The sequence below is a fragment of the Sorex araneus genome, chromosome X (genome assembly GCF_027595985.1).
Source record: "Sorex araneus isolate mSorAra2 chromosome X, mSorAra2.pri, whole genome shotgun sequence".
Lineage (NCBI taxonomy): Eukaryota > Metazoa > Chordata > Mammalia > Eulipotyphla > Soricidae > Sorex > Sorex araneus.
This window is the reverse complement of record NC_073313.1, coordinates 314,443,257-314,501,398: the sequence shown is the minus strand read 5'-3', so window position 1 is coordinate 314,501,398 and position 58,142 is coordinate 314,443,257. Positions and strand designations below refer to the sequence as shown.

General features: G+C 48.3%; 2 protein-coding genes across 4 annotated transcripts; both read left to right on the top strand.

Moving 5' to 3' along the window:
• The first annotated feature begins 5,879 nt into the window (after positions 1–5,879).
• Positions 5,880–31,687, top strand: POLR1B (RNA polymerase I subunit B). The gene is made up of 15 exons (XM_004609248.2): positions 5,880–6,115; positions 6,605–6,772; positions 7,335–7,481; positions 9,256–9,388; positions 11,678–11,814; positions 12,613–12,836; positions 14,218–14,389; positions 18,185–18,356; positions 19,373–19,654; positions 20,518–20,651; positions 23,324–23,494; positions 24,067–24,223; positions 24,809–25,005; positions 26,404–26,657; positions 28,031–31,687. The coding sequence occupies exons 1-15, from the start codon at positions 5,939–5,941 to the stop codon at positions 28,911–28,913; spliced, it is 3,408 nt and encodes a 1,135-aa protein (XP_004609305.2). The 5' UTR covers positions 5,880–5,938; the 3' UTR covers positions 28,914–31,687.
• A 2,877-nt stretch (positions 31,688–34,564) lies between these two features.
• CHCHD5 (coiled-coil-helix-coiled-coil-helix domain containing 5) lies at positions 34,565–39,974 on the top strand. Of its 3 annotated transcripts, none has more exons than XM_055123457.1 (4): positions 34,565–34,688; positions 37,237–37,377; positions 37,485–37,647; positions 39,822–39,974. In XM_055123457.1, exons 2-4 carry the CDS (start codon positions 37,349–37,351, stop codon positions 39,843–39,845), a joined length of 216 nt encoding a protein of 71 aa, XP_054979432.1. In that variant the 5' UTR covers positions 34,565–34,688; positions 37,237–37,348; the 3' UTR covers positions 39,846–39,974. The 3 variants fall into 3 exon arrangements, with proteins under 3 accessions (XP_054979432.1, XP_054979434.1, XP_054979431.1); XM_055123459.1 differs by having other exon boundaries at positions 34,638–34,659; XM_055123456.1 differs by lacking the exon at positions 34,565–34,688 and adding an exon at positions 35,106–35,259.
• The last annotated feature ends 18,168 nt before the right edge of the window (positions 39,975–58,142 follow it).

The following is a 58,142-nucleotide window of genomic DNA, read 5'->3' as shown; positions in this document are numbered from 1 at the left end:
AGCCCTGAGAATAGTCAGGTGATACCCCAAAACCAAAATAAAAAGAGAAAGAGGGACCAGAGCAATAGTACAGCAGGTAGGACATTTACCTCACACATGGCCAACAGGGTTCGATCTATCCCTGGCATCCCATATGGTCCCCCAACACTGCCAGGAGTAATTTCTGAGTACAGAACCAGGAGTAACCCCTGAGTATCACTGGGTATGACCCAAAAGACAAAAAAGAGAGAGAAAGAGAATAAAATTTTAGCTTATACACCTTACAAAAACAAGTCACATGGAGTCTCCTTGCAGATCCCAGCATCCTGCTCCAGAATAAGGCCAGAGATTGCCCATTTGAAACTGTGATTAACAGGGTTAATCATGGGGACACTTGGAGCTGTCAGTTCAGGCCATTATTTCTCTCCTGTTGTGAGTATCTGAAACATGGTGCAGATGAGGTGGAAGGAGAGTTATGTGTGCTTCCAACGTGGAGTGGAGTTGGAAGGGCATCTGAAGTGAGGTAACTTCCACAGTTAGCCAGATAACCAACAAGTCTTTGCTGAGAGCCAGAGATATGCCCATCTGTAAGTCTCATGTCTCTCACACTTGATCATCGTAGAGAAGACTTAATTTATGTGAATGGTAGCTGACTTGTAACATCGTGTGTGACGGGGCTGAATATGTGGTCTCTTTCCCAGGGTCTGGCTTGGCTGCCTTCCCTGGTTACTTCCACTCCTGTCACAGTGAAGGCACCAGGAACACTGACTCTAGCATCTCACCCAGAGCAGTTTTTTGATGTCCCGTGAAACAAAGCTCCTAGATTCTGGAGACTGGATGCACAGGATGAAAGAATGCACAGACATGGGGCTGGAGCGATAGCACAGCGGGTAGGGCGTTTGCCTTGCACGCGGCCGATCCAGGTTCGATTCACAGCATCCCATATGGTCCCCTGAGCACTGCCAGGAATAATACCTGAGTGCAGAGCCAGGAGTAACCCCTGTGCATCGCCGGGCGTGACCCAAAAAGAAAAAAAAAAAAGAATGCACAGACATAAACCCAGGCAGGCAGCCACTTCAGATCCAGACCACAGACAGTGCACAAAACTTTGGGCACTTTTTCTAGGTACATGTTCCACGTAGCATCTTGAAAAAAAATGAAGGTCTCCCATGGTCCCAGGGCTTCACTAATATATTTTTTTCTTTGTACCTGCTGTGCTATCACTCCAGCCCCTTCACTAAGCATTTAAATACACGTTCTGCCCAAGCGTCCCAAAAGACAAGGGAAAATTGTCCCATCCCCTGATATATGTGGTGGCCTGGCCAAACTTGAAGTTTTGCAAGCAGCAAGTTCACATAAGAGGGCCTCAGAGGAAAACGTGAGCCCCTGTGAAGACCCTTTCTTCCTTAAAGCCTAGGAGAGCCGGCAGGAGATTCACAAGAGACTTGTGACAGTCCAGGAAAGATGTAATGGGATATGGTTATGTCTCCATGAGAACGGCACATTCAGTGACGCTTCAACTGGTTCCATTTCCATCCCTCTCACCCCACTATACTGGGCCCTGGAAATGAACAGCCCCATGGCCATGGTGAAGTCCAGCAGTCTGGACCAGTGGAGTGACTTGGGGCGCCTCCAGACCATCACTGCTGGGCAGGTGGTGCCTAGAAGTAGAATGTGTGCTCTGCATGGACATGCCCCTAGCTCAATTCCAGACACCCCAAAAGAAGTGGGGATGGTTGGAGAGAGTTTAACAGGGAAGGCACTTATCTTGCACACAGACAACCTGAGTTCAATGCTCAGCACCACAATTGGTTCACGGAGCCCCAGCAGGAGTGACTCCAGAGCACAGAGCCAGGAGTTAGTCCTGAGCACTTTCAGGAATGGCCCCAGAGTCAAAAGAAAAACCCAAAACCAAATGAAGCAGGGTAAGTGGGTGCCCCAAAAGTTTGCCTAGTGGGGGATATTAGCACTTTTGTGGTAGATGTGCTGTGGTTATATTATAGCCCTAACATACAAACATTGACACTACTGTAAGCTCATGTTACCTCATTAAATGAAGGATATGTATATTTTGCTTCAGTGGTATGTCAATGAACACAGCTGCCTTCCAAAAAGGTGCATTTAATTATTCACCCAGTGTTTTAAGAAAAGTGCATTCCCGGTAAACAGCCATTATGTGACCCCTCTGACAGGTCCTTGTAAGCTTCCTTCTGTAAAGCTCATGCTTATTTGCTGTCTTGGGGGTGTGTCCACTTTTGAACAGCTTGTTACCCAGGTGTGAAAAATAATCAGAAATAGTTTGAAATGTCAGCTTCCTGAGGTGTCTCTGTGAACAGTGGGAACAAGGCTTTGTGAAGCTTCAGCATAAGCCTGCAAGCATGGCAGGTCTCTCTCTGTCTCTCTCTCTCTCTGTCTCTCTCTGTCTCTCTCTGTCTCTCTCTCTCTCTCTCTCTCTCTCTCTCTCTCTCTCTCTCTCACACACACACACACACACACACACACACACACACCCAAGCCCACTACTATGTGCAGAGGAACACCTGGATCCCCTGTTTCCCTCAGGTCAACCAGGGCCGTGCAGCAGGAGGTGGAGACTGCACTGACTCTGGCCCAGCTAGGGTTAAGGGAGTTAACCCCTTGTGAAAACGGGAAGATTTGATGGTCCCAGGAAGTGAAGAAAATCTTTCTGTAATCATTGTCTACCACTCAGCTAACTGAGCAGAGAATACATGGCCAACACAGCAAAAAGGATGGGATTTATTAAGTTAGTTCAGGAAAACAGCAACAGTCAACCCTGGAGAGGTCATTTTGGAAAACATTATGGACACTCCTCAAAAACCTAGGAATTGAGGCTCTATGTGATCCAGCAACACTACTTCTGGGCATCTACCCCAGGACCCAAAATCTCTATTCAGAAAGACTTTTGCACTCTGATGTTTGTGACTGCAGTATTCGCAATAGGCAAAATCTGAAAACAACCCGGTTTCTAAGGACAGATGACTGAATAAAGAAACTATGGTGTACATTCACTATGGAATACTACCTGGCTCTTAAAAAAAATTAAATCATACAATTGCTGCCACATATGGATTTGTTGAGTTAAGTTAGGAGAGGGACCGACACAGTGATTCCTCTTATATGTGGGGTATAAAGAAACAGTAGGAGACTAACAAATGTCTAAGGGCAATAGAAACAGAACTGGTCTTCAGAAAGAAGCTGGGGCGGGGCAGGGGGGAAGGGTAGGTGGAGAATAGAATGCCAGGGAGGAAGGAAGCTGAGACAATGGTGTAGGGATAAGACACTCTGATGGAGGGTGTGATGTTGGAATGATTTATGCAAGAAGCCATACCATTAACATTATTATAAACCATGGTGCCTAAAATAAAATTTAATTTAAAAATACTAATAGAAGCCTTGATCCCCGATTAAAATTAAATTTTAAAAATACTAATAGGAGCCTTGAGCCCCCCATTTTTAATAACATGTAGAAGTAGAACCAGCAAGGAAAAAGAAAATCTATAAATCAAGTAGACACATAGCAAATATCTATAGAAACTTCCACCTAACAAATACACATGGAAAATTCTCTGAAACAGACCATATGCTGGACCATAAAGCAAGCCTCAATTTAAAAAAAAAAAGTTAATGCTTGAACACTGAAAACATTCTCTGACAACAATGGAATAAAATTAGAAGTCATTAACGTATTTGGAGAAAACACAAATTATGTTGAAATTAAAATCACGGTTCTAAATAACCCAATGTCCACAGGCATTTTTCCCCCAGTATGTGAAATAACTATTTTACAGTCCTTAAAACAACAGAGACACTATGTTCATAAAAAATTCATAGATACTATACTTTTTAGAAAATGATTATATAGACCTTCCTAAAGAAAAACACAACAGAGGCTGGAGCAATAGCACAGCGAATAGGGCATTTGCCTTGCACGCAGCCAACCCGGGTTTGATTCCCAGCATCCCATATGGTCCCCTGAGCACTGCCAGGAGTAATTCCTAAGTGTAAAGCCAGGAGTAATCCCTGTGCATCGCCGGGTGTGACCCAAAAAGCAAAAAAAGAAAAAAGAAAAGAAAAAAAGAAAAGCACAACATATGCTTGCAGTAAGGCTGCCTAAAAACAGTTCACGTCTGGACTGATTCCTAAAACATACCATCCCACACCTCTGCATTTGGTTTAAAGTATGGAGTATTATCCTTAGCATGTATTCTTGCACTCTTTTGTCCATGTTAATGCACATCCAGACTGCTTATCAATTGATGTTCCATTGGTTCATTATCCTTTTCTGCAGGTCAAGCAGGTCTTTCTCTGTCTTTCTCTGAGGTCTTTTTTTCAAGACCCTTCAGGAACAATTTTTACAAATTTTCTTCCACTGAAATATTTTTTTGGGATGGAGTGATAGCACGGTGGATAGGGCGTTTGCCCTGCACATGGCTGACCCCGGTTTGATATCTGCATCCCTCTTGGAGAGCCCGACAAGCTACTGAGAGTATCCTGCCCACACAGCAGAGCCTGGCAAGCTACCCGTGGCATATTCAATAGGCCAAAAATAGTACCAACAAGTCTCACAATGGAGACATTACTGGTGCCCTCTCGAGCAAATCATGAACAACGGGATGACAGGGCTACAGTGCAATGCAGAAATATTTTTTTATCCTCCCATTAGCCATTTAGTGATAACAAGCAATATAAAATACATGACTGTGGGCCTGCTACAGATAAGGTTTGAGGCATGGTTGGGAAGGTGGAGGGGTTGGTGCTGGAATACTGAATGCCTGTAATAAGTCATCATAAACACCTTTGTAAACCATGGTGTTTAAATAAAGTGGGGGCGAGGAAGACCCTGCAGGAATGGAGGCACATTATCCTCATAAATCATAAACCCTAAATCTTTACCAACAATTCCAATACAAATATTCTCTGTAGTTAGGTCCTGACCTGCAGGAAGAGTCTCTCCTGAAGCACGTAGACCATGTTTAGCTCATTCATTCAAATTGCACTCCCTGTTGAAAATCGCAAATTGCAAAGTGCACTCCAAATTGCACTTGTGTAGAGAAGAGGCGAACTGGCGACATTTAGGCTAGATATAGGTTTAGGGGGGCCAGAGAGACCGTGACCGACCCGGGTTTGAGCCGCAGCACCCATACAGTCCCCATGAACATGCCAGGATGAATGATCTCTAAGCACAGTCAGAAAAAAAAAACGGACTTGGAGAGCTCGCTCGGGATGAGAGATGTGTGCTGAAAGTAGACTATAGACAGAACACGATGGCCATTCAATACCTGTATTGCAAACCACAACACCCAAAAGGAGAGGGAGAGGGAGAGAGAGAAAGAGAGAGAGAGAGAGAGAGAGAGAGAGAGAGAGAGAGAGAGAGAGAGAGAGAGAGAGAGAGAGAGAGAGAGAGAGAGAGAGAGAGAGAGAGAGAGAGAGAGAGAGAGAGGGAATGCACCTGCCAAGGGTGGAGGGGGTGAGGAGGTGAGGAGGGAAGGATACTGGGGACATTGGTGGTGGAGAATGAGCTCTAGTGGAGGGATGGGTACTCGATCATTGTATGACTGAAATGTAAGCACGAAAGTTTTTACGTGTGTAACTGTACTTCATGGTGATTCATTAAAAAATAAATTTAATACAAACAAGCAAACGAATAAATGAATGAATGAATGAATGAATGAATAAATAAATAAATAAATAAATAAATAAATAAATAAATAAAACCCCCAAGCACAGCTGGGTGTGGCCCCCAAACAGACACATTCTGCCCTGACAGTTTTAGTTCGGCCCTTTTATGCCACAGTTTGCGTTCGGAGTCGAGCCTATAAACTGTAGGACCAAGAGGGACTACATTTCCCAGCTGGCCCTGGGCGCCGGCCGCCGTCCTTCCGGGCGCGTGCGCCGCGGTGCTGGCGGCTGGCTGGCGGGCAGGCGATCGGAGGACGGCATGGAGCCCGACGGCCGCTGGCGGAGCCTCCCGAGCGAGCCGAGCCTGAAGCACTTGACCGACCCCTCGTACGCGATCCCGCGGGAGCAGCAGAAGCCCGCGCTGCAGGAGCTGACGCGGGCGCATGTCGAGTCCTTCAACTACGCCGTGGGCGAAGGGCTCGGCCACGCGGTGCAGGTGAGTGCGGGTGGGAGGGGTGGGGGTACGGCCTCGCGGCACTTGCACTCCAGTGTCCGCGCCTATGCCTTGGCAGTCTTTTGGGTTAGTGGGTGATCGGGTGATCGGGTGCTGCAGGGTGGGCTCCATGGAAGCAAGCGGGGCTTGCCCGGGGCTGAGTTTGAATGAGACCCGGCCCCTCGGAACGCGCGCCTATTCGGATATGTACGGTTCTTAAACTATTACATTTGTCATTTCATTTTTATCTAGACCCCGTGATTTACAAGGTTGTTTATAACGGGGGTTTCAGGCATGCTGTGCTCCCACCACCAATCTCTAGAATGCAGTAGTTTAGTTATTTAGACTACCAGCAGAATGGATGGATGTGGCTTTAGACTTTATATCGTCCTGTAGGATTATGAGTAGGCCTTGTAGAATACAAAATTGGGACATCCTACAGGAAAACCTCTTTGGGATTGCAAGCAATTAATAGTGGGCATTTTGTTTCAGGCTATCCTGCCTTTCGAATTCGCTTTTAAAGATGAACGGATTTCCCTTACTATTGTGGATGCTGTCATCACGCCGCCCTCGGTTCCCAAAGGGAGCATCTGCAGAGAGTTCAATGTCTATCCGGCAGAATGTCGGGGCCGCAGGAGTACCTACAGGGGAAAGTTGACAGTAAGTACAAGTGACAGTGTGTGACTTTAACATTGAACTTTTGGTGGGGGGAGGGGGGATTGGGACCTTACCTGATAGTGCTCAGGGATCACTCCTGGCAGCTGGGGATACAGTATGTGGTGCCAGCCTGTCCGCACACAAGACAGACACCTTAACTGCTGTACTGTCTCTCTAGCTCCTCACATTATACTTTTTTTTTTTTCTGCATTTTGGGCCAACCCAGCAGTGCACAGGGGTTACCCCTAGCTCATGCACTCAGGAATTACTCCTGGCAGTGCTTGGGGGACATATGGGATGCTGGGAATTGAACTTGGGTCATGTGCAAGGCAAACGCCCTACCCGCTGTGCTATTTCTCCAGCCCCAGCATTGTACATTTTTAAGAGGAAGGTTGGTCCCTAATAAATTTGGGGTAAGGATTCTCCTCTCAGTGGATCCCATGTTTGAAATCCATAGCATAAAGTCACTTACTTGTGGTTTTCTTCAGCTTTCAAAATATTCACTTGTTCTTGTCAATCTGGAGATTGTCATTTTGATGAGAATTTTTCCTTTTCTTTTCTGTAGGCTGATATCAGCTGGGCAGTGAATGGAATCTCGAAAGGAATCATTAAGCAATTCCTTGGCTATGTTCCCATCATGGTGAAGTCCAAGCTTTGCAACTTGCACAGCCTTCCTCCACGAGCTCTTATTGAGCACCATGAGGAACCTGAGGTAATCACAGGGGTCCCGGGTGCTGGAAAACCAATTGACAGAGACATACAACCTGTTGGTTCTTCTGCTTCAATTTCTCAATAAATAAAAGTATACCCTTAATATTTTGTCCACCTGCTGAGGCTCAGAACGAGTCTCAAAAGACACAAGTATGGAAAGTGGCGAGGCACTTAAAGTATTATTATAGGGGAAGCGCTGGCTGGCTTCCTCCGAATTTCCTAAATCACATATATTTAGGGCTATTTTTTTTAAGACATCCTAACTTACAAAACTGTTCTCTAAAATGTCTGCATTACTGCTACCAAGATTTTGTGATTTGTATGATTCCTCTGTGTTCCCTTCAGCACTCTCAGGTGACCTGCAGAAGGGAGCCTGTGTTTTGGGAAGAGGTTTTGGGGTACAGACCTGAGTCTCTCAACCCAGCCACTCCACTTAACCAGTCATGTGTCTTTGGGAAGTTTAATCTCCCCGAGTCTCTGTTTCCTGCTAAAAATGGGCCACAGATTCGCTCATTATGATGACGATCAGACATTATAATAGCAGTCTGTGATGTGTGATTCATGGTAAGCAATTGATATTAGTAGCCTATGATAGAAATGTGATATTGATGCCTATTTAAAATGATCTATATAACTAATTCAAATTTCTGATTTCCAGAATTTTTCTTTTTCTTAAATCGATGAACAATGGGATGACAGTGATACAGAGTGATACTTCTAATTTATTTATTTTAATTTTGGGCTCACATCTAACTGTGCTCAGGGCTTACTCCTGGCTCTGTGCTCAGGGATCATTCAGGGTGGTCCTTAGGGTAGTTCGGGAGATTGAACCCAGGTCTACTATGTGCATGACAAGCGCCTTACCTACTATCTCTCGGCACCAACATTTTTTTCTTCCTTTTTTTAAAAACTCAGTGAGCCAGAGATATAGTACAACAGCAGGGTGATTCCTTTGCACCAAGCTGACTTGATTCTGCGCATCTCATATACTTCCCTGAATACAGCCAGTGCACCCTCAGTGCCTGGAGTAAGCTCAGTTGTGACCCCAGACAAAACACAAAAGCTTAACGGTTGCTGTTTTTTATTTTTGAAGTATATTTGTGTGTGTGTATATTTAATGTCATTTGAAGACTAAAGTCAATGTAGGAAACAGAGAAGCAGCTTAGGTTGGGCCTTTTGTGGAAAGGAGGGTACCTTGATTTCCTTCCATACTCGTCTAGGCATCTTGGAATTCCCCCTTGCAAAGTCTGCTCTTCTTTGCTCTTTTGCTTTTTGCGCCATACCTGGTGGTAGTCAGGGCTTACTCCTGACTCTGCACTCAGGGATCCCTCTTGGCCAGCTTGGGAGCCGATGGGATGCCGGGGATCGAACCCAGATCAGCCACGTGCATGGCAAACGCCCTGCCGGCTGTGCTATTGCTCTGGCCCCTCTGTCTAGCCCTTAGGCCACCCCTTATGGGCTGGATGTCGATCTGGTTGGACCCCAAGGCTCCACCGTAGGTTCACCCATGGCAGTGCAGACTGGAGATGTGGAGTAGTCACTGTGGGGCCCGGGCCTGGTCCGCGGGCTCCTGGCTCACCTTGGGCAGGTGAGGATGGTAATGCAGCCCATTTCTGCACAGTTTCCGAGGAGGCCTGGAGTCCTGTTGGGCCTGTATCCTTCTTGCCTATTGTTGCCTCTGGCCAGCAGTGAGGCTGTTGGTTACAGTATTGAGTTCATAGTTACTGTTGTCTTTGACAGATTTCGTTAGGTTTTATAACAAGTCTCTTTGGCAGGAAATGGGAGGCTACTTTATCATCAACGGCATTGAGAAAGTCATCCGAATGCTGATTATGCCTCGGAGAAATTTCCCCGTTGCCATGATAAGACCAAAGTGGAAAAGCCGAGGTCCCGGTTATACTCAGTATGGTAAGCTGTGATGAGTTTTGAAATGTTCTTGTAGAAGTCTTAAGCCATTCTTTTAAAAGTAAATTTTTTGTAAAATGTGGGGCTAGATGTGTAGTTCTGTGGTGGAGAGTCTGCTTTGGACCCTGGAGGTCCGGAGTTCTTCTCCCACACCGCAGCTATAAGTGGGCCGGAGCAGCTGTACAGAGGCCCCTGAGCATCTCCGGTGTGGCCCCCAAACAAAAAAGAGAAAAAAAAGTGCATGTACTGTGGAGCTGGAGCCATAGTACTGTGGATTATCTGTGTGGATAGTACAGTATGCAAAGACGCTTGCTTTGCACACAACCTCCATTTGATCCTGGTGCAACGTGGTTTCCTGAGCCGTGCCAGGATTGATCCCTAAGTTCAGAGCCAGGAGTAGGCCCTGAGAACCACCAGATGTGGCTTCAAAACAAAACAAAACTGTAAACAGGAGCAGTTAAAATCACGGGGCTGGAGTGATAGCACAGCAGTTCCTGAAGTTCCACTTGCCTTCATGTGGCCAGCCCAGATCAATCCCCAGCACCACGTGTAGTCTACCAGGCCCAGCCAAGAGTGATTCCTTTTGCTTTATTTTGTTTTTGGGTCACACCCAGCGATGCTCAGGGGTTGCTCCTGGCTCTGCACTCAGGAATTACTCCTGGCGGTGCTTGGGGAACCATATGGGATGCCAGGGATCAAACCCAGAACTCAGGTCAGCCACATGCAAGGCAAATCCCTGCTACACCATCACTTCAGCCCCAGGAGTGATTTCTTTTCTTTCTTTCTTTCTTTCTTTCTTTTTTTTTTGCTTTTTGAGTCGTACCCAGCGATGCTCAGGGCTTACTCCTGGCGTTGCACTCAGGAATTGCTCCTGGTGGTGCTCGGGGGACCATGTGGGATGCTGAAAATCGAACCCAGGTTGGCCACATGCAAGGCAATGCCTTACCTGCTGTGCTATTGCTCCAGCCCAGGAGTGATTTCTTAACGCAGAGCCAGGAGTCGGCCCTGAGCATTGCTAGGTAGCCAACTCCCTCCTTCCCCCCAGGAAAAAGCAGAATCCTTTTCTAAACTATCTTCTCAGTGCCTAATTCCAGGAGCGTCCCATCTTAGCATTTAAGCAGTGTGTTCTAGTTGAGCTAGAACATAGATAACTATAGCTGTACACATTGTTTCTATAATAGTGTTTTAAGTAGGATAAAAGTCTTTTCATTTGGGGTACGACGGGGGGGGGGGGGGGGGGGAGGGCACAGCTGGTGGTGCTCAGGGCTTACCTCTGGCTCTGCATCCAGGAATCATTCCTACCAGGGCTCAGGGACCATTTGGGATCCCGGGGATTGAACCCAGGTAAGCTGCAAGCAAGCAAACACACTCTCTGCTGTCCTCTCTCTCCGGCTCCTGTTTGTTTGTTTGTTTGTTTGTTTGTTTATTTATTGCTTTATGGGTCACACCCAACAATGCACAGGGGTTACTCCTGGCTCATGCACTCAGGAATCATCCCTGGCCATGCTCAGGGGACCATATGGGATGCTGGGATTTGAACCCGGGTCGGCCGCGTGCAAGGCAAACGCCCTACCCGCTGTGCTATCGCTCCAGCCCCTGTTCATTTATTTTTTTACATTACTTGATGCAGTATGTCTTAGCAGTGTGTTCCTGGATTAACTTAAATTCTGATTGGTTTAAATTTGTTTATGTTATTTTTGTACCACACTTGATGGTGGTCAGGGATTAGTCCTGGGTCTGTGTTCAGGGGTCACTCCTGGAGGGGCTTAGGTGGCCATACTGGTGTTGGTAAGACCAACACCCTCAGTACTATCTCTTCAGCCCTCTCAAATTCTTTTCTCCCGTTGCACTTGGCTTGGGAGAGGGTGGGCGGAGGGAGATGCCAGAGACAAAACTTCGGCTTCCTGTGTGTACACTAGCCCTTGGACTGTCTTCCCAGCCTGGTGTTTGTGCCATAGTCTCTTGTTCCCTCCTCAGAGTTGGGACTATGCAGTGCTCCGTGACAGCCTCTGCAGGGGACCTGGGGACTTGCTCTGGATGTGAGCTTCGAAGATTTACATTTATAGTTTTGTTTTCCCACACATGAAAACTGAACTCCTCAGGACATTTGGCATGATCTAGAGACCCTTTTTTTCTTGGGCGGGGAGGTGTGATTTTAAGTATCTCCTGAGTGGTTTGGGTACTATTTATTTCTGAAAGGAAAAAGTCATTCAGAAAAAAAATGACTGTTGCTGTGACCATCTTAGTAAAGCAAGAATCAGTGTTGCCAAGCCTTTCATTCTGTTTCAACAGGTGTTTCCATGCGCTGCGTGAGGGACGAACATTCCGCCGTCAACATGAACCTGCACTACCTGGAGAATGGCATGGTCATGGTGAACTTCATCTACCGCAAAGAGCTGTTCTTCCTTCCCTTGGGATTTGTGCTGAAGGTGGGTCTGACCTACCAGGGGTTCCTTTTGTTATGAAGATGGCTTGGAGCGAGCGCCCTTACAGTGGGTAAGACACTTGCCTTGCACGAGGCCGACCTGAGTTTGATTCCCAGCACCCCATCTGGTCCCCCCCAAGCCCGCTGTGAGTGATCCCTGAGTGCAGAACCAGGAATAAGCCCTGAGCACTCAGGCCTGCCTGCACAGCCCTCTGGAGAGTGTGTCTGGCAGGGATTCCAAAAGCCTGGGGCTCGGGAGGTTTGGGAGAGGTGTCAGTGGGGCTGCAGGTTTGAAGGCTGCAGGATGACTATTGGTTTCGGACTGTTGAGTGGTGGTGTCGTTCCCCTTAGTACGGGGTCGGAGGCTGGGGGGAAGCTGTCCTTGCAAGGAGCCTGGTGACTGTTTGACCACGTTCTCTGTTACACAGGTCAGCCCTGACTTGGTTGGGGGCTTCCAGTTGTGAGCACGAGGAGGCAGGGTCCACCAGGTGCTCAAATCTGACAGGCATGCAAGCAGTGCCCTTATTTGGAAAAGTTGTTTTTGGGTGCAGAGGGGTTGCACCTGACAGTGCTCAAGGCTTAACTCATGGCTCCATACTCGGGTATTACTCATTGCAGTGCTCCAGGAACCATATGAGGTACTGGGGGTGGAACCCAGGTCAACTGCATGCAAGGCAGTTGCCCGTCCTGAGGTCATAACTCTCTTGCCCCGTGGAGAGTTCGTTCTTATTCTTGGGTATTAAGCAAGAGAGCTTGAAAAGAAAATAACACTAATAACCAGAAAACTATTTTTCTCCTCCAGGCGCTCGTCAGCTTTTCTGACTACCAGATATTTCAGGAGCTCATCAAAGGGAAGGAGGACGACTCTTTTTTCAAGAATTCTGTGTCTCAGATGCTGAGAATCGTCATGGAAGAGGGCTGTGCCACACAAAAGCAGGTCCTCCGTTATCTTGGCGAGCGATTCAGAGTCAAACTCAGCCTTCCGGACTGGTACTCCAATGAGCAAGCTGCAGAGTTTCTGTTCAGGTACGTGTGCCTCCACTGTGGGTTGTGAAAGGTAGCCGTGTGCCTCTGGAGTATTATGGGCTGGGCGGAAGTGGCCTGGGAATCAGATGGGGCTGTGGATGCTGCCCGAGCAGAGTCAGGGCTGGCTTCGTTCCTGTGGTCAGCCTCATCCTTCCATGGCATTTTTATTGTACATTTTCCCCCTAGTTTTTGGGCTATAGCCGGCGGAACTCACGACTTATTCTTAGCTATGCACTCAGGGCTTGCTCCTGACTGGGCTGGGAAGCTTTATGAGATGCCAAGGATTGAACCCAGATCAACCGTGTGCAAGGCAGATGCCTTACCTACTGTACTGTCTCTCCAGCCCTTTATCATACTTCTTAACTTGCAGTTTGGAATGACTTACAACTTGAAGAATTGTTAGAGTAGCTCAGAGGACTGGAATGCATTAATGCTAGGTTTCCATTTCAGCATTGTGTAGTCCCTCGAGCATCCCAGGTGCCCCACAAAATTTGTGAGAAATTAGTGCAGTGTACACTTGAAAGATTTAGTAGCTAATTTGTGGGGGGGGGGTAGCAGTGGGCGGGGTTGCCACACTCAGTGGTACTCAGGGATCACACCTGGTAGTGCTTAGGGGACCATAGTGGCATCAGAGATAGAACCAGGGTCACCAGCATACAAGACAAGCACCCTAACCCCTGTATTTTCCCTGTGGCCCATTTGTTAACATTTTACTGCGTTTGTTTTATAACTTCATCAGCTTGTGGATCACCCTTGAAAGTGGCAGGCATCATGTCCCTGTATTTCCCAAGGCAGTGATTTTGCCTTAGGTAACCACTTTGTGAGATGTTTAAAGAAACCCTGCACTCGACCAGGGCTGTCCAGCGAGTAGCCATCAGCAACGTGTTCAGTGCTCAAGTGGCTGGTGCAGCTGAGATACAGAAGTATTCAATTCATCTTTTATGTAACTTGAATTTATTGGAATCTGGTTTGATCTAACCTGCCTGCCTGTACCACATTGGCCAGTGCTGTTCTTGGCCTGTTAAGTGTGTCTCACTCTTCCGTTGATAGTGCCTGTAAAGTTGAAAACCACTTTCTCTAAAGTGAGTAAGGATTTTTTTGGTTTTTGTTTTGGTTTTAGCTTTTGGGCCACACCCATCTGTGCTCAGCACTCACTCTGCACATAGGGCTTACTGCTGGCTCTGCACTGAGGGGTCACTGCTGGTAGGACTTGGGGCCCATATGGGTGCCAGGCATTGATCAGGGGCCACCCTTGTCAGACAAGCACCCTAGTCCTATGCTCTCTCTCTGACTCTGAGTAAGGATTTTTATGTAAACCTTGGTTAAGATGATACTAAGTATAAGCAGATTTTTAAAAGGCTTTTTCTTTTTGTTTTAACAGTCAGTGCATCTGTATTCACCTGAAATCCAGTACTGAAAAGTTTTATATGCTCTGTCTCATGACCCGGAAGCTCTTTGCTTTGGCCAAAGGAGAGTGCATGGAGGACAATCCTGACAGTTTAGTGAATCAAGAGGTCCTTACACCGGGGCAGCTCTTCCTCATGTTTCTGAAGGTAAATGGCATGCTACACTACCCTGGGTCAGCAGTGCCTCTTGTGGGAAGGTGTGACCAAATCGGTGGCAGTTTTTCCTGCACCTTCAGGGCTGGGGGTGTGACTCAGTAGCAGAGCACTCACTCTGCACATAGGGGACCCTGGGTTTGATCCCCAGCGCTACCGAAAAGAAAACAAAACCCACATGTTTATCCAGCTGGCCCTTGGTACTCAGGGGAGATTGGTTCCAGAACCCCCTGGTATACCAAATATGCAGTTCTAGTTCTTATGTAAAGTGGAATAGTACTTATAATTTACATACTTTTCCATGTATTTTATTATTTGCTTGTTTTGGTTTTATGAATACCCAACGGTTCTCAGGGCCTAGTCCTGGCTCTGCTCAAGGAACTGTATGTGGTACTGGGAATCGAACCTGGGTCAGCCACATGCAAGGCAGTTCCTTGCCCACTTTACTATCTCTCCAGCCCTCCTAATTTAAATCCATCTCTAGATTACTTATAGTACCTAATACATCATCTGCCATTCTTTGTTTTGAGGCCAGATCTGGTGGTGCTCAGAATTTACTCCTGGCTCTGCTCTCAGGGGTCTCTCCTGGTAGGGCTCAGGGGACCGTATGAGGTGCTGGGGATTGACCCTGGGTTGCCCGCATATAAGCCAAGTGCCCTGGCCAGTGTATTATCGCTTTCAGCCCACTGTGTCAATCACTCTTACACTGTGTCACTGAGGAAATGACAGGAAGAGTGTCTGCATGAATCAGTTCAGCTGTGAACATCACAGTGTGCCTAGTGTTCCAACCCCAGGTGTGGAAACTGCTCATGGGAAAGGCTTGCTTGGAAAAGTGTTAGTCTTCACATCGTAGATCCTTTTTCTTTTTCTTTTAATTTGGGTGCAGGCCATGCTCAGTGGGACATGCATTGTGGGAACTCAAACCAGCACCTTAAACATGCAAGTCCCTAGGGGTATGGCCCACCAGCAGGTCAACCTGTTCCTGTGGGGCGAGTTCATCAGCAGCCTGGTGGTGCCTACAGGCTTCCTGACACCCCCAAGTGCCCCTATGCCTTTGTTTGGCTGGACCCAAACAACTTGGGACCAAGTTTACCAAGAAATTAAATGGTCAAAAGTTAGGTATGGGGGCTGGAGCGATAGCACAGCGGGTAGGGTGTTTGCCTTGCACGCGGCCGAACTGAGTCGATTCCCAGCATCCCATATGGTCCCCTGAGCACCACCAGGGGTGATTCCTGAGTGCAGAGCCAGGAGTAACCCTTGTGCACCGTCAGGTGTGACCCAAAAAGAAAAAAAAAAAAGTTAGGTATGTGGGAGCCATGCCCACAAACCGCCTCCAGCACAGCTATAGAACCTCATTTATTGGCCTTATTTCAGAAACCTGTAGATAAATCTCAAAAAAGATCAAAAGCTGCAGTTAGTCTCAGACCCACACATGGCTGAACAGATGGGGCTAAATTGGAGGGGGGCAGGTTGGCCTCGTGGCCCACCCAAGCAGAGCCCCTGGTAGCCACTTGCTTCCATAATCCAAAATGGCTGCCATATCCCTGGCCTGACTCCACCGTCTCAGGACAGACCTCACCACGATACAATCTGTTGGAAATTCTGGTACGTTGGTTGGGTTTTGTGACTGAAATCTCCAGGCATTGTTGTGGGGGGGTGTGAATGGGCTACTTCCCCCCATCTCTTGTACTTCCAGAAGGTTCGGCAGTCACATCCATACCCCAACGCTGCCATCCAGTTGAAAAGCTACTCCAGGGGCTGGAATGATAGCACAGCGGGTAGGGTGTTTGCCTTGCACGCGGCCGAGCCTGGTTCGACTCCCAGCATCCCATATGGTACCCTGAGCATGGCCAGGAGTAATTTCTGAGTGCATGAGCCAGGAGTAACCTCTGTGCATTGCCGGGTATGACCCAAAAACAAAAAAAAAAAGAAAAGAAAGAAAATATTTAAAAAAAAAAAAAGAAGAGCTACTCCAGCCTTACCATCCTATTAAAAATACCATATGCCCAGAACAAACGCCATGACCTCTTAGTACCTGTATTGCAATCCTAATGCACAAAAGGAAAAGGAGAGAGAGAGCAGGAAGGAAAGTGCCTCCCTTCGAGGGAGGTGGGGGCGGGGAGTGGTGGTGGTAAAACGGGGGATATTGGTGATAGAAAATGTACATGGGTGCTGGTTCATTGTATGACTGAAACCCAATTATAAACAGGTGTTTGGGGGAATTGTTTTTTTTTTTCTTTTCTTTTCTTTGTGGGTCACACCCTGTGATGTTCAGGGGTTCCTCCTGGCTGTGCACTCAGGAATTACTCCTGGCAGTGCTCGGGGGACTATATGGGATGCCAGGAATTGAACTGGATTGGCTGTGTGCAAGGCAAACATCCTACCCACTGTATTATCACTCTGGCCCTATGAACAGCTTTTGTAATGATCTATCTCACGGATATCCAACTTAAAAAAAAATTTTTTTTTTTAAAGTAATGTGGAGTTCATGCCCAATTCAGTCAGCTTAATAAATGGCTGAATAAATAGCAGTACTCCTACATTTTTTTAAAAAAACAAAACAAAACATGTGAGTCTTGTGCTCTGCCACTTGAGCCAAATTTGTCACCAATCCCCTTCTTTTCTGCTTTATTTTACATGAAGAAATGTAATGTAGGAGCTGGAGCAATAGCACAGTGGGTAGGGCGTTTGCCTTGCACGGAGCCGACCCGGGTTCGATTCCCAGCATCCCATATGGTCCCTGAAACACCACCAGGAGTAATTCCTGAGTGCAGAGCCAGGACTAACCTCTGAGCATTGCTGGGTGTGACCCCCCCTCCCCCCCAAAAAAAGAAAGAAATGTAAAAAAATCACCCAGATAATTCTTCCTAGGGGCTGTACCCCTGGTGTTTAACCTAGCGGTGCTGTGCTTGGCCATCTTCAATGTGTTTACAGTGGTTAAGCAGAGAGAATGTGAAATCCTGGTCATGGCATTAAACGTGAGCTGTAAATGGCCCCCCACCACACATGATGCAGCTGACTCCAGTTTAATCCCTGGCACTGTGAATGATCCCCGGCTCTCTGCTAAGAGTCACACCTGAGCACAGTCCCAGGATTAAGGCCTGAGCACAGCCAGCTGATTTGGGGCCCAAACACCCACTTAAAAAAAAAAAAAAAACAACTTTTTTTTTTTCTTGTATTTCTCTTTGTAATATCTTTTTTTTTTTTAATTTTTTATTGAGTCACCATGTGGAAAGTTACAAAGTTTTCAGGTTTAAATCTCAGTTATACAATGCTCGAATACCCATCAAAACAACTTTTTTAAGGGGCCAGAGAAGTAGCTCAATGGGTTGAGCATGTGTTTTGCACTCAGGAGACCCAGGTTCAAGCGCAGAACCTAATTTCTGCTGTGCACTGAGCCAAGAATGTGCTCCAAAACCAAGGGACATTTTTAAATTTTAATTTTGTGCCACCACAGGGAACATTTGAGGTTGCTGGAGGCTGTCAGGGCCTGGTGGATGCAGCTGGTATCTGAAGGGTGGAGGATGGGAGGATGGGGTGTCGCTGCGCACCCTGCATGGCACAGACGGTACCTCTCCACAGAGAACTCTCAGCTGGAGCTGGGTAGCACCAGGGTTAGGGAACCGCCACGGTGGTTTGTGATGCTCCATCGAACCCTCCTGTGCCCAGTGCATAGGTGGGGTATTTTCCATGACACTAGTGGTCCTTTATTCTGGATGTAAAATTTGTGTGCGAATAAGGTGGAAACTTGTAGTCATTAAAACGAAAATTTGTATTTTTGCACTTCAGGAAAAAATGGAAGCTTGGTTAGTATCTATTAAAATAGCTCTAGACAAGAGGAATCAGAAGACTAATGTGTCCATAAATAATGAAAATTTGATGAAGATTTTAAATATGGGAACAGACCTAACAAAACCATTTGAATATCTTCTTGCTACCGGGAATCTACGTTCTAAAACAGGTGAAATTAGATAGACTTCATTTTAGCTAGCGCTTTTAAATTATTGCTTGATTAAGATTTATCTGTCACTCAGATGTTTTTATTTATTTATTTTATTGATTAAAATTTAATTAATTAATTAAAATAATATTTATTTTGGTAATTAAAATGTCTCTTTTGCCATCTTAAGCTATGTATCAGAGAGCACCTTATTTTTAAAAAGAAGAGATATTCTTCTTAAAAGTGAACTTCTCACTTCCGCTAAAAATAGATTTCATTTGAAATTTTGACAAGCATTGGTTTGAAGAGTGTTCCACAAAATGTCCATTTAGTATAAATCCAGTCTAATGATGAGATGCTTTTCCTGTACCTATTTGCTAGAAGATAAGAGTAGCTTATCTCTCTGAGGAAGGGTTTCCTGTTCTCAGGGATTCATACAATGTCCATTTTCACACAGGTTGCAGCAGAGGGGCTAGGGCGAAAGTAAGTAAATTAAGGACCCAGAAACATTTTTTATTTTGTTGTGCTGGTCTGAGACCAGGACCTCATAGTTGAGGAACGTGCTCTCCTGAGCTATGTCCTTGGCCGGCCCAATTACTGCTATTATTTTGTCAGGTAATTCTGATGCCAGCCTGGACCTGGGCTAACAAATATCTGTGTATCTGATTGTGTTACATATCTCACTGTATTCGTTAGTAGGCTAAGAAAACTCTCTGTATTATCTAACCCTCCTAGTTGTATCCCTTTTACTTGCTGTTTATAATATTACTCATTAATAAAGTATTGCTCATTTATGTTTCCCGCAAAGGAGATAATGGCAGAGAAGATAAGGAGCCAGTTGTTTGAACAGACTAAAACATCTGGTGTGGACCTGGGGGTTTTACTACTTCTAACTCTTCTCCCTCTCGTCAGCGCTCGGGAAGCTTCCTAGTAGACCTCTCTGATCTAGCGTGGGCCCGGAAGTTTTACCTTTTTAACTTTTTACCGATTGCTTTGTATGAGTTTGGTCATTTCTGAATGACTTTTATTTCATGAAGGTCTTGGCTTCCTGCAAGATTCCGGACTCTGTGTTGTGGCCGACAAGCTGAACTTCATCCGCTATCTCTCCCATTTCCGCTGTGTGCACAGAGGGGCCGACTTTGCCAAGATGAGGACCACCACGGTGCGCAGGCTGCTGCCCGAGTCCTGGGGCTTCCTGTGTCCCGTGCACACCCCAGACGGGGAGCCCTGTGGCCTGATGAACCACTTAACTGCCGTGTGTGAGGTTGTCACACAGTTTGCGTATACGGCCTCCATTCCAGCTTTGCTCTGCACTTTGGGTATGTGTTGTGCGGTGATAAACTGTCTTGGGGGGTGGGGGGTGTTTGTTTGAGGGGGCCTCCTAAGGAGATTGGCATTTCAGTGCAAGGACCCTGCAGTGCCAGGGACTGCCTGGAGGTGCTCAGGGGCCCCCAGGGCCACACCTGGCAGTGCTTTGGGAAATGTGTGGCCCCTGAAATTGAATTGGGGTCAGTTGCATGCCAGGTAAGCATCGTCACCTGTCTGCTCTCTCCAGCCCCAGGTTTAAACTGGTGCAGAAGATCAGGTTGGGCTTCTTTGGGCCAGGCAGAGTATTAACTGCACAGATTCATTTTTTAGTCTTTTATGCAGGAACTGGGCTGCTGTTTGTCTGGGGTACGGGGTGAGACCCAGAAGGGATCAGGATCCAGAAGACATCAGGCTCTGTGCTCAGGGGCCCATGTGGTACCAGGAATTGGGTCTGCGGCTCTTGCCTAAGTTTTGTTCTTTCCTTTTACAAACAAAAAATTAATAACGACCATGCAAAGCTATTTACAATTTGGCAGGGAGGAAGGGGGACTTTTTGGATTACACCCGGCGATGCTCAGGGGACCATATGGGATGCCTGGGCTCGGACCCGGGTTGTCCACATGCTGTTTTTGAAAGAGTATCTGAATAAATAAGAGAAGTACCACCAGAACTTTGGTATTTTTGGAGTTAACCTCCCTGTGTCTCTGAACTAGGAAAGAGCGTCGGGTCACTAGCTGGAAATGTACTGAGTGTGCAGGCTTTCTGCTGTAGACAAGGGGGTACCTAGTTATCTACGACGTTGGGTAAGTTGTGGAACCTCTGTCATCGTCGTGGAAGTGTTCTGATGGATGGTCCTGCCCGTTCATGTCTTCAGGTGTTACTCCTGTGGATGGAGCACCGCATCGGCCCTACAGCGAGTGCTACCCCGTGCTGCTGGACGGCGTGCTGGTGGGCTGGGTGGACAGGGACCTGGCTGCGGGCATCGCACAGTCGCTCCGACACTTCAAGGTGAGCTCGTGTGTTTACGAACTCCTGATGCTTTCTTAAACATGAATTCTTAGAACGTTTAAAGCTCGTGATTGTGCTTTACATGAGGTACGGGAGAGTCTTCCTTAGTCGCCATACTCTGGGGCAGCTTACGAGCATGGCAGCCTCTGATGTGAAGGACTGCTAGAATTCCCTCATGAAGTCAGCTATGCGTTGCCTGAAACTCTCAGTTCTAGTATGAAAGTGGTTGTCTTTAAGCTTTCTACTTCTATTAAGTTTCTTTTTGTTTATCTGCGTGTCATCTTGGCTTCGTGGGGGTGGGTAAAGTAGGTCAATTGTGATTGAGTCGTTTTCACCCTTTGTCATCTTTCTTGTTTTCTGTGTTTGGGCCATTCCCGTCAGTGCTCAGGGTTTACTGTGCTCAAGGATTACCTCAGGTGGGGCCCAAAGAACCATATGGAGTGCCAGGGATTGAATCCGGGTGGGCTGCATGCAAGGCGAGCGTCTCACTTCACTATCCCATTGGCCATTTGCACTTTCTTATTTAGGTTAAATGAGTAATTGTTAATACTTTCAGAACTTCTACACTGCTGGTGGGAATGCCGGCTAGTTCAGCACTTTTGGAAAACAGTATGGACGATTCTCAAAAAACTAGAGGTTGAGCTCCCATTTGACCCAGCAATACCACTGCTGGGAATATATCCCAGAAAAACCAAAAAGTATAGTCGAAGTGACATATGCACTTATATGTTCACCGCAGCACTGTTTACAATAGCCAGAATCTGGAAAAAACCCGAGTGCCCTAGAACAGATGACTGGTTGAAGAAACTCTGGTACATCTATACAATGGAATACTATGCAGCTGTTAGAAAAAATGAGGTCATGACGTTTGCATATAAGTGGATCAACATGGAAAGTATCATGCTAAGTGAAATGAGTCAGAAAGAGAGAGACAGACATAGAAAGATTGCACTCATCTGTGGAATATAGAATAATAGACTATAAGACTAACGCCCAAGAATAGTAGAAATAAGTACCAGGAGAATGTTTCCATGGCTTGGAGGCTGGTCTCTCATTCTGGGTAACTCAGGGAAGGGACCACCAAGTAAAATGTGGTTGGAGGTCATGTGGGGGAAGGGTGAGGCGGGTGGAATACAGACTAGAGACTGAACACAATGGCCACTCAACACCTCTATTGCAAACCACAACACCTAATCAGAGAGAGAGAACAAAAGGGAATTCCCTGCCATAGTGGCAGGGTGGGGTGGGGGGAGACGGGTCTGGGGAGGGGGGGAGGGATGTTGGGTTTACGGGTGGTGGAGAATGGGCACTGGTGAAGGGATGGGTTATTGAACTTTGTATGGGGGAAGCATGAGCACAAAGATGTATGGATCTGTAACTGTACCCTCACGATGACTCTCTAATTAAAAATAAACTAATAAAAAAAATGAAAAAAAAATATTTTAAACTAATATATTTACATTAAAAGTGAGGTATTTAATATAAAAAAATACTTTCAGAACTAAGAATTTAAGTTTATTATGTTGCCATTTTCTATAAGTCATTCCTTTCGGGTTTTATTTTTATTATTGTAATTTACTTACCTAAATTTGGGGCGCTTGATTTTGTTTTTCTTTGAATTTAGGAATTTTATCTCTTTTCATTCTTTCATTTAATTGATAACATACTTAGCAGCAAATTCCTTTAAGATTTATTTTTTCTGTTTCACTCGGCTTTATTTTGTGTTTGTGCTGGGAGCAGTGCCCAGCTGTGTTCAGCAGGAGTGGGGTGGGGGTGTGCGAGGGCATTCCTGGAGGTGTGCAGGGGACCCTGTGGTGCCAGGGTCAAACCCCAGAACTCCGGAGGCAGGGTTGCACTCAGCCCTTTGAGGTCTTCCTGGCGGATTTCCCCAAGTACTGACATGGAGGGGGTTTTGTTCTGTTTCGTTTTTTTCACTTTCCTGCAGTTCTGGTTTGTGGTTTTTTTCCTTTTGCCCAGGAATTGTCTGGGGTTTTGTAGTTAGTTTCCCAGATGGAAGGACTTTTTTTTTTTTTTTTTTGCTTTTTTTTGGCGGGGGGGGGGGGGGGGGTCACACCCGGGGCAATGCACAGGGGTTACTTCCTGGTTCTACACTCAGGAATTACTCCTGGCGGTGCTCAGGGGACCATATGGGATGCTGGGATTCAAACCCGGGTCAGCCGCGTGCAAGGCAAACGCCCTACCCGCTGTGCTATCGCTCCAGCCCCGGAGATGGAAGGACTTTTTAATTGAAATATTAGGCCTTACAAATGAACCCAGGGCCAGAAATAGAACTCAGGAGATAATGCTTTATGTAGAAGACCCTGAGTTCAAATTGCAGCACCTCTGGGCATGGCCTCAGCGACCCCATAAGCCCTACCAGGTATGGCTGCAGCAAACCTGGTAAATAAATACCAGATGTTTCCCATCATTTAACATTGAATGTAGACATTCAAGATTTCATTTACTGTCTTTGTTCTCCGAGTCCTTGGTTTGCTGTCAGCCCAGTCTCTCGTTACCACTTTGCTGATGGTTGGAGCTGGCCTGTTGCCTGACTCCTCTGCACCGCATGCCAGCCTCCCCTCCCCACCCCCCCCACCCCCGCCTTGCTTGCACCTGTCCTGGTGCCACACACGTAACTGTCACCTCATTGAACTCTTCTCTGTTGGAAACAGGTCTTGAAAGAAAAGAGAATCCCTCCCTGGCTGGAGGTAGCCCTTGTTCCCATGACTGGGAAACCGAGTCTCTATCCGGCCTTGTTCCTTTTCACCACTCCTTGCAGACTGATGCGGCCTGTGCAGAACTTGGAACTGGGAAAAGAAGAACTAATTGGCACTATGGAACAGGTACAGAGAGTGTGAATGATTGTGGCTGTCTGTGCTTGTGTAGTATTGCAACTTGTAAAGGCTCATGACTAATGTTTCTGAAGTACCAGAATTGCCAGAGTGCCAGTTTGGCATTCTAGAGAAAGAAGGGGTTTTTGCCTCTCGTGGCCAGCAAGCAGAAAGCCTGCCGTAAGAGGAGGCAGAAACGACCTTACTCCACTAGCATGTCGAACCCCAGAGCATTTGAGATCACATTACCCACCCTACTGTGTTCCCCACAAGCCTTTCTCGCTGGCCCTCCGGCAGGTGGTAAGGCTGAAATAGTCCATTTGACTCTCATTCTATCTTTGTCAACATTGCTGCCGCTGTGAAACTTTGGCTACTTGAGTCAATAAAACAATCCTCCTATCCCTTTTGAAGTTGGACTAGGATAGATCTGGGGTCTGGGCGAGGCGAGTGGATTCATGATTGGAAGTGTCCCTGTGGGCCCGTAGTAGGTGTGTCCCTGACGCCGGGGGAAGGTTTCTCTGAGTCTTGGGAAACTGTCAGAGTTTGTATGTTTGCACTTGACCTGGGTCCTTCCACTTCTCCAGCTCTTCATGAACGTCGCCATCTTCGAGGACGAGGTTCTCGAAGGTGTCACTTCCCACCAGGAGCTCTTCCCGCACAGCCTCCTGAGTGTCATCGCCAATTTTATCCCTTTCTCCGATCACAACCAGAGCCCACGGAACATGTACCAGTGCCAGATGGGTAAGGTGGACTAGACAGCGGTGGCAGTCACGGGAGAAAAGTGCTTGAAATTTTTCCTGTTTCTTCGGATTTCAGAGGAAGGTTGCAGAAATAGGTTAAAGAGCTCCCAGAAGCCCTTTATACCTGTAGTCCATTAACAATTTGTACTGTTTTTGGGGGACGGGAAGTATTTGGTTTCCACCCAATGGTGCTCAGGAATCATTCCTGGCAGGCTCTGGGGACCATATGGGGTGCTAGGCTCAAACCCAGGGCATCATACCTACAACATGTACTTTACCGCTGAGCTACATCCCCAGTGTGATTCCAGATACATGGAACCATGCATGCATAATTGGGGGTGCGCCAAAGAATTGGACCCAAGTTCTGGAGTGTAGTTTGGTTGCAGAGCACTTGCCTCGCGTGAGCTTTTGGTCCCCAGACCCAGCTTGCTCAGAGCTCACTCCTGGCTCTGTGCTCCAGGGTCACTCTTGGCGATATTTGGGGTACCATATAGAGGTGCTGAGAATTGCACCCTGTGCTATCTGTCTTATATCTGTATCATTTAATACTCGAGGGAAACTAAAATGCCACTTTGTTTTGCTCTAGGAAAACAGACCATGGGCTTTCCACTTCTTACTTACCAGGATCGATCAGATAACAAACTGTATCGTCTTCAGACTCCACAGAGCCCTTTAGTGAGACCGTACATGTACGATTATTATGACATGGATAACTATCCAATTGGGACAAATGCCATCGTTGCTGTCATTTCTTACACGGGCTATGATATGGAAGATGCCATGGTAAGTTTTATCTACAAATAGAGACCTAGGGCTCAAGTGATAGTACAGCGGGTAGGACACTTGCTTTGCATGCAGTGGACCCCAGTTCAGTCCTCAGCACCGCATATGGTCCCCTGAGCACCTGGGTGTGGCCCAGAAAACAAAAAGAAGGAAGGGAGGGAGGGAGGGAGAGAGGGAGAGAGGGAGAGAGGGAGGGAGACAGAGAGAGATCTGGGCCCAAGACAGTATAGTGGGCACAGCAGGTAAGCGGGCACATGGCCAGTCCGAGGGCCAGGAGTGATCCATGAGCACAGAGGCAGGAGTAAAACGACACTGGTGTGGCCCAAAAACCAAAATAAAGAAGAGAAATACAGTTCTCTTCTTTCAAATATTTTTGGTGTGGAGTAGAAATTGGGGAATTACCTGTCTTTGTTTTAGTTTAGCAGAACTGCCTGGGAAAGTTTCATAGATCCGGTCTGTTGCATAGATCAATTTTTTCTTTTGATTGCTGAGTAGTAGTCTGTGGCATGTCTAAATAAACCACATTTTAACCATTCATCTGTTGAAGGACAACTGAAACGACTCTAGTTTTTTTGTTATCACAAATAAAGTTGCTCTAAACAATTTATATGCAAGTTTTTGTGTGAGCATAAATGTGGGAATGAAATTTCTGGGTGATATGGTCATTGTAGGCCTAATTTTATAAGAAACTAAGAAATGTTTCCGTAGTGGCACTAAAGCAATGTAGCAGGAGCTGTGTCTTCACCAGCATTTGGTGTTTTTATTGTTTTCTTTGTTTTTGAGCCATACCTTGCTGTGCTCAGGGGTTACTCCTGACTGCACTCAGGGGTCACTCGTGGTACTTGGGGAACCCAGTGGGATGCTGGGGATCAAATCCAGGTTGGCACCTTATCTGCTGTACTATCACGCTAGCCCCTAGGTTTTAATTTTTAACTCTTTCATTCACTCTGAGATGGGTGATGGACTATTTCTGTCTCCAAGTGCTTGTGTTTGGCATGTTCTAAGCTCCAAGTTGGGTGGGAAGACTGGAGAAACACTTACATATTTGAGTACATTGTGTGGGTAGAGAGTGAACAGTTATAAAGTGGTTGTGTACACTTGTCTTTTTATGCATCCAGCCCTTTGACCCATCTCCCAAGCCAGCAAGATTGTTTTATGCCACTTCTATGTACCTGGGTTTTAATAGCATAGGTGATTTTGCAAACATGCATAGGGATTACAGTTTCAGCCTCACACTTTGCCCGCAGTGCTTGAAGCCCCGAGAGCCCTCTTCTGGGCCCCTAGAATTGTGAAACTGAATCCCAGTTATCCTAAACCAGTTACAGTTCTCCCCAGTTTTATTTGAAAATCCTTATTTGGCCTCAGTTGTTCCCATTAATGATTTTTTTGACCTCCTAGATTGTGAATAAGGCTTCCTGGGAACGAGGATTTGCCCACGGAAGTGTGTACAAGTCTGAATTCATCGATCTCTCTGAAAAGATCAAACAAGGAGATGACAGTCTGGTGTTTGGAGTCAAGCCGGGGGACCCCCGGGTTTCGCAGAAGCTGGATGATGACGGCTTGCCCTTCGTTGGCGCCCAGCTACAGTATGGAGACCCATACTACAGCTACCTGAACCTCAACACCGGCGAGAGCTACGTGATGTACTATAAGTAAGTTCGGGTGCCCTGCGCCAGCTGTACAGGCTGCGATTCCTGTGAACTTGTTGGAGTTTTAAAAATTCGCTTCATGGGAGAGAGTTTAGTTGAAAGTAGTAAATTGGTTACTGACTCAGGCGTGACTGAGTTAGCATTTCTGGTTTTGTTTGGAGGCCACATCCAGCCATGCTTACTCACTACTGGCTCTGTGCTCAGGGATCATTCCTGGTGGAACTTGGGGGGCTATATGAGCTATGCCAAGAGTAGACCCCGGGTTGGCAAGGAAAATGCCCCATCCACCATACTCTTTCTCTGGCCCCTTGAGTTAGCGTTTCTGAAACGAGACCATTCCTTTAGTTGTACCTCCTTTGTTTTTCTCTTTCTCCTGTCAGTCTGTAATGCTCCATGAGACAGTGATTATCATAGAACTCTTATGACCGCTTGGGGCCAGAGAGGTTGTTCAGTAAGCTAAAGTGCAGGCCTTGCATGCAGGAAGCCTGGGTAAAATCCCTGCCAGGCATTGCTTAGTCCCTCCCAAGCACTGCTGGAAGAGATCTCAAACACAGAGCCAGGGGTAGCCTCTGAGCACTGCCTCTACCCTCCCCCCTCCCCCCAAAGAAACTGGTATTCAAGCTTGATAAGTTTATACAAGTTGTTAGGAATATTTTGGTTAATATTGCTTCATTTTTTATGTTAGAATAGTTTACAACTGAAATTTACTTCAAAATTTTTCATTTACGGGGCTGGAGCACAGTGGGTAGGGCATTTGCCTTGCACGCGGTCAATCCGGGTTCGATTCCCAGTATCCCATATGGTCCCTGGAGCACCACCAGGAGTGATTCCTGAGTGCAGAGCCAGGAGTAACCTCTGCATCGCCGGGTGTGGCTCAGAAAGGAAAAAAAAAAATTTTTTTTTTCATTTACTTCTATTTCTATGTTTGCAGATGAACATAATTTTAGTGAAGTGAACTGTAACCACATTCATACAATCTCTTAAGTTTAAACTTGGTTTTGGGGAGGGTCCCAGCCAGGATGTTACTCCTGGCTCTGCACTCAGGAATTGTGCCTGGCGGTACTTGGAGGGACCATATGGGATGCCAGGCATCGAACCCCAGTCGGCCACACGTGCAAGGCAAATTGCCCAACTCGACGTAGTATTGCTCCAGCCCCTAAACAAGATTTTTTTTCGTTTTTGGGCCACACCTGGAGGTGCTCAGTCTTACTCCGGGCACTGTGCTCGGGGATCACTCCTGTTGGTGATCTGGTGATGTGCTGTGCTGAGGATCCGGGTCAGCCCTATGCAGGGCAGGCAGGGCCTTGCCCTCTTCCCCCTCTCTCCAGCCCTTAACAGTAGCGTTAACTTTGGCTGTGGTTTATTTTCCCCTTTAGGAGCAAAGAAAATTGTGTTGTGGACAACATCAAAGTGTGCAGTAACGACTCGGGCAGCGCCAGGTTCAAGTGTGTGTGCATCACCATGCGGGTGCCCCGGAACCCCACCATTGGCGATAAGTTTGCCAGCCGGCATGGGCAGAAGGGCATCCTGAGCCGGCTGTGGCCCGCGGAGAACATGCCGTTCACGGAGAGCGGCATGGTGCCCGACATCCTCTTCAACCCGCACGGCTTTCCCTCGCGCATGACCATCGGCATGTTGATCGAGAGCATGGCGGGGAAGTCGGCGGCGCTCCACGGGCTCTGCCACGACGCCACGCCCTTCACCTTCTCCGAGGAGAACTCCGCCTTGGACTACTTCGGCGAGATGCTGAAGGCAGCCGGCTACAACTTTTACGGCACCGAGCGCCTGTACAGCGGCATCAGCGGGCTGGAGCTGGAGGCCGACATCTTCATCGGCGTGGTGTACTACCAGCGCCTGCGGCACATGGTCTCGGACAAATTCCAGGTCCGGACCACGGGCGCCAGGGACAAGGTCACCAACCAGCCCATTGGCGGCCGGAATGTCCAGGGCGGGATTCGGTTTGGGGAAATGGAGCGGGACGCGCTGCTGGCCCATGGCACCTCTTTCCTCCTGCACGATCGCCTCTTCAACTGCTCGGACCGCTCGGTGGCCCACGTGTGCGTGAGCTGCGGGAGCCTGCTCTCCCCGCTGCTGGAGCGGCCGCCGCCCTCCTGGTCCGCCCTGCGCAACCGGAAGTACACCTGCACCGTGTGCGCGCGCAGCGACACCATCGACACTGTGGCCGTGCCCTACGTTTTCCGCTACTTTGTGGCCGAACTGGCGGCGATGAACATCAAAGTGAAGTTGGACGTCGTCTAACGGCAGGGGGCCTTCTGGAGACCGGACGGGGCAGATTCTATGAACTGGGGACGCTAAGCTCGATGGGGGTGGCATTACTAGGTTACTCATGTATTATTTTCCGCCCCCCCAAGAGTATTAAACTTCCCAGTTTAACTCAGGATTTCCGAGTCTCCTGAGATGGACCACCGAAATATATTTTCAGCAGGTTTGTTCAAGACTTCCACAACTGCCTTCTTTAAAATATGTTAGGGCCAGAACGATAGCGTATGGCAGGTAGGGTGCTTGCCTTGCCGAGGCTGACCTGGGTTGGGTCCTCAGCATGCCAAATGGTGGGTCGTGTCTCATCTCCTCCCCCTTCCCCCCCCCACACACCCAAGCATCGCTGAAAGTAATTGCTGAGTGTAGAACCAGGAGTAGCCCATGAGTATCGCCAGGGGTGACCCCCCCCCACCCGAAAGCCAAAAACATCCATTAGTACTAGAAGGCTGGAATGGGGGCGGCCCCCTCCAGACTCCAGGTTCTGAGATCCCTACTTTCAGACACGGATTTCTACAGCAGAACAGACCAACACAAAGAGAGGTTAAGTCACAGAGGTGGTTTTATATTTTCTTAAATTACATGAAAGTGGAAACCAAAGGTAGAACTGTTTCTAACAGATTTGTTGGCGTGTGGTCGCTACACTGAAGGCTCTGCTTGTCTGAAATGTGTGGGAACTCCAAGCACATCTGCCCCTCTGGAGGGGTCCTTCCTCCGTGCCCTCTGCATTGTTTTGTGGTTTGTAGCTTAACGCTGAACTCGAGTTCTACCCTCTTAGCAAAATGAACATTGTGCCGTACAGCACGGTTCTGTGAACTCAGGCACATCTCAGAACTCAGGAGTCTTAGGCAGCAGGACGTCGGCGCGTTGAGCAGCAGCTGCCTTTCTTCCTGCGGCCATCACCCACGCTTGACTATTTATATTGCAGTGACCCTGTCATAGGGTGCAGCTTCCATGTCGGGCCTTACCTGGCTGCTTTCATTGTGGTTCCCATCCCCCAGACGCCACAGTGCGGCAGACAGCAGTGCTTCCTTCTCGAGGGCTCCTGGTGCTCTCTCCTATGTACTTGGTACATTTTCTTTGTTTGTGGTGGTATTGTTTCCACATCTTACAAATAATGTTACTGAAGTTTAATATAGAGAAAGTATATTTTGCAACATTTTCAGTATGGAACAGATCTACAAATTATATTGATATTTTACATTTTTTTAAATACTAAATCTATAAAACCCAGTGGCTGCTTTTTCTCTTCTTTGTGTACAGTATTCATTGTGTGGCGGTATTGCCCCCTGCCCATTTTATTTGTGTTATTCTGTTCTTTGACTATTGGAGGGTTGCAGCAGTATATATGTCTACACTTCTGCAAGTAAAATGTGCTAGCTGAAATTAAATACTTTTTCCAAGGGAGCACAGAGAAAGTACAGAGGTAGGGTGCTTGCCTTGCACCGGGCCAGTCAGGGCTCAAACACCAACACGTGTCCTGGGAGCATCACCTGAAGTAGTACATGAGCAGCTCAGAGCCAGGGGTAAGCCTGGAGACCACGGGAGTAATCCCCCACCCGCCCCACCCCCTGCAAAAAAAATAAAGGTTTTCTAAGATAAATCTTAGGAGTCTGCTGTAGGTGCCTTATAAGGTATAAGACAGGTCTAGACAAGAAAAAAATTATCTTTTCAAGGTACATGCATACTTGGCTTCCTTAAACTGTAGGGAAAACAGGAAACCCAAGATTTTACTGAGACTCCCCCAGTGAGTAAATGCAACTAAACTATCTCACGCATTTCAGATTACCCCTGCTTTATGATCCCACAACCGAGGTCTGTTGCTCCCATCTCCCCACTTTCATTGTGCCCCATTAGAAATAATAAAATAGGGACTCAGGATAGAAGGTAAGGGACTTGCCTTGTACACAGCCAACCCTAGCACCAAGTGATCCTTCAGAAACTGCCAGGGGTCAGTTCATTTTTGGGGGGCACTCCCAGCAATGCTCAGGGGTTCCCCTGGCAGTGCTCGGAGTACCGTATGGGATGCTGGGGATCGAACCCTGGTTGGTCACGTGCAAGGCGAGCACCCTACCTGCTATACAATAGCTCCAACCCTAGGGGCTGGGGTGGTGTCATTTCTGAGCCTGGCTCAAACACCCCAAAAAGCTAAAATAATAATTAAAATGTTTCAGCTTTTAATTTAAAATTACAGGCTCACTACCAAAATAGTGACTTTGGGGGTGTGCCAGGGATATAGCAAGATTGAAAAGCCAACCTTGGAAAACTCAGGGCCTCTTCCTATTTCACTGGCTTCACAAGGCACTCACTTCTGTTTAGTTTTATCACATGTTTAGGCTGACAAACACTGGTTATATAATCAAGATACAGACTTGCTTCTATGGGCCTGGACAGGTAATACGCCAGTGAGGTGCTTGCTTTGCATACAGCTGGCCCAGGGTTGGTGTCCTGAGCCCACCGGTAGTGATCCTAAGTGCCACCAGGTATGGCTTTCCCCCAAAAAAGTTTATCTCCATGCCAAAAGCCATTCTGTGCTATCCTTAAAGTTATCCCCTGACACCTTGGCAGCCACCGCTAACATTCATCTCAACATTTTAAATGATGGGTTCCTATTGTATGTGACATTTTAAGAGTTGGATTCCTATTATATGTGACCTTTGAGATCTTGAATCAACACCGTTCCCTTGAGATTCATCCAGGTTGCTGCATGGATCAATGTTTGATACTCTTTATTGTTTGTTTATAAAGGAAGTTGTTCTGAACAGTCTTGTACAGTGCTGTTAATATGTGTGTATGTATGTGTGCATATATACATATGTATGTATATATACATATATATATATATATTTTTTTTTTTTTAATCACATCCAGTGATGTTTAGTCCTGGCTCTCGCTCTGCACTCAGGTATCATTCCTGTCTGGACTCAGGGGACCATATAGGGTGCCAGAGATTGAACCCAGTTTGGCCACCTGTAAGTCTAGGGCCCTACCTACTACACTGTCTCTCCGGCCCCCATCCATCCTCTTCAAAGAGGTGTCTGTTCATTCCCCCACACTCCCTTTTTCTTTGGTTTTGGGGTTGTTCTATGGACTGGGGGACCATATGGGATGCTGGAGAATTGAACCTGTGTTGACTGTATGCAAGGCAAGAACCCTACCCATTGTACTATCTCTCTGGCCCCATCCCATCACCATTTTTTTTAATGGGGTTAATGAATTTTTTGTTGTCAAGCTTTATGAGTTCTTTATATATCTCGGCTGTCCTTGGAAGTTCTATGTGGAAATATTTTCAGTCTTTTCAGCCTGAGAGATTTTGGCCACACAAAATCTTTTAATTTGATATATTCCTATTTCTTTATTTTTGCTTTTGCATATTAATTCTAGAAGATATACTGTACTCATAGTATTTAGTACTCATAGTATTTAGTACAATAGCCAGAATACGAAAACCACCCAAATGTTCAACAACAACAAATGAGTGGATAATGAATTGTGGTTTCAGAGTCAAAAAAATTTAAAGCATGAGATCCAAACTATAGCATCCAAATCTAAAAATGTGCCTGTTGGGGCTGGAAAGATAGTACAATAAATGGGTATGGCATTTACCTTGCATGAGACTGACCCCTGTATCCCACCTTGTCCCCCAAGCCCAAAAGGAGTGATCCCTGAGTGCAGAGCCAGGTGGGACCCCCAAACAAAAACCAATAAAAATGTGCCTTAAAGAGGCAGGCTGGGGGGGCGGGAGGGAAGCTGACACTGATGATGAAATTGGTATTAGAACATGGTATACCTAAAACTTAGCTGACTGTAAAATGATGGTACCTTAATACAAAAAAAAAAAAAGGCTTATATACACAAAGGAATGGTATACATGTGTAAGAAAAGATGAAATCATGCTGTTCTCTGCAATTTGGGTAGAATGGGAGGGCATCAAGTCAAGTGAAATAAGTCAGAGGAGAAAGTCATATGCCTGATGATCTCACATCTCTGAGTATGGAGGGAATAGACAGCATCAACAATGACAAAACTTTGGCCTCGGGTTGCAAAACTATGATTTGGTGGGGCAGGGATGGGATGGAGTGGACCAGAGGGGATGATAGGACAATGGTGGGGAGTCTTGGGCACTTTGGTGGAGGTGAGATGCAGAAACTTACAGGAGGGCACATCATTATACATTGACACTTGTAACCCTGTTACCTAAATTATAAATGCCCCAGGGGCTGTAAGGGTGTTTCCAGTCTGTCCAGAGGCCTTTCGATTTACAAGTGTCAGTTACAAGCTAATTACAGTGTAAGTGCAGCTTTTGACAAAGTGCAGAGTTGACAAAGTGCTCCCCCAACTAATTTTGCACTGGGCACCCTGGGAAGAGGAGAAACAGGAACACAAAGCAAGTGAGGTGAAAACAGGCAGCAGAGATGGAAATGATGTGACTACTAGCAAGGATTATTGGCAACCAGTACACGGCTACAGATTATTCCTCAGCTTCTCCCAACCTGCCAGCATCCAGATTTTTCATGTCTGGTCTCCTAAACCCAGAGGGAATACATTTGTGTGCATTTAAACTATTCTGCTTGCAGAATTCTGTGATGGAAACTAAAACAGCTGAGGCCTAGCCTCCAATGTATAGTCTGAGTTTATATAGACTCCAGTCCTCCACTCCAAGGACTGGAGTGCAGGCTTTGGAGTCCTGGGTTCAATTGCCAGTACCACATCGTCCCCTAAAGCTGCTAGGACGAGCACCACCAGGTAGACTCCTGAAAGCAACTAGTACTATCTGCTCTAAATGAGAGATTTCCTAAGATAACGCCCTTTGAATGGGCGGTGAGATGGAAGAAAGACTGCAGCCAGGAAGCCTTGATCCCCCAAACCCTGCCAGGAGTGACCCTTGAGCACAGAGCCAGGAGTAAATCCTGAGCAATGCTGGGCATAGCCCCCAGACAAACCCAAACAAATTTTGTAACTGGTGTGTGAGGCCCAAGACTGGCTCCGTATGTAAAACGTATGTAAATCACATAAACTATATGTTTCAGCCTTCCCTGCTTCCTCTTTCCTAAATGGTGCCATATTCTGTTTGAAACATTGAATGCCATCTTTTGCACACAACGTTTTAGGAGGGGCCAGAGTGATAGCACAGCGGGCATCTTGCCTTGCACTTACTTGCCTTGCACACGCTGACCTGGGTTCAATGCACAGCATCAGTCCCCCGAGTCCCACCAGGAGGGATACCCTGAGTGCTGAGCCAGGAGTAACCCCTGAGCATGGCCGAGTGTGGCGCGAAAACAAAAACCAATAAAAGGGCTATGAGAGGGGGTTGGAGAGATAGCACAGCTACCCGCGTTTGCCTTGCACACGGCTGACCTGGGTTCGATCCCCAGCATCCCATATGGTCCCCCGAGCATCGCCAGGAGTAATTCCTGAGTGCATGAGCCAAGAGTAACCCTTGTGCATCGTCGGGTGTCATCCAAAAAGAAAAAAAAAGTGCTATGAGAGAACGCTGTTATCATCACTTTGCAGCCGAGACTAGCTCTCATTCCTCTTAAATGCTAGGACCACCTGCACGGTGGGGTTCGGTTTCCCTACCGATTCGGGAGAATTCTGCACACTAGATGGCGGGCCTGAGACTCATTCTGATCCAGGGAACCCCAACCCGGAGACACGAAAGGGGAAAGGCCAAGGAAAAACAAGTTTGTGGACTGCCTCCAGGGACCAGGATATGATCTCTCCAAAAGTACAGTAGGAGGGGCTGGAGCACAGCGGGTAGGGCGTTAGCTTGCGCGTGGCCGACCCGGGTTCGATTCCCAGCACCCCAAATGGTCCCCTGAGCATCGCCAGGAGTGATTCCTGAGTGCAGAGCCAGGAGTAACCCCTGTGCATGCATCCCCGGGTGTGACCCAAAAAGAAAAAAAGAATGTATAGCAGGAGCGGGGGTGGCGGAGTGCTGCTGCAAATTCGGGGAGAACCCATGCGGAGCCGGCTGGAGGTCCGGCTCCTGCGGGACTCGCACCTCCACCGAGGCCCTTGCGAGGCGGAGAACAGCGGCGGGAGCTGGGAGCGGGGACGCGCAGGGCCAAGCGCTCTCGCTCTAGGACCCAGGGGACAACTCCCGGCACTTCCGGTGACTCCGGGGCTCGGGGAGGGAGCGGCCGAGGGCCGAGGGGCGCGCAGAGCGAGCGGGCGCCCCCCGCGGCGAGGGCTTAAAGGGACCGCGCTGGCGGTGTCCGGGGAGGGAGAGCGGACCCGGCGGGAGGGGCGGGGCGGGGCGGGGCGGGGCTCCGCGAGCGGAAGGGGCGGGGCGGCCCGTGACGTCTGGAGCGGCCGGCCTGGACATGTGAGTAGCTGCCTTGCCCCGCGCCCGGGCGCCTTCGGTCCCCGCCGAGCTCGGGCCCGGGGGGTCAGTGTGGGGCCTCGGCAGCCGGGACCCCTCCCTGCCCATCCGCTCCCGTCTCCGAACCCTTTGCGCCCCGACTGCCCCGTGGGCACCCTTGACCGCTCTGGGTGCCCGACACCCTGGTCCTGCGCCCGGAACCCAGACTCAGTTTCTCCCCCTGTCACCCCAGTAGCTTCAGGGCGCCTGCGTCAGCGCCCCGACTGCCTCCCCCGTGACGCAGAACCTTCCCCCTTAGAGCCGTCCAGATAAGGCCGCGTCCCCAGGCCTGACCTGTAGGGCCCACAGACCCCAGTGTACCCCGGACCTCTCCTGATGAGCCCACCGACCTCCCCTAATGTCCCCAGACCTCACCTGTAGGATCCACAGACACCCCCCCCCCCACTGTCCCCAGGCCTCGCCTTAGGACCCACAGTCCTGTAGGCACCCCCAGATATCACCCTTGGGCTCACAGATGAGTACTCCCCAGGACTCCCCAGAACTAATCTGTAGGACCCTCAGACATGCAGCACACCCCAGACCTCACCTGCAGGACCCACAGACTCTCCCAGTATACCCACATATCCGGTGTACTCAGGCCTCACCTATAGCACCTGCAGGACCCCCGCCCCCTCAGTGTAGTCCAGACCTCACCTGTGGCACCTCAGACCTACAAGTATACCCTATACTTCACCTGTTCCCTAACAGCCCCGAACCCAAGCCCAGAACCAACTTACAGCACCTTCCTGATGTACCCTAGAGTCCCAGTCATGCCCAGAGCTTCCAGATCATTCCTCTGGGACCCCAAACCCAACTCTCACCTCCGGGACCCCTGTTTCTCAGACCTTTAAGACTTGGGTCAAGAGGCCTCTACCCAGATCTCAAGACCTCACCACTTGGACCTCAAAACCTGACTTTTGGGTGGGAGGCTTGTTGGGCCATACCCTGCTGGTCTCGGGGATCACTCCTGGTTGTGCTTGGGGGTCTGGATGTGGTACCAGGCATCCAAACCACATGGCTTACCCACCATACCCACCATACTACCGCTCTAGCCCCTCAAAACCTCACTTTTGGGGTCTGGAGAGATAGTATACCAGGTAAGTATACCAGGTAAGATGCTTTCCTTACTTGTGCCCGACCTGGGTTCAGTTCCCAGCATTCCATATGGTCCCCCACGCACTGCATGCACTGCTGGAAGTGATTTCTGAGCAGAGCCAAGACTAACTCCCGTGGGGCTGGAGCAATAGCACAGCGGGTAGGGTGTTTGCCTGGCACGCGGCCGACCTGGGTTTGATTCCCAGCATCCCATATGGTCCCCTGAGCACCGCCAGGAGTGATTACTGAGTGCAGATCCAGGAGTAGCCCTGTGCGTTGCCGAGTGTGACCCAAAAAGCAAAAAAAATAAAAAATAACCCCTGAACTTTGCCAGGTGTGGTCCCCCCACACCACAAGAAAACCCTGCCTTTTGAGAACTCCAAGTTCTAGGTTATTTCTAGAATTTGAGTTTTTCTTTCTTTTAATTTTTTTTTGGAGGGGGCAGACATGGTGCTCCTCTTGGCCCTGTGCTCAGAAGTCACTCCTAGAAGGCCTCAGGGGACCATATGGGGTGCCTGGAATTGAACCTGGTCAGCTGCGTGCAAGGCAAACGCCCGACCCACTGTGCTATCACTCCGAGCCCCTTGAAATTTTATTTCTAAGGCATTAGTCTTCTGTATGATTCCGAGCCCTACTGGGGGACTGCCTGGACTTCAAGAACTGTCTTCCAGCACCTCCCTGATGCATGTCTTAGGACAGCTTGAGGTTTTTCCAGGGCTTTCGGTGATTTCCCCAGAAGTACCCAGCCCCCAGGGCCCCAGCCCCACCTCTGCGCCCATCCCAGGAGCTGCAGACTCCCAGACCCACCCGAGTCCCCAGGTCACAGCAGCCTGCCGTGTCCCCCAGGCAAGCCGCCCTGGAGATCACCGCCCGGTACTGTGGCCGCGAGCTGGAGCAGTATGGACAGTGTGTGGCCACCAAGCCCGAGTCCTGGCAGCGCGATTGCCATCACCTCAAGATGAGCATTGCCCGCTGCACATCCTCCCAGTGAGTGTGGGGACAGGCCGGACAGCGGGGGGGAGGGGGGAGGGGGATGGGCCGTGACCCCGAGGCCCCCAGCCCTGAAGTGCCCTGCCCAACCCCCCCACCCGCAGCCCCATCATCCGGCAGATCCGCCAGGCCTGTGCTGAGCCTTTTGTGGCATTCGAGGAGTGTCTCCGCCAGAATGAGAAGGCCGTGGGCAACTGTGCCGAGCACGTGCACCGCTTCCTGCAGTGCGCCGAGCAGGTGCGGCTGCCCCCGTCACCCGTGGGGGAGGTGAGTAGGGGGCTTTCGCTGCTTCTAGCCCCTCTGCCCCTCAGGCGCGCGCTCCGGACTCACTGACAGCCTCTCCGCGGTCTGCCCCACACAGACCTTCACCTTTCACCAGCCCTGCTTTGCTTCCCACCCAGGATCCTGCCCCAGGTGTGGCCTCTTGAGTGGATGCCTCCCTTTGCGTCCACTCATGCCCGCTGTGCCCCTCGCTGACCTTGCCCGCCGCCTCCAGTGCCCCCTCCTTCTCTGCCCACTGGGCTCCCTGGCATAGGGTGACAATGGGAAGCTGTGCTCCAGTTCCTAGTTCTTCCACGACAGATCTCCAACATTTTAACAGCACGTGTCTTTGGGGGAGCAGCACCAGCTCTGTGATTTCTTGCTTCCCCTCTGCCCGGCCCCCGCTGGACTGGGAGTCTTCAAGACAAAAGTCCCGCCCATCTTTCAGCACCTCCTGTAAAGGCCCTTGATTGGCCCCACCTTTACTGGTTTCCAGAGGAGCCATCTCTTAGCTCTAAGCCCCATCCTAGCCTTGGTTCTCTCTCTCCTCTTTAGGGCTGTACCTCATGTCTACTCAGGCCCGGATCCCAGTCACCCTGGGGGCCACTGTGATAGCACAGTGGGCAGAGCACTTGCCTGGCACGCCCCCGACCTGGGTTCAATCCCCAGCATCGCATAGGGTCTCCCAAACTCTCCAGGAGTGATCCCTGAGCACGATCAGGAGTGGTAGTTCCTGAGAACAGACCCTGGGGGGAAAAACCTGAGAGCTACCAGGTGTGGCCCCCAAACCAAACCAGACAAAAGCTCGGTGGTACCTGACCATGCTCAGCTCTATTTAGAGACCTTTTGGTGGACGCTGAAGCAGAGGTTTGGGCCTCCCCTGTGCGAGGCCCTGGGTGGGATTCCTGACATGACCAGGGCCCCTCCTTTCCGCCAGTTTAAAAGCCTGATCTCCCCGTGCCGCCACTGGGGCCCCTGGAGATGGGGCAGCAGATTCCCGAGTCTTCCCTTTCCCTGCTTCCCCCTTCCGGGCAGGGTGCTAGCCTCTGCCTTGGTGCGGTCTCCCCCTGTCCATGTGTCTCCGAGGTCTGGGCTTATGTGCTCCACGACGATGGCGCTGCTGCTCTAAGCAGGGCTGGGCAGACCCAGAGCCTCACACATGCCGGACGTGGGCTCAGCGCCGCGTCTCGGCAGCTTCCTGCTGCCTGATCGCCCTTCCACCTCCATGGGGCTCATTCCTGTTCCAGCCTCAGTGTGATGAGCCAAGCGTGAGCTCCAGCCCCGGGCTCCGCCCCAGTCCCGCAGCGCTGCTCCTGACCCCGGCTTGGCTTGCTTTATGGGGCCAAGCAACACTGGCCATATTGTTTTCATTTGTTGCCTGGAAGCAGAGTTGATTTTTTGTTTGTTTTTAATTTTAATTTTTTTTATTTTAATGATTCACCGTGAGATACATTGACAGACTTACAGACTTTCGTGGTTGTTTCAAACAATGTTCAAGTCCCCATTCCTCCACCAGTGCCCATTCTCCACCCCCAATGTTCCCAGTATCCCTCCCCCACCTTCACCCCTTCCCACCTCCTACCTCTGTGGCAGGCACAATCCCTCTTTCACTCTTACCCTCTCTGTCCTTTTGGGTGTTAATGGTTTGCAATACAGGTAATAGGCAGCCATCGTGTTTGGTCCATAGTCTACTTTCAACAACATGCATCTACTATCCCGAGCGATCCCTCCAACCACCATTTACTTTGTGCTCCTCTCTCCATCCCAGCTATCTTTTCCCCCAGTGTGTGAGATCAGCTATCAAGCTATGGGGCAGTCCTCCCGACCCTTATTTTAACTGTCCTTAGGTGTTAGTCTCCTTTTATGTTACTTTATATTCCACAAATGAGTGCAGTCCTTTGATGTCTGTCCCTCTCTTTCTGACTCGCTTCACTTCGCCTGATACAGGAAGCAGAGTTTTCCCTGAGGGGTTTGCTGCTGGGTCACTGTAATGATTTCAGGCCCCCGGTTTGGGCTTCCCAAATACAGCAAGTCTTCCCTCACTTGCCATGGTGCTTCCCTGTGACCCCGCTCAGGAGACAGCCTAGCTGGACCCTGTGTGGCTTTGTGGTCACTCCAGTGGGGTCCCGGACTGGGCACGGGAGAGGTGCTAGTGGGTGCTAATGTCTTTATTTCCGCAGGCCCCGCCACTTCCTGCCTCCTGAAACTGTTGAAGGAAAACTAGACATTGTACCTCCACCGAGAAGAGTGGCCAGATGGGGTCTAGGGGCCATGGACATGGGCCTGGTTTCCTGGACATCGGGACTCACAGTAAATAAAGAATTTGTCTGCCAGGTTTTGATTCTGCTTTTGGCTGCGGATGGGGGCCAGGGGTTGTACCTCGGAGCTCCAGCGGCAGAAACCCTGGGCCTCTGTTCCCTGCTTTACCCACTGTGCCACAGAGCGTTCTAGAAGAGGACTGAAGCCCGTTGCGTGTCTGGTTTTTCATGAAGTAAAGTGTTATTTGAAGAAATTCACTCAGTGGGGCTGGAACGATAGTATAGTGGGCAAGGCACTTGCCTGATACACGGCTGACCCCACTCCAATCCCAGCATCCCATGTGGTCCCCCAGGCATGACAAGGGGTAATTCCCTAGTGCAGAGCCAGAAGTAACCCCTGAGCATTGCCAGGTGTGGCTCAAAAACAGAAAGAAAAAGAAAGAACAAAAGAAAAGTAGACTAATAAAAAATGTGAGGGGAAGGAGAGAGAGATGTGTGTTAAGAGAGAGCATGGCTTACTCGGGATGGAAAAGGCGGGAGCTCTGTGGTTTCCTGGGGCTGAGAGAACCCTGTCTCCCCTTGGAACCTTTGCCAGTAGCCCTCCCGGCACTCCTGCTGTGTGGAAGTGGAGAGGCCCTTCCTCCTGCCACAGTAGCATTGACCAAGAAATCACTGATAACTGGAGACCGAAGGGACCATAAGCAGCACATCATTTTTCTCCAGAGTTCAGAACCAGGTGATTGAGTGGCATGGGGATTAGTGGTGCAGATGAAAAAAATCTGGGCTTTATTCTTGTTTTTGTATTTGGGGCCACACTGGGCTTATTCCTGGCTCTGTGCTCAGGGATCACTCCTGGTGAGACCCAGGGGCCATAGGCAGTTCAGGGAATCCAACCTGGGTCAGCCTTATGCAAGTTCAGCACCCTGCCCACTCTCCTACCTCTCTAGTCTCTTGGCTTTATTCTTGAGGAAACCGCAGAAACGCAGTCATGGAGAGAGGATTGGGATGTTTCTTTACTGAATGGGCTGCTTGGGTCTGGTGCCTCGCCAGGCCCAAGTTCATTCCCCGAGTCGTGAATTTTACCTTCATCTTTCTGTGTCAATGTAAGGCCAGCCCCACTTTGCCGGCATAACCCTGAGTGGATTCTGCTCCAAGTCGGTGAAAGAAGTGCGATGCCACAGACAGGTGGAGCTGGAGACGGCATTGGAGAGCACGCCTCAGTGGCCTCTCCAGTGGCACAGACCAGCTTCTTGATGTGGTAGACTCGAGACTCCAGCAGAGCAAGAGGGCAGACGTCCAAGTTGGCATCTTCACCGCATTCTCCGAGGCCAGCCCAGAGTCGAGATGGGAAGACTCACTGTGGCTGTAAGGAGCTTGTGCCCAGATTTAAGCAGCCGTTTTAAGATTCCACCTGGCTCATGTGTTTGTGTGGATAACTCATCCGTTGCTATGAATTCCTCCCATGTTCTGAATGTTCGGGGTCAGAGACGCTTGACAATAATATCTCTATTTTGTGAAATTATTTTTCACTGTGAAAACGTCTGATTTGCATTCACTCAGCTTATGTCTGTCCTGTGTCTCCACCCTGTTGAACCTGTCATTGAAATGAGTGATGGTAAATAGTGATTGCAGTCTGGGGAGGCTGTGAGAGTCAAAATAGCGTTTTTTCCTTAAGCAAAACAAAGTTGATCAGTGAGGTATTGACATGATCCAGGTCGAATCCAAGTTAATTCCGATCCCTGCCTTCACTGACAGGCCAGAAATCACGGCCTGCATATGATGTGTGGGGGCGGCTGAAGGGAAGGCTAGAACATTACCAACAAAACTGGGCAATGGGGCTCCCCAGAGCAGAGTCTGGTCTCAACAGCTGTGCTCTGACCTTGCCGGTGTTGGAGTGCATAGGGGAGAAGTGACTGGAGGCCATAATAGCTCCGTGATCATCACCTGTCATCACTTGTCATCCCGTTGATCTTCGATTTGCTCGAGCGGGCACCAGTTACGTTTCCAGTCATCCCTGTTGCATGCTAGTGTAGCCCAGTGGTATCTGCTCGCTCCAGGAATAAGAAGAGCCTCAACCCGTTCGTTTCAGGATTTTGTCGAAGAAGTCTGGGTTTGGACGAAGAAGTCAAACTCAGTTCAAACTCAGCTCTGTGGTACAACGGGGAAATTAAGATCAGCAAAATGGAAAAAGGGAGGGCTGGGGCGATAGCACAGCAGGTAGGGCGTTTGCCTTGCACATGGCTGACCTGAGTTTGATTCCTAGCATCCCATATGGTCCCCCGAGCACCGCCAGGGGTAATTCCTGAGTGCAGGGCCAGGGGTAACTCCTGTGCATTGCTGAGTGTGACCCAAAAAGGAAGAGGAAAAAGGAAGCGAAGACTCTGCCTTGAGAACACAAACCTGAGAAATCAGGAAGGGCAGCATGTACATTTTTTTTGTTTTAGTCTGTGAGGGGACCCACCAGGCCTTCAGCCAGTGGTACTTGGAAGCCCATGTGATACCAGGGCTCAGATCTGGACCCTGTCCCTGTCCTTTGAACCATCTCCAGGCCTCCAGCATGTATACTACTTTTTTGGAGGGGAGCCATACCCGTTGATGCTCAGGGCTTATTCCGGTCAGGCTAGAGGCCAACTGGGTCCTGGGGGTCAAGCCCAGGTCGGCCTCTTGGGAGGCAGACGTCCTATACCTACTGTACTATCACTCCAGTCCTATTGGTACATGTATGTCCTTAATATACATAAATGCAAAACCTACAAAGAAGAATGTAAATACAGTAAGGCATATATTGTCTTAAATATTAAATAGATGACATTTTTTTCAGAAGATATAGAAAAACAAGCCGGAGAAGAGGTAAAGCACTTGCCTAGCATGTGGCTTTACTCTCCACACTGTATATGGTCCCCTGAACACCATTAGGGATCATTTCTGATCCCAGAGTCAGAAATAGTCTCTTAGAATCCCCAAGTATGGCCCAGCCCCTACCCCCAAAAAACAAAAGTCATTCAAAACATGGACTTTATTCACTTGAAGAAAAAATAACCTTAAAAATAAAATAAGGGGGCTGGAGCGATAGCACAGCGGGTAGGGCGTTTGCCTTGCACGCGGCTGACCTGGGTTCAATTCCCAGCATCCCATATGGTCCCCTGAGCACCACCAGGAGTAATTCCTGAGTGAAGAGCCAGGAGTAACCCCTGTGCATCGCTGGGTGTGACCCAAAAACCAAATAAGTAAATAAATAAAATAGGGCCAGAGTAAGATAGGGCATTTGCCTTGTACATGGCCAATCTCAATTCCTGGCACCCTATATGATACTCTGAGCACTGCCAGGAATGATCCCTAAGCACAGAGCTAGGAGTAAGCCCTGAGCACCTCAGAGTCTGGTCCCAAAACAAACAATTTTTAATTAAAAAAATTAAAAGTTACAGTTAGATAATTTGGTTTTGTTTTCTTTTCCAATAACAGTTCACTGAACCACTGTATTTTAGGAAGGATTCTTTCACTTGGTGCAAAGTGGGCACTCTTCATTATTCCATGATAAGTGCTTTTATTGAGTGGATGTTTACCCTCATCTAGTTGGACTGAAACCAGGAATCCAGCATGATTTGGGCTTGCTGAGTGCAGAGCCCAAAATGAATTTTATGTAATAAAGTAAAAAATTTCATTCAATTCTGTATAATTTTGAGAAGCTGGAAACACCCAAAATGCACATTAGACAGTCTTCAATGTCACAGGTACACGCATCACACCGCTTTTGATCAGTATTAAACACAAGATGTCTAAGACTCTAAACAAGTAAGACTGTCTCATTTTCTTGGGCAAAAAGCTTGTAGACTGATTGGGATGTGCCAAAATTTACATCTGTACTGTCTGCCAAATATGCAGATAAATAAGCCAAGTCTAGTTTGGGGGATAAGAGATCAGCAAACCTTTATGTTTTCTGAGGTTTCATTAGAACTATAGAAATTAAGATGATGACTTGATCTTTGTTTTTAGAATACAGCTGGCAATGCTCAGGGCTTACTCCTGGATCTGCTCTCAGGGATCCCTCCTGGTGGGCTCAGGGGACCCTAGGGGGTACCGAGGATTAAATTTATTTGGCCATGTTCAAGGCAAGTGCCCTAACTATATTTAAGATGATTTGATTTTTGTTTTTTTGTTTTTTCATTTTTTCTTTTTGGGTCACACCCGGCAATGCACAGGGGTTACTCCTGGCTCTATACTCAGGAATTACTCCTGGTGGTGCTCAGGGGACCATATGGGATGCTGGGAATTGAACCTGGGTCGGCCACGTGCAAGGCAAATGCCCTATCTGCTGTGCTATTGCTCCAGCCCCTATTTAAGATGATTTGAAACTCTGGTTTTCACATCAGTTACTCAAGGCCTGGGGAGAGGGTGTGTGGTTGCTGCCTCATGCGTTTGCTCTGGAGGCAGAGTGATCCTCTGTTAGACTGGATTGAATCGGTGGTGCTACCAGCCGTGCTGATCACAGGAGATTTTGTTTCACTCTGAATTGTGAACTGTGACGACTCCATTTCACTGAGAAACCCAGGGAGCAATCAAATGTGTGCTTGTTCAGCTGCTGTGCCCGACGTCAGTTCTGGGGCTGCTATTTTCAACCAAGCTCTGGTGTCTCCCCTAGGGAGACAGAGAAAGCTTCCATTTATTTCTAAGTGCTTTCCTGTCTCATCCCAAACTCAGCCAGTCTCCATAAGTGCTTTCGTATATCTCTGCCTAGTACACACTGTGGTCTGTTTTCTAATGCAGTTATAGCTGTCCTCTCACTCATCACTAAAGTATTAGTGGCCACTTGGTGATTCTGAGTCATGCTGGTGTGGGTATTATACCCATTCTCACTTTTATTGTCTCAGCTCCTAGAAAAGTCATGAAATTCTTTTGCCAAGGTAAAAAGGCAAACAGGACCATGGTTTGCTTTTGTTTTGTTTGGGTCCATACCTGGTAGTGCTCTTGAGATGTTTGCTGCCTCCCTGCCCAGGGTCGCTCCCAGTGATGCTCAGGGGACCATACACTCAGCCTTTGAGCCAGTTCTCCAGCCCAACCTAGTTCTATCTTTCATTTGTTTGTTTTGGGGCCACCCACAGCCATGGATGCTCAAGGATTACTCCTGGCTCTGCACTCAGGAATTACTCCCGGCAGTACTCAGGGGACCGTATGGGATGCTGAGGACCAAACCCAGATCAAACGTGCAAGGCAGATGCCCTACCTGCTGTACTATCTCTCTGGCCTCAAACGAGTTCTGTCTTCACGTAAAGCACAGCAATGAATTCATCACCAAAAGCAGATTTCGGGGCTCGACTTTGAGCACCCACTGTGCAGGATAGAGGCCATTTTGATCTATCAATCTATCACTACATGGTTCCTCAAGCACTACTATGGGGTACCCCTGAAAACATAGCTGGGAGTAGGCCGGAAGCTCTGCTGGGTGTGCTACCCACCCTCCCCCGCCCCACCCGTCAGTTAAACGAAACCACAACCACAGTACACATAATACTGCACAGTTTCATCACATCCCTGAGAGGGACAGAGTAACAGTCTATTCATCACTGTGTCATGTGTCATAATTCAGGGGACAAAGAAGCACAAGCCACTATGGTCAGGAGCTAACATCCAAAATTTCATCTGCACTCACGTTTCTTGCGCAGGCCCCAGCTGTGCATGGCAGTCCCTGCCCACTGTCTGTATCTGAGATCTTGGAAGGTCCCGTTCTGGCCCTGTGCAGGGCTCAGATTCTGCTTCTGCTGCTGCCACCGCCCTCCTCAGCCTTCCCTCTATCCCAGGTGATTTCGCCCTTCTGGTTTCCCAGTGCACACACATCGACACTAGTGAAACTAGTGACACTATTTCTTTCTGAGTTACTTAGACTCAGAAAGAAATAGTACTTTCACATGGCACAAACTTCAGAAGATACCAAGGGCTCACCATTGTGAAGTCTCTTTACCACCCTTGCTCTGGGGCACCACCTTCTTCTCTTGGTGGAACTGACCCAGATACAATCCCTGGAACCACATATCATCCCACAAGCCCACCAGGAGTGATCCCTGAGCACCAAGCCAGGAGGAAGCTCTGAGCACTGTCAGGTGTGGCCCCCAAACTAAATAGTGCTAACTACTTTCTGGTACATCCTATACTTATTCTTGATTTTTACTGATTGAGATGTTGTGGTTTACGATACTGGTTTTGTGGGGGTTTTGTTTTGTTTTGGTTTGGTTTGGTTTTGGTTTTTGGCTTTTTTGGGTCACACCCAGCGATGCTCAGGGGTCACTCCTGGCTCTGCGCTCAGGAATTGCTCCTGGAGGGGAGGTGCTTGGGGGACCATATGGGATGCCGGGGATTGAACCTGGATCATCCATGTGCAAGGCAAGCACCCTACCCGCTGGGCTATCGCTCCAGCCCCACAATAGTGTTAATAATGGTTTTTCATCATTATTAATACTTAATACATATTTAATACTCAATACATACTTAATACATAATTAATATTCATATTAATATGAATTATAATTCACCATTATAATATAACAATACCACACCCATCACCAGCTCATATATTCTTTAGGAGCGTCTCATGCATACACCTGAAAAAGCTTAATATATGAAGACACTATTACATGTGTGCCTGTGTATGTGCCCCCCGCTTTTTTTTCTTTTTTTCGCTTTTTTAGGTCACACCCGGCGATGCACAGGCGTTACTTCTGGCTCGTGCACTCAGGAATTACTCCTGGCAGTGCTTGGGGGAATCCATATGGGGTGCTGGGAATAGAACCCAGGTCGGCCGAAACGCCCTACCCCCTGCTATTGCTCCAGCCCCTGCCCCCAGCTTTTTATACGAATAATGCGAACTTACCAATGTCATTCTGCCCTTTTTCCACCTACAAATTTTACTTGGCAATCATTTTGGTCAGTATATAATTTTTTTGTTCTTTTTACAGCTTGGTAGTAGTGTCATAGATAGGTGTAGAAAAGGAATTATACTTAAAATTAAGTCAGGGGCTGGAGCGATAGCACAACAGGTATGGCATTTGCCTTGCATGTGACTGACCTGGGTTCGATTCCCAGCATCCCATATGGTTCCCCCAAGCACTGTCAGGAGTAATTCCTGAGTGCAGAGCCAGGAGTAACCCCTGTGAATTGCCGGGTGTGACCCCCCCACCCCCCAAAAAAAGCAAAAAAAAATTTGTTTTAAATAAAATTAAGTCAGGCCAGAGGAGACAGTAGAGGAGGAAAAGAACTTGCCTTACACGCATCTGACCCTGATTCTACCCCAGCACCACGTAGGGTCCCCCGACCCCCCTTCAAGATCTGTCCTGAGCACAAAACTAGGAATAACTCCTGAGTGCCTTTGGGTGTGGTCCACTCCACCCCAATAAATCAATAAAATTAAGTATTGTCAACATATATGTTGGACTCGTCATATCTCTTGCTAAGGTCCCTAGGGACTTCTATTTAGCTATACTTATCAGTCCTCATCTCTGCACCAAAAGGTTTAGCCTCTGACAAAGACTGTCACTGTGCATCACTGTCATTCTGTTGCTCATTCATTTGCTCAAGCGGGCACCAGTAACGTCTCCACTGTGAGACTTCTTGTTACTGTTTTTGGCCTATTGAATACGCCATGGGGAGCTTGCCAGGCTCTGCTGTGTGGGCAAGATACTCTTGGTAGCTTGCCGGGCTCTCTGAGAGGGGCAGAGGAATCAAACGAGGGTCGGCCGCATGCAAGGCAAACACCCTACCCGTTGTGCTATCGCTCCAGCCCAACAAAGACTCAGTGATCAAAATTTAATTAACTTCCTCTTTGTTGTTCACTCTCCCTCCCAGTTTTTGGGCCACTGTCATCAGTACTCAGGGCTTAGCTCTGGTTTTGTGCTCAGGGATCTCTCCTGGCAGTGCTCAGAGGACCATATGGAGTTCTGGGGATTGAACCAGGGCTCCAGCATGCAGAGTATGTGCCCCAGCCTGTTGAACTGTCTACCCGCTACTCCCCTCTTCTCTTTTTACACATGCTATGTTGGCCCCCACCTCTCTAGATATCCCACCACCTTTCCCCCTTTTTAAAAATTTAGATTCTGGGGCTGGAGCTATAGCACAGTGGTCAGGGCATTTGCCTTGCATGTGGCCAACCTGAGTTCAATTCCCAGCATCCCATAGGGTCCCTCGAGCACTGCCAGGAGTAATTCCTGAGTGCAGAGCCAGGAGTAACCCCTGTGCAGTGCCGGGTGTGACCCAAAAAGCAAAAAACTGGGGTACTATTTTTTTCAATTTTATTTTCATAAAGTTGTTCACAGTAACTGATTCAATATTTCAACACAACCACCCATTACCCCTTCCCCCCACCATTATTTTGAATTTTTTCACCAACACTAAAGCCTGATCCACAGGCAGATGCTAAATAATTTATTTTGTATTGCTTGTTATGAATAGTATAGGATGTCTAAAACTTTAAATAATTAGGGTCTGAGGGCTGCAGCGATAGCACAGCAGGTAGGGCATTTGCCTTGCATGCTGCCAACCTGGCTTCAATTCCCAGCATCCTCTATGGTCCCCTGAGCACTGCCAGGAGTAATTCCTGAGTGCAAAGCCAGGAGTAACCCCTGTGCATCACCGGTGTGACCCAAAAGGCAAAAATAATGATAATAATAATTAGGATCCTTTGGGGCCGGAGTGATAGCACAGCGGGCAGGGCGTTTGCCTTGCACGCGGCCGACCCGGGTTCGATCCCCGGCATCCCATATGGTCCCCCAAGCACCGCCAGGAGTAATTCCTGAGTGCAAAGCCAGGAGTAAGTCCTGAGCATCGCTGGGTGTGACCCAAAAAGCAAAAAAATAAATAAATAAATAAATAAATAATAATTAGGATCCGGTGGTATCTCTGCAGTGAGCTGCTCTGTTCTGAGATTCATTTGTGAATCTCTGGATCATGGTCATTAATGTGCTTAAATGGCACGTGGGGACAGTTCTTGGGCGTGGCATCCAGGACACCAGAAGGACAGGGAAATGGGGAGGGATGACCCATAACCACCCCCATGTGCCTGGAGTCACTGGTCCTATGTACCTGGATTTTTCTTCTGGACGTTTGTGGCAACCAGGGTTCATCTGGAGTAGACAGAGAGCGAGAATGCCTTTTCCATCTGAGCCCTGGTGAAATCAGCTCTGCACTGGGTCTGGGGACATCTCTGTGGCGAGCTGCCATCTTCCAAGATTGATTTGTGAGTCTCTGGATCTTGGCCACTAATGTGCTTAAATGGCACCCGGACGCAGTTCCTTCCTCCTTCCCCCTTTTTACACGGTGTATCCTGTCAGGTTTAAGCCAGTCCCTTATTCTCTATGCCCTGCAGTGATCTCATTCATTGCGGAGAATCTCAAACTGGCTCCCAGATGGCTTCTGTGAAGGCTGCCACAGGCTTCTGCCTGACTGCTCAGATCTTTTCTTAGACTTCTCGGAGGGAACACTCAGCCCCAGCGTGTTCTGATGGAAAGCATCGTCTTCCCCAGCCTGTCATTCCCTTTTGGCGAGCACCCGCTTTTTCACCTCTGCCTCACTGCCTCCAGATCTGGGTGCCCCAGCACTGAATGTCCCAGTGTGCCTGGGTCACTTCTAACTTTATTTTCTTTCTATAAGGTTTTTCGCAATAATTTATTGCATTCAATGTCCCAACACCAACCCCAGCACCATTACACTTTTCCCATCACCATTATTTAGAATTTTCCCAACCACCACCCAGGCCTGCCCCAGTAGCTGGCCCTAAAGAATAAGGGTCACTTCTATTTGCCAGAGCTCAGCTCAGTCCCAACTTCCCTGCATCGGTCCTGGCCCCTGTTCCTGGAGGGCCTGATTTCTCTTCTCTCTGTTTTCTTAGCAACACACCTTCTAAGATGTCTTCTCTATAAACTGAAATTCTCTGTTTTCATTCTCCAAAAAGTTTTGGTTTGGGGGCCACACCCTGTGATGCACAAGGGTTACTCCCAGCTCTGCATTCAGGAATCACTCCCGGTGGTACGCAGGGAACCACATGGGATGCTGCAGGAGATCGATCTGCATGCAAGACAACTGCCCTCCACGTTGGACTCTGGCCCCTCGTTCTTCATGTGCTCAAAGCTGACAAAAGAATAAGATCTTAAGTGCAACCCCCTTCCCCCACCTGCATTTTTATGTGGAGGTGCCAGGCTCCCAGAAGAGTAAATCAACTTGTTTCTCATCCACATTTACACTCATTGTCAGCCAAAAAGTCCACTCCAATTTAACCCACTAGGGTTTGGTCCCATTAGCTGCATCCGAGAACACTGCTAGCATACCTTCCTTTGAAGATGTAGATCCTTAACTGAAACTTGTTTTCTTTTAATCACGCTACCCAACTTCAGGACGAAAGAGAGAAATTGCCCAGGTCATATAGAAACAGGTAGCTCCGAGTTGATCCCTAATGTTTGCAGTGGGTATAAGGGGAGGCTGTGCACCAATTTACAAAGGCACTGAATCCACTACAACTTATCCTTCTGCCATTGCCAAAATACACTTATGGGAGCAAAATTGAAACACAAGTCTAAAGCAATGACTCTTATACAGAAGTGGGTGTCATATCCAAAATGACTACATTTCACATCGACTGATTTGTGATGGCTGGATGAGACAAAGACAAACAGAACTCATAAATATCAAATATTCTGTTGAGTTATTTTGGCCTTCACTTCAGTGAAAACAATAATTTGTTAAAACCCAATATGCATGTTGATTTTAGTTTTGTGTGGGGCATAGTTGGGAGCTAGCAATACTTGGGGGCTAGTTCTGGTGGTGGTGAGGCTCCTTTGGAGGACCGGTGTTGTTCCTGGGGCTCACACACGCTAAGCATGAATCCAGACCTATGAGCATCTCCCTAGCCCTAAGATTTAAATAATTTTTTTAACTTTATTTACATACCATGGCTTACAACGGTGTTCATAAAGTTGTCAGGAGCTTTTGATGTCCCCAACACCAATCTCACCACCTGAATAACTTTGCCTCCACCACTGTCCTCATTTCTCCAACCACCCCGAAGCCTGTCCCCTGAGCAGGAACATAGTAATTTGTTCTGTATTGCTTGTTCCAACCAAATGGCTAAAAGAATTATCAAAAATATTCCAGGGCCAGGCTGGAGCAATAGCACAGCGAGTGGGGCATTTGCTTTGCACCTGGCCAACCCGGGTTTGATTCCCAGCATTTCATATGGTCCCCTGAGCACGGCGAGGGGTAATTTCTGAGTGCAGAGCCAGGAGTGACCCCTGAGCATCGCTGGGTGTGACCCAAAAAGCAAAAATTCCAGTAAAAGAAAATTTGTGAAAATTGCTATATTTCACCACCAGGGTCAGTTAAGTCTTAGACAATTTACTGAGCCTGCTGTTATTGTACTGGTTTGTGGAGCTTAGGTGGCCTCTGCGTTACTTTCTCGTCTAATTTGGCATGCTCCTGGTGGGATTTCAGTACCGTGGAATTTGGAGTTCCGGCGTGGCTACGGATCCTGAAGTTTCTGCCTAAGTTCAGAAACTGAAGGATCCGTAGAACTGGGATGAGTTGGCAGAGATTCTTAGTGAAGCTATGGAGTCAGGCAGTTGGTGTGGTGGCAGCAGCGGGGTGTGGGTGCAGCTGCTGGGGCCCTGTCAGGGCAGGGACTCAGCACGCCCCCTCATGCGGGCACCCAGGGTTTCAGCAAGAGAACCAGCATGTCCATGAATTTCAGCTGCTTGGCTTGCATCTCCTCAGAGATTTAGTCTGTGAATCTGAAGAGCCGGGCTGGTGGGTGAGGGGACATGGCAACCCTAGCCCTAATATTTTTTGGGGGGATCATACCCATCGATGCTCAGAGGTTACTCCTGGATCAGCACTCAGAATTTCTCCTGGCAGTGCTTGGGGGACAATGCAGGGAATCGAACCCGGATCAACCCCGTGCAAGGCAAATTCCCTAACCACCTAAGATTTTTGGCTGGGTTCAGGGAGCAATGGTGTTCAGCGCTACTGGGAAGTAGATCGTTGTAGAAGAATCTATGACGCGTGCGTATCAGGTACTTCTGGTGGGATGTAAAATAGATCAGTTGTTTTGAACAGTCAGGCCGTTGCTCAAAAAGTTAAGCATGAAGTTACTCTTTGATGTACCAATTTCAGCCCTAGGTACATTCTGCACTCGAGAATAGAAAATGAATGTTTGTGCAAAATTGTTTGCAAGGGCCAGAGAAATGGCTCAAAGGACCAGAGCTTTCACTAGCACTGGGAGGCTGGGGTAACCACAGTGCTGGGAGTAGCCCCCAAGCATTGCCAAGTGTGCCCCCACTCCAAAAAAAAAAGTGTGCAAAAATTCTCAGAGCGGGGCTGGAGCGATAGTACAGTGCGTACGGCGTTTGCCTTGCACGTGGCCGACCCGGGTTCGATTCCCAGCATCCTATATGGTCCCCTGAGCATTGCCAGGGGTAATTCCTGAGTGCAGAGCCAGGAGTAAGCCCTGTACATCGCCGGGTGTGACCCAAAAAGCAAAAAAAAAAAAAATTGCTCAGAGCAAGTTCAAACACCAAAGTGGAAAAACCCCAAATATTAAGCAACTATTACAGGACCAAAGGGTATGTATGTCCTGGGGCTGGAGTGATAGAACAGCGGGTAGGGCGTTTGCCTTGCACGTGGCTGCCTCTGGTTCAATCTACAGCATCCCATATGGTCCCCTGAGCACCGCCAGCAGTAATTCCTGCTGAGTGCATGAGCCATGAGTAACCCCTGTGCATCACCGGGTATGAGCCAAAAAGAATAAAAAAGAAAGGGGGCATGTCCATATGTTCAGTAAAGAACAGCTGCAAGACAGAATGAAGAGCTTGTCCATGCTCTGACACAGGTGGCTCTTTCAGGCCTTATGCTAAGTGAAGAAGGCAACTGCAGGGTTCTCTTCAGACTTGTGTTCCCCCTTTTTACATTTTTGCTTTTTGAGTCACACTGGTGATGCTCAGGGGTTACTCCTGGCCCTAGACTCAGGAATTACTCCTGGTGGTGCTCAGGGGATCATATGAGATGCCGGGGATCCGACCAGGGTTGGCTGTATGCGAGGCAAACACCCTCCTGCTGCACCATCGCTCTGGCCCTGTGTTCCCTCTTGAACACGCATCTCATTGGCTGTCCTTGCTTTTTCCACTCCGGAGAAGTCCGTGTTCTCTCTTGAACACACACATATACATCCTTTCTTCCACTCCCCCCACATCTTCCTATGTAAGTTTCATCTAATAAAAACTATTTTTAAAAACGTAAAAGGCAGATTCAAAGGGACAGATATGCATGGTTTAATTAATATGGTGAGTTTTTTCTCTTGTTTCTTTTCTGTGATTTCACACGTCATTTTTTTTCTTTCTTTCTTTTTAAACACCTGTCCCTTCACTAGTATACGTTTCTCGACACCAGTATCCCCAGTTTCCCTCCCACCCACCTCACCCCTATGGCAGGCACTTTTATTCTCTCTGTGTATGTCTCTCTGTCTGTCTGTCCCTCTCTCTCTCTCTCTCTCTCTCTCTCTCTCTCTCTCTCTCTCTCTCTCTCTCTCTCTCTCTCCCCCTCTCTCCTCTTCTTTTGGGCATTATGGTTTGCAATACAGACGCTGAAACGTTATCATGCATTTCCCTTTCCCTTTGTAATGCTGAAAGGTTATCATGCATTTCCCTTTATCTACTATCAAGCCTCAGTGCTTGTCCAGAGTAATCATTTCCAACTTAATCTCATGTTGGTCCTTTCTCTGTCCTAACTGCCCCACACACATTTGTGGCAAGCTTCCAACCACTGACAAGTCCTCTTGCGCAATTTGTACTATATTTGATAATTTATATGGAAAGATCTGAGTAGACAAATCAGAGTCAGTAGATTCATGGTTGCCAGGAACCAGGTAGGTGAGGAAGCAGGGAGTGAAAGTTAATGAGGCACATGCAAAAGGATCTCAGAACGGAGCAGCTCGCTGCAGAGATGCCTCTGGACTTTGCCGTAGATCTGTTTCACTGGGTTACTCCAGATGGGAGCAGGTGCTGGCCCTCCGACGGCCTCCTGGGAATCCCAGTGGCTGCCACTTCCAGGACTCAGTGAGAAGCCCAGGTATGAGCAGTAACGGCAAATGCCAGGTCTCACGGGATAGGCAGGGGGGCTGGTTCATGGGACTCTGAGATGACGCCCACCAATTGCTTCCGGCTACTTCTTAAGCCCCTTAGTGGCTGTGATCCAGAGACACACAAAAGAATCATGGAACCGAGTAGCTCGCTGCAGAGATCTATCCAGACCCTAATTATTAAAATTTTAGAATTCCAGGAGCGTGCAGCCGCTCTTGCAGCTGTGTGACATCATATGCCATTCATAACAAGCAATACAAAACAAATGGTCTAGTGTTGCCTTTCAGCAGGTTTGAGTGGGAGTGGGGAAATTCCAAATAATAATGGTGGGACTGGTGTCAAAATATTGAATGTAATCAAAGTAGAGAAAGAGTATTGTGGAAATTGTCTGCCACACAGAAGAGTTGGGGTGGGGGTGGGGGTGAGGATATTGGGGACATTGGTGGTGGAAAATGTCCCACCAGTGCTGGTGAAGGGATGGGTGTTTGATCATTGTATGACCAAAATTCAAACATGAAAGCTTTATAACTGTATCTCACCATTATTCGATAAAAGAAAGAGAGAGAGAAAGAAAGAAAGAAAGAAAGAAAGAAAGAAAGAAAGAAAGAAAGAAAGAAAGAAAGAAAGAAAGAAAGAAAGAAAGAAAGAAAGAAAGAAAGAAAAAGAAGGAAGGAAAGAAAGCTAATGAGGAGAGAGTGATTGTCTCGCATGCAACTGATGCAGGTTGCGTCCCCAACACTCCCTAGGGTCCCTGAGCACAGAGCCAGGAGTAAAGCCCTGAGCACCATTTCATGTGGCTCTAAATAAAAAATAAGTTAAAGTTAACTAGCAGAGTTTTCTTTCTTGGAGTGATAAAAATGTTCTGGAATTAGTTGTGATAATGCAACCGTGTGAATGTTATAGACCAATTAACAGTGCCATGAGGGTCCCCATTCCTCTGACACTGTTAGGCCAGTCAGCTGAGAGGGCTGCAGTGGCTTCCTCAGCTTGAGCCCGCCAGCTGAAAGGTGGCTTAGACAAACTGTCGCAAGAAGCCAGTTGCAGGGAAAGAGAGCAGGAAGCACATCATTTTGTTTTCTGTTTTTTCTTTTTGGTTTTTGGGGCCACACTTAGCTGCGCTCAGGGCTTGCTGCAGGGAGGCCTGACGCCACTGGGACTGCAAAAAGATTTTTCTGATTAAAGTTCCCCTGCTGGGGCTAGAGCAATAGCACAGTGGGGTAGGGCGTTTGCCTTGTACGCAGCCGACCCGAGTTCGATTCCCAGCATCCCATATGGTCCCCTGAGCACTGCCAGAGGTGATTCCTGAGTGCAGAGCCAGGAGTAACCCCTGTGCATCGCCAGGTGTGACCCCAAAAACAAAAACAAAAACAAAACAAAACAAAAAAATAAATAAAGTTCCCCTGGTCTTTTTTTTTTTCTTTTTGGGTCACATCTGGCGACGCTCAGGGGTTACTCCTGGCTCTGCACTCAGGAATCACTCCTGGCGGGGTTTGGGGAACCATATGGGATACTGGAAATCGAACCCGGCTCGGCCACGTGCAAGGCAATCACCCTACCCGCTGTGCTGTCACTCCAGTCCCTCAGTCTTGCTTTTTAGGACAAGATAAGAAGCCCATTCTCCACAATTTCAACTACGCCTGACCAGGCAGTTTTTCTGGTTCCTAATATTTCATTCACCTTGGTTTTCAATCCCATTGACAGTTCTGGAAGACCTAGATGCAAGAGAAAAGAAAAATTTTGGTTTTTTTTGCGCCCCCCACCACCGGTGATAGGAGGCCTGGGGTTACTCCTGGCTCTGCACTCAAGAATTACTCCTGCTGGTACTCGGGGGCCCCTATGGGATGCTGATTAGTCCCATGTTTCACCTGCTCTGCTGTGAGATGAGCACCAGTTAAAACTTTTATTTGACCTTAGAAGAGAGCTTTGGCATCACCCCTGACAGAGTCAGGAGCTACTACTGGTTCTGCGCCAGGGACTGCTCCCTGCAGCCCAGGGGAGAGCCAGCAATGCCAGAGGTGAAAGCAGGACCTCCTGCATGCACAGGCAAACAGCTTGTCCCCGGTCAAACTCCTCTCTGCTGGGCCTGGGGGTCTAGCTCAGTGGCAGGATTATTCTACTTTCTTTCGGGGGCAGGGCTCGGAGCGTGGAAGGGAACAGACACGGAGAGAGGTGTGTCTTTAGGCACCGAGTCTCTTTGGTCTGCCGCAGAATGGAGTTGGAAGTTCTCCTGTGAGCCCGTGAGGATGTGTGTGCGGCCAAAGGCAGCAGATGCTGTCCAGAGCACAGTCCTAGGGACCATCAACCCCTTTCAGCGCTCTGGGAAAAGAATACAAACCTCAGTCAGTACCATTCCTTCATGAATATTTGAATAACGTATACCCATAGCATTTTTCCAACTTACTTTCAAATGTTTCATATCATTTAATTATTCATAATATTTCTTAGAAATAGGTTGCGCTGATAGAAATTCCAACTTGTTTTTTTGGCACAGTAAGGCCCAGAGAATGCACGCGATTTGCTCCTTATTGGTCAAACAGTGAACTATAAGGTGTAGCATATTTTATTTTATTTATTTTTGTTTTTTTCTTTTGCTTTTTGGGTTACTTCCGGTGATGCTCAGGGGTTACTCCTGGCTGTGCGCTCAGGAATTACCCCTGGCGGTGCTCAGGGGACCATATGGGATGCTGGGAACCGAACTCGGGTTGGCCGTGTGCAAGGCAAACACCCTACCCACTTGCTATTGCTCCAGCCCTGTAGCATATTTTAGTTGCAAGAGAAATGGCGGAAGGGCTGAACCGGATGCAAGAGTATGCCGGGAGTGGTCCCTGAGCACAGAGTCAGGAATGCACCTTGAGCACTGGGTCACTCCCATCCCATTCAAATACCCTCAAAGGTCTGGAGAGCATGCTTTGATGGGGGAGGCCAGCATGTGATCCCAAACACTGCAAGGTTCTCCAAGCCCCACCAGGAGTGACCCCTCAGTAGAGAGACAGGAGTAACCCCAAGTATCACTGAGTGTGGCTCCCAAACCAAAAGCCAAACAAAGGGGGCCAGAGCGATAGCACAGCGGGTAGGGCGTTTGCCTTGCACGCGGCCGACCCGGGTGCGATCCCAGGCATCCCATATGGTCCCCCAAGCACCGCCAGGAGTAATTCCTGAGTGCAAATCCAGGAGTAACCCCTGAGCATCGCTGGGTGTGACCCAAAAAGAAAAAAAAAAAGCCCAACAAAGCCTAAACCCAAACAAGCCTGTTCCTGTGGCCCAGCAGACTCTCAGAAAGGGACTCAGCCTTGAGTACTTTGCAGTCACTGTCTCAGCAGGTTACAGAAAGGGCACCTTAGTCCTAGGGCACTTGGGAGGGGTCTGCCAGTCACTGCAGTATGGGGACAGCACCACCGAGTCTCCACATGTGCCCCACATGTGAGCCATCTGCTCCTGTGAGCTGTGGCTTATAGGGAAGTAGTAGTAAGCAAATTCTTGCCCTGCTGTGTGGATTCATTTATTTTCAGTGCCGGCTACCACTGGGACTTCTACACGAACTGAATAAAACATAAAATCACTTGCTCAGCATCTTTCAAAAAAATTTTGTGGTTTTTTTTCCGATTTGTTTTTTTTGGGGGGGGTCACACCAACAGTGCTCAGGACTAATTCCTGGTGCTACACTCAGGGTTCACTCCTGGCAATGCTCAGGGGGCCACATGGGATGCCGGGGATTGAGCCCAGGTTGGCCACACACAAGGCAAGCACCCTACCTACTGTACTATCACTTTGGCCCCTCAAATCTTTTTGGAATAAATTTCTGCAATGTCTCCAGGGACAGAGAATTTTTTTTAGGTTCTTTCTTCGGTTTTATAGGAGGCGCTTCTATTTGCCACTCCAATGGGTCATTCCTATCATGATGGGTTCAATTCCTCTGGGAAGATAAACAATAAAGGTAAGATGGTCATATTGTGTGTCCGGAATCCCACCTGTTCTTCAGTGGGCTGGATTCTGACTCCCTAAGCCTCTCTAATGAGCCCAGACAGGGTTTAGGTGCAGAAAAGCACCAGCATCTACAAGTGTAGCTTCCTGTGAAACAAACACTGCAACAAAGAATGATCAAAGGAAATATTCCCTACATCGGTATTCTATTAATTCA

What these genes read in the sequence shown, in the direction of transcription:
- POLR1B (XM_004609248.2), top strand. Translation starts at nt 5,939, where the DNA reads ATGGAGCCCGACGGCCGCTGGCGGAGCCTCCCGAGCGAGCCGAGCCTG. An exon ending in GGCTCGGCCACGCGGTGCAG is followed by an intron (nt 6,116 to 6,604) that starts GTGAGTGCGGGT and finishes ATTTTGTTTCAG; the next exon opens with GCTATCCTGCCTTTCGAATT. An exon ending in AGCACCATGAGGAACCTGAG is followed by an intron (nt 7,482 to 9,255) that starts GTAATCACAGGG and finishes TCTCTTTGGCAG; the next exon opens with GAAATGGGAGGCTACTTTAT.
- CHCHD5 (XM_055123456.1), top strand. An exon ending in GCCCGCTGCACATCCTCCCA is followed by an intron (nt 37,378 to 37,484) that starts GTGAGTGTGGGG and finishes CCCCACCCGCAG; the next exon opens with CCCCATCATCCGGCAGATCC. An exon ending in CCCCGTCACCCGTGGGGGAG is followed by an intron (nt 37,648 to 39,821) that starts GTGAGTAGGGGG and finishes TTATTTCCGCAG; the next exon opens with GCCCCGCCACTTCCTGCCTC.